Genomic DNA, 72,089 nt, shown 5'->3' with positions numbered 1-72,089 from the left:
ATATTAATATAGAAATAAATTCCAACAATTTATGGTGACCCCGACGTGATGCAAGAGAGGTAAAAAAGAAGTCTGGGACTTCGAGAAAACCACAAGAGTCTGGGACTCGAGGATCTGGGATCCAAGTCCACACCAGGTGACGACCTGATAAAGAAGCCATACCTCCGACCGTCTTTTCTCTTGGGCCCACAGTCAAATAAGGTAAGCAGATTCCTTTTCAAATTCTGCACATTGGCAACGCTAAATTATAAGAGAAAGGAGGAGCGGAACGGCGTAAAAGTGTAACAGTGTGGACATTAGTAGGGTATAAAATCTGGGATTTACCTACTAGAATAGGTCGCAACTATTCGTGGTTAGATACGGTGTAAAATCTGGGATTTACGTATCGATACGGTTTAAAATCTGGGATTTACGTATCAGTGTGGAAGCGGTGTGAATGTAAAAACTAAAATTGAACTGCAAGAGAAGTGATTAGGACACGCGCGAGTGGATTTAAGGATGGCAGAGAAGAGAAAGTGTGATGAGGGTCTCGGGTCCCCTGAAGTCTGGTCGGAGATTAATGGTCATTACGCTAAGTTGGAATCACAGTTGATTAGTGGAATAGAAAGTAAGAGAATTAAGAAGGAAAGAGAACGGTGTCAGAAGTTGTTTCGGAAATTAAAGAAGGATGAATTGTTTCGCGGAGAACCTGGAACATGGGATATGTCGAAGTTAGCGCGGCAGCTACAGGAAAAGGAGAGCAGAATGTTGGCAAATATTCAAGATATGGAGGAGGAACAGAGCCGAGTCGGATGGCGAAAGCGTCATAAACTTGGAAAAGAAGTTAAAGATGTAGAGAATGATAGACGGGGCATGCACCAATTGGCGACTATTGCAACTGCGCTGGCAGCGATAAGAGAGGAAAAGAAAGAGGAAAAGAAAGAGGAAAAGAGAGAGGATGAAGTGATTGATAAGGGAGAAAAGGCGGAATGTTTTAGAGGCGTTTATCCACAGTTGCTGAGCTCAGGACAGTATGTATTTGCGCCCCCTCCGTATCCGACGGCGTCAGTGATGGCCCTCGTAGTCACTTTGGGGGGCAGAATGGTTTTAGATGTGGAAGATGACGGGTCACGGATGACGCCAGCAACAATACAGTTGATCGAACAGGCTGTGAATAATGAGAGGAAAAGGCTGCGGGGGAGTGAGTCGCCCGTGCGCACGTCAGGGGCGGTGTTAGCAGGAGACGGGGGCACCACTAGTGCAGGAAATAAGAGGACTCCGAAGCTGATAAGGGAGGAGGCACAGGGGAAGTTGTTTGATGGACATAAGGTGCAGACTGAGGAAAGAGGGATGATAGAGAAAATGGTGACAGGAACACAGAGACGGGGGCAGGCAACGCCCAGCAACGCTGATCACAGCGAGGGGGAAGTGGAGAGTGATGAGGAAGGTGAGGTGATGTTACGTGAGCAGCGGCAGATGCTCAGAGCGCTGAGTGAGGAAGAGAGGAGGGGCGATAGTGAGGAGAGCAGGTCAAGGGGGCAGCTGGCACCCGCCAGCTGGGGAGAGAAACGCCCCTGGCGGAGATCGCGGAGGTGTTGGTTCGGGAACTGAGGGCGGCCTTTCCCTCCCCAGTGGATGTGATGCCAACAATTTTTAATTATGGGAAAGGTGTTGTGTGATGTTCTAGCGAGATTTTAGAAATCAAAATGGCCATTTGGTCTGTTTCTCCTCACTGCCTTTGTGGAGATGAGAAAAGTGCAGAAGTTAAGTGAATGGAAGTGTAAGTTGGTTTGAGAAAGTGATTTGTAAGTGTAGGAAAGAAAGAAAAGACGGGTGGAAAGTAATTTTTTCCCTCCAAAATTCTTTGTCCTCAAAAAAAGGGTGAAAAAGAATGGTAAGCAGGAAATCTGCATATTTTGAAAGGATGGGGGCCGTGAGCTGCTGTTTTAAGAAGGTGGTGATTTGTACTGTTGTGGTTAAAATTAAATTAAACTAAATAAAAAGGACAGGGGGTGTGATAAGTTTAGTCCTCTCTCCCATTGTCTCCATTTGGGAGACTTGTAGTCTGTTGTGTGTGTGAATAGCAGGGGTCTTCTAGTCATAAAATCAAATTGTTCCTGTTATGCGGAAGGATATAGAGGTCTAGGTGTTAACTACAGGCCACTATCATATTATTTTTAAAATCAGATCCGTGTTTTTTATAGTTGAATAAGTAATAAAACCAAATTTTAATTGAAATAGACTTTTCATTTTTGATTGTTATATTTCCCCTGCATCTCTGATAACTTATTCGTAGGTGTGAAAATGATTTAACCTTTGTCTTTATCTGAGTCCCATTCTAGAAGTCTGGAAAGGACTTCCATCCAAGTGGCCAGGGTGACTGACAGCTGTCACATTTTCTTAAATTTGAGGTAACACGTAATGAAGATGTCTATGGTAGACATATGCGTAAATATAGTACTACTACTTGCTATAGTGTAGTGATCAAATTCAAATAAAACCACAAAATGAATAAATTAGGGGTTTGAAAAACAAAATATTTTGGGGGAATTTTTTATTTTATTTTTTCTTGGAAATTGAATGACAACAAGCAGTGTTCTCTTGCTATGATCTCATCTCCCTCTGTCTGTTCCGAGTGTATAAATGTTTCAGGCAGGTTCAATCTTTGACTGAAAGGTGTTTCACTTGGGTGACTCAACCAAAAAGTGCTGGAAATGGAATGAACAGCATTCTCCTGCTATGCTTGATGTTCAGAGTGGAAGGCGAACTGAACAATGGTCACTTTGGGGGGGGGGAAGTGACCACACGGACTGCGAAAAGGATGGTACACTGTAAATCCGCTCGTCCTCTGACTGTTCAATGACTCTTATGCATTGTTTGAGCATAATGTCCAGCAACTTTTTGAGCAGACAGGATTATCATCGATTCTGCCATGATGAACTTTTCCTGAGAACTCCAGTACACAAAGCCCAGTGCCCGCTTTGAACTTTGCCCTGATCGACAAGGACAGGAAGGAATATGAACTCCGGTTGTGGACTCAAAGTTCTGGAATCATCTGAGTTTGGTGCCTGAGGTCGTATGTTGTATGCTGTTTGTAGACATTTGCACTCTGTACTATGTCAGAAAGGAGATGTGATCTAGAGCAACGCAGTTTCGGAAATTGAGAACACCTTATGTGAATTAGGGAAGTATAAAATTTATTCTAATCTTTAAATACTATATTTTCCGTTGTTTGATGCTTGTTGAATTTGGCCTTCTAGTTTTTTTCCCATTTCTCTTTTATAACTTTGGCTTCTCAGAGTGGACTCAGATATGGAACACTTACGACGAATTTGCTGGTTAAATTTTTAATTTTTGATTTAGGTCGCAACACTTATTCTTAATTGGGTCATGATCTGCAAAGTTGCCTGCATTGTTTTTACAAGCCCCCACTACTCTGTAGAAGAGGTGAGGTTAGTTTGCATTTTAAGAATACTTTTTGGTTGGTTTAAAGTAGGGATTTTGTTTTGTTTTTCTGATTATAACTCGTTCCTTTTACTAGTTGAGATGGCAGATATTTGGAAGATTTGTGACCTGCAATAGATTAATGGGGTTGTTAAAAAAAAAAAAAAAAAAAGATTTTCTTCTCTTCCTGACCCTAAAAGTCCTCCGCTGCAGTATCTTAATTTACATCTGCTTGAGTTGTTTTTCTCACTTTAAGTTACCTGAACAGGATTCAAATTTACATTACAAACTCTTGCCTCAAAGGCTTTTGTTTTTATGGCTCCTGGCTAGCTCAGCTGAAGATCTTTTTATAGTTCTGGTGTTGGCCAAATTGTCACAATTTGGTTATTTTTCTAATCTACAGGACACAAGGTGTCTGTTTTTTTTTGAAGCAGCAATTTGGAAGCGGCTGCAGTTTTCACATTCAGGTCTGAAATGATCAAAATTGATCTTTATCAGATGGGGGAATGACTGGTCTGTCTGTGTATGGTTGAAAAGGAAGTCTGATGTGAGAATGACTGGTCTGTCTGTGTATGGTTGAAAAGGAAGTCTGATGTGAGAATGAAGTTTGGTGTGAGGAATTTACAGGCAGCGAATGGGGAGGATTTGACTTGGAGGAAAAATAAGTTCTACAAAGATGACAAAAGACGACCCTTATAGCAGAAATACGGTAAGTATGTTCCATTTAAGAAACAATTGAAAAGTATAATTTCTAGAGCCCATGGAATATGCCATTTAGGTGTGGAAGGAACATTGACACACCTGGGTGACATTTTTTCATGAGACAAGTTGTTAAAAATGAACTGCAGTGTTTATTTAAGGTATAAGTATAAATCTCTTCTCAGACTGTTCATGGCCCGGCCGGACATGAATAGTTCTGAGTTAAGATGATGTTGTTTTTAAATGATTTACACTGCTATAATAAGAGACCAGCGTTAAAAATACAGAAATTTGATGTACGACAAAGAGCAACATTATGCTCAGGCATTGGAGCTGTGGATTGAGACCACAGGTAAACACCCAGGCAGCTACCCTGAAGCTGAGATGATGTTCAGGACGGCGATGCTGAACGGCCTCCCAAATGAGGTGCAAGCGATTATGAGAATTGAAACTAAAGGACAAAAGTGGTACCATTACTCACAATTGCGCCCGGCCCCAGACTTTGTGCCTGCCAATGGTGAGCTTAAAGATTGACTGCCCGGACGGGCAGGTCAAGAGAGGGAATGTGACGATGGCAAGAATTGGATCAAAATCGGACTCGGAAGTGTCTGAACAAAATCGACGACGATGCAAATGTTTAACTTTATTGACTATTTTGTTTGCAGGCTTGTGCTTTGTGTGGACTATGTTAGCGTTTGAACATATGGTGCGGGATGATAGAAGTGATGGAACGAAAGGAGAACGAGTGATGGTGTATCATTCCTGTAATGGAACGGTATGGTATGAAGCAGAGCAAGATGGTGGTAAGACGCTGACACAGACACAACAACTACTGTTAAATCTGAAGTGTAAACAACCGACACAGGTGAACACTTGGGTGAAAGTTACATGGGAGTGGCCCTGGGATTGGAAACATCCAGGAGTCATGGTGTAATGAAAATGTGTCTTTGCCAGCAGGAATACCTCTCGCTCGGGCTGATGTTTGGCTGTGGTGTGGAGAGAGAGTGTTGTACGATAGGCTTCCCCCAATGCCTCAGGTAAGTGCGCCCTAGTAACGCTGATCATGCCAATTAGTGTGACAGCATTAGACATGGCTAGGATAAATTGGGAAGGAGTTAGACAGTGGGGAAGAATCCCCTTCCTTGGGAGGAAGAAAAGGGACATGCAAGAATGGTTGAATGCAGGAGACCCCACATACATAGATGCAATTGGAGTTCCGAGAGGGGTCCCTGATGAATACAAATTGGTGGATCAAGTGGCGGCAGGATGGGAGAGTATTTTTCTGTTTATTTTTTTATATTTTCTGTTTAAACAAAAATGTGGACCGGATTAATTATGTCCACTATAATGTCCAACGATTGGCGAACTTTACCACCTCGGCACTCCAGGCAGTGCACGAGCAATTAGCAGCCACGTCTCTTATGGCATTCCAAAATAGAATGAGTTTAGATATGGTGTTAGCTGAAAGAGGGGGAGTGTGTGGTATTTTTGGGGAGCAGTGTTGTACTCTGATCCCCAACAATACATCTCCTGATGGTCGCCTTACTAAGGCATTGGAGGGTCTGCGCACGCTAAGTAATAAAATGAAAGAGCATTCAGGCTATTATGGTGTTATGCGGATGTTGTTGTATTCCATGTATCAGATCATTGACTGTTAAGACAATTGAACGCACGTTGGGGCCACTACCGCCGGGTGGTCAGTATATGATGATCCCTCAGAAGGACCCCCAGGAAGCGGAGACAGCTGTGGCCCTCCGGGAGTCCGGGATGTGAGTATGTGAAGGTAGCCTCAGGGATCTGAGGCCATGAGAGAGAATGAAATTTTATACTGATTTTCTACTAGAATGAAAGTGTATACTGATTTTCTACTAGAATGAAATTTTTTTACAAATTTTTAGTTGTTTATTGATTTATAGCTCATGTTTAACAATAAAAAACAAGGTATTCGAGTGATGACCTCAGTCGTCTGAGGTCATGAGAGGGAATAAAGGAATATAAGAGTTTGTGTGATGCACGTGGGGGTTTTAGGAATGGAATGTTGCCAAACAAAGGATGCTAATTGCAAGGGGAGATGCAGAACCGTGATAAGGTCAAAGTATGTTGTAAACCACATTTGTTTTACACCGGGGCGGAAAAGTACAAAACAGGAGAAGCCACCCAGTGACGCTGCGGATGAAGATCGGCCAATGAAAAGCAAGCTAAAGTTAAACTGCAGAAAACACATAGCCAATAGACTAATGCCAGGATGCCTTTGTTTCTGTGTCATTTAAATATTGTGTAGTATAACTATTCACTGGGGCAACTCGGATGAGACTACGTTGGCTGCTTGAGACAGAGACGTATAGAATTGTATGGGTAGGGACCCGGGACCCCAGCTGTTATGTATTAGATTTGAGTGTTAGGAATAAATCCACTCGTGTGTGAAAATGCCGGCTTCCTGATACCTTTCTATTGCAGAACGAGCATGCTATTGTTGGATGGGTGATAGTTTGGTAAGGTCACAAATTGGAGTCAGATTATTAACTTAAGTTTATATTAATATAGAAATAAATTCCAACAGGGTTTCAAACTACGGTTTCAAATTAGGTTTGGGGTTTCAAACTAGGGTTTTACATTAGGGTTAGGGTTTCAAACAAGGGTTTTACATTAGGGTTAGTGTTTCAAACTAGGGTTTTACATTAGGGTTAGGGTTTCAAACTAGGGTTTTACTTTAGGTTTAGGGTTTTAAACTAGGGTTTTACATTAGGGTTATGATTTCAAACTAGGGTTTTACATTAGGGTAAGGGTTTCAAACTAGGGTTTTACATTAGGGTTGGGGTTCCAAATAGGATTAGGATTTTAAACTAGGGTTTTACATTAGGGTTAGGGTTTCAAACTAATTTTTCACATTAGGGTTAGGGTTTCAAACTAGGGTTTTACATTAGGGTTAGGGTTTCAAACAAGGGTTTTACATTAGGGTTAGTGTTTCAAACTAGGGTTTTACATTAGGGTTAGGGTTTCAAACTAGGGTTTTACTTTAGGTTTAGGGTTTTAAACTAGGGTTTTACATTAGGGTTATGATTTCAAACTAGGGTTTTACATTAGGGTAAGGGTTTCAAACTAGGGTTTTACATTAGGGTTGGGGTTCCAAATAGGATTAGGATTTTAAACTAGGGTTTTACATTAGGGTTAGGGTTTCAAACTAATTTTTCACATTAGGGTTAGTGTTTCTAACTACGGTTTCAAATTAGGTTTGGGGTTTCAAACTAGAGTTTTACATTAGGGTTAGGGTTTCAAACAAGGGTTTTACATTAGGGTTAGGGTTTCAAACTAGGGTTTTACTTTAGGTTTAGGGTTTTAAACTAGGGTTTTACATTAGGGTTATGATTTCAAACTAGGGTTTTACATTAGGGTAAGGGTTTCAAACTAGGGTTTTACATAAGGGTTAGGGTTTCAAACTATTTTTTCACATTAGGGTTAGGGTTTCAAACTAGGGTTTTACATTAGGGTTAGGGTTTCAAACTAGTTTTTCAAATTAGCGTTGGGGTTTTAAACTAGGGTTTCAAATAAGGTTTGGGGTTTCAAACTAGGATTTTACATGAGGGTTAGGGTTACAAACTAGGGTCTTACATTAAGGTTAGGGTTTCAAACTAGGGTTTTACATTAGGGTTAGGGTTTCAAACTAGTTTTTAAAATTAGGGTTGGGATTTCAAACTAGGCTTCTAAATTAGGGTTAGGGTTTCAAACTATGGTTTCAAATTAGGTTTGGGGTTTCAAACTAGGGTTTTACATGAGGGTTAGTTTTTCAAACTAGGGTTTTACATTAGGGTTAGGGTTTCAAACTAGTTTTTAAAATTAGGGATGGGGTTTCAAACTAGGCTTCTACATTAAGGTTAGGGTTTCAAACTACGGTTTCAAATTAGGTTTGGGGTTTCAAACTAGGGTTTTACATTAGGGTTAGGGTTTCAAATTAGAGTTAGGGTTTCAAACTAGTGTTTTACTTTAGGGTTAGGGTTTCAAACTAGGGTTTTACATTAGGGTAAGGGTTTCAAACTAGTTTTTCAAATTAGGGTTGGGGTTTTAAACTAGCGTTTTAAATAAGGTTTGGGGCTTCAAACTAGGATTTTACATGAGGGTTAGGGTTACAAACTAGGGTTTTACATTAGGGTTAGGGTTTCAAACTAGGGTTTTACATTAGGGTTAGTGTTTCAAACTAGGGTTTTACATTAGGGTTAGGGTTTCAAACTAGTTTTTCAAATTAGTGTTGGGGTTTCAAACTTGGCTTTTACATTAGGGTCAGGGTTTCAAACTAGGGTTTCAAATTGTGGTTAGGGTTTCAAACTTGGGTTTTACATTAGGGTAAGGGTTTCATACTAGGGTTTTAGATTAGGATTATGATTTCAAACTAGGGTTTTACATTATGGTTAGGGTTTCAAACTAGGGTTTCAAATAAGGGTTAGGATTTCAAACTAGGGTTTAACATTAGGGTTAGGGTTTCAAACTAGGGTTTTATATTAGGGTTTCCAAATAGGATTAGGTTTTTAAACTAGGGTTTTACATTAGGGTTAGTGTTTAAAACTAGTTTTTCACATTAGGGTTAGGGTTTCAAACTAGTTTTTCAAATTAGGGTTAGTGTTTCAAACTTGGGTTTTACATTAGGGTTAGTGTTTCTAACTACGGTTTCAAATTAGGTTTGGGGTTTCAAACTAGAGTTTTACATTAGGGTTAGGGTTTCAAACAAGGGTTTTACATTAGGGTTAGTGTTTCACACTAGTTTTTCAAATTTGGATTGGGTTTTCAAACTAGGGTTTTACATTAGGCTCAGGGTTTCAAACTAGGCTTTTACATTAGGGTTAGGGTTTCAAACTAGTTTTTCAAATTAGGTGTGGGGTTTCAAACTTGGGTTTTACATTAGGGTTAGGGTTTCAAACTAATTTTTCACATTAGGGTTAGGGTTTCAAACTAGGGTTTTACATTAGGGTTAGGGTTTCAAACTAGTTTTTAAAATTAGGGTTGGAGTTTCAAACTAGGCTTCTACATTAGGATTGGGTTTTCAAACTAGGGTTTTACATTAGGCTTAGGGTTTCAAACTAGGCTTTTACATTAGGGTTAGGGTTTCAAACTAGTTTTTCAATTTAGGTGTGGGGTTTCAAACTTGGGTTTTACATTAGGGTTAGGGTTTCAAACTAGTTTTTCAAATTAGGGTTTGTGTTCCAAACTAGGGTTTTACATTAGGGTTAGGGTTTCAAACAAGGGTTTTACATTAGGGTTAGTGTTTCACACTAGTTTTTCAAATTAGGATTGGGTTTTCAAACTAGGGTTTTACATTAGGCTCAGGGTTTCAAACTAGGCTTTTACATTAGGGTTAGGGTTTCAAACTAGTTTTTCACATTAGGGTTAGTGTTTTAAACTAGTTTTTCAAATAAGGGTTAGGATTTCAAACTAGGGTTTAACATTAGGGTTAGGGTTTCAAACTAGGGTTTTATATTAGGGTTTCCAAATAGGATTAGGTTTTTAAACTAGGGTTTTACATTAGGGTTAGTGTTTTAAACTAGTTTTTCAAATTAGGGTTAGTGTTTCAAGCTAGGGTTTTACATTAGGGTTAGAGTTTCAAACTACGGTTTCAAATTAGATTTGGGGTTTCAAACTAGGGTTTTACATTAGGGTTAGTGTTTCGGCCAAGGGTTTTACATTAGTGTTATTGTATCAAACTAGGGTTTTACATAAGGGTTAGAGTTTCAAACTAGGGTTTTACATAAGGGTTAGAGTTTCAAACTAGGGTTTTACATAAGGGTTAGAGTTTCAAACTAGGGTTTTAATTTAGGGTTAGTGTTTCAAACTAGGGTTTGACATTAGGGTTAGGGTTTCAAACTAGGCTTTAACATTAGGGTTAGGATTTCAAACTAGGGTTTTAAATTGGGTTTAGGGTTTCAAACTAGGGTTTTTATTAGGGAAAGGGTTTCAAACTAGGGTTTTAAATTAGGTTTGGGGTTTCAAACTTGGGTTTTACATTAGGGTAAGGGTTTCAAACTCCGGTTTCAAATTAGGTTTGGGGTTTCAAACTAGGGTTTTACAATAGGTTTAGGGTTTCAAACAAGGGTTTTACATTAGCTTTAATGTTTCAAACTAGGGATTTTATTAGGGAAAGTGTTTAGAACTAGTTTTTTACATTAGGGTTAGAGTTTCAAACTAGTTTTTCAAATTAGGGTTAGTGTTTCAAACTAGGGTTTTACATTAGGGTTAGTGTTTCAAACTACGGTTTCAAATTAGGTTTGGGGTTTCAAACTAGGGTTTTACATTAGGGTTAGGGTTTCAAACAAGGGTTTTACATTAGGGTTAGTTTTTCAAACTAGGGTTTTACATTAGGGTTAGGGTTCCACGACAACATAGAACTTTCCATTTTGAAGCTAACATTAGTGGTTAACATCAGTGCTTGCCCCTCCATTTCTGATTTTTAAAAATAGTATGCGCTTTAGTTAGCTTCTTGATCTGCTGTCATTCTGTTCCATGCATGTCACAATCACCATCTACTAACAAAGACATTCGATGGTAGGGCTTTTGCTGTCTTTGGACAGAAGGGATTTGTCAGAGTCACAATAAATCTTCTTATTGCGTCTACTAGTCTTTACAAAATCAGATTTGAATAAAGGCAGCTAATTTCAATGGTTACAACAAGATGACCATAAAATCCAATGATTACTGTAAGACCTGCTGTCTCGTCCAGTGTCCAGAACCGAATAAAAAAATCACATGTTGAAAATATCTCATCAGAATTGGGATTTGAACCCACATCTCCATTTGAAGACCAGAAAGCCCAAACCACTGAGGAACGATGCATATCTTGAGTCTGGTGCATTAGACCACTCGGCCATCCTGACATGCAAAAGCATTTAAATAATGGGAAACTAAACCTGCAACAGTCTGGTCCCAGCCAAAATGCATCCAGAAGTACTTTTCAGCTATGCGTTTTGAACCCATGCCTTCATTTGGAGGCAGAAATCCCAATTTGCTGTGGAAGGAGTCATCTTTTGTCAGATGGCCAAGAGTACTCGTCTATGCTGAGTTGTAACAATCTGTATTTCTTGGGAAGCTAAAATGCAATAATCTGGTCAGTTAAGTACTGCTGAGTCCATACTGTCATGTTCAAATGAATTGACAAGACTTTAACTCGAACCTATACCTTTCTTGGGAGACCAAAAATCCCAATACACAGTGGAAGGAAGTACACCTTGTCTAGCACCTTAGAACACTTGACCAGGCTGACACTTAAGAACTCAGCATTAACACCAGTGCCAGCCCACATGTCGCAAATAGCAACCGGAAACAGCGCCAAAAGTCCATACTCATGTTCAAAAGGAATTGACAAGACTTTTGCTTGAACCTATACCTTTCTTGGGAGACCAAAATTCCCAATACACAGTGGAAGGAAGTACACATTGTCTAGCAATTTAGAACACTTGACCAGGCTGACACTTGAGAACGTGTGTACTTTTGTAAACCGTTATCTAAACAAGAGCCCACAGCTGGTCAAAATTTCAACAAACAATGATCCCTTATAAAAATATCACCTTAGCCAAGTCAACCCTGATGCCTTCAACAGTAGTTGTCAAGAGTGTGCCTTGTACCCATGGCTGCACTTGGTCCAAATTTGCTGAGGTACAGTATCAGTCACGCACCCTCGCCGTTTCCTGCCACTGCTGCGACACACAGGCAGCGTCCCAACACTTATACCCCCCCATCCTTGCGCTTCTACTGATGGGTGAGAGCACGCAGCTCTCTGAAATGCTTTGGAAGACTGAGACAGACACACGACACACTCGCACCCATTGACGGGAAGCGCAACCGAGGGGAACAAGGGCATAAGCACAAGGACCGGGACGCGGCCAACATGTCGGAAACAGCAACTGGAAACAGCGCGTCTGAGACACAAAGAGGTCCCGCCTCCTCCGTGGCATATACCCCTTAGCAATGCTCACATACTTAAAGAAAATAGACAAGACAGAGAGCTAAATTAAAGATACGCACTCATTGTCAGCAGGATTCGAACATACGAGGGGAGACCCCAATGGATTTCTAGTCCATCGCCTTAACCACTCGGCCAAACATTTAAATGGGGCATGATGGACTGCTTGGCGGTTGAAGGAAAAGGAAAAAGAGTCTGTCTGGTTGTTCTTCTTCAGTAACATAGACACCAGATTTTCTTCTTTAATGACAACCTTAAATATGCCCTTTTCATTTTAACACTAGTGTTTGCTCAATAGCCCAGTTGGGGCAAAGTGTAGAAAGAAACAGTATCTAATACGGTCCACAGATGGTCTCAAAGCTTTAACCGCCTAGTTTCTTGGTAAATTCTGAAAAACCAAGTTAGCAGACACACCTTCAACACTTCACTTCAAACACAGACTTTAATTTGATCATAAGTCTCAATTTGCTGAGGAACCAGTCACACCTTGATATCACCATTCATAAACATATTTGAACCCAACAGAAGACAGAGAGCTAAATTCCAAAAAGCAACTCCATTGTCAAAGATTTGAACCTACACGGCGAGAACCCAATGGATTCCAAGTCCATCGCCTTAACCACTCGACCACAACAAATTCAAACTTTCTCTTTCGATGTTAACTTTTATAAATGACCATATTTTGTGTACTTCAGGAAACGTCCTGTACGCAAGCTAAATTTAAGCTAACCAGCTAGTTTACGAAGCCATCAGCATGGAGGGATTGAACGATGCCACCCTAACCGTTTTAAGGGGTAATGTATTACTTTTAAACATAAGCAGACATGAGGGACTTGAATTGCATGACTCAAGTCCAGAGTTGGGCATTTGACATGAGTTTATATATATATATATATATATATATATACAGTATACAGTATATACACATCCATTTTCTTGGAGCCTATCCCAGCTGGCTTCGGGCAGTAGGCCGGGTACACCCTGAACTGGTTGCCAGCCAATCGCAGGGCACACAGAGACTGATGGCGTATCATATAATTTGTAATCTTTTGCGTGTCCAAAAAATTGAAGATGAGACTTCTTTGTGAAAAGGCTCCTTGCAAGGATGATTTATTACAGAGATCTCCGGTCACACAGTTGAATATCACGTAAAGAGTGCCATCCAAGAGTGCGTGCCTCCCCCCTGAGAGACAGCCCTTTATTACAATCAGAGTTTGAAAGAAAAACGCCTCTTCTCCTCCCATCGAATAAGAAAAACAGATTGGTTCTCACAATATGCTATGTTGATCTTTCATGTTGGAACAAAACAGAATCTCAATATGCCAGCTTGCACTTTCTTCATATTTTAGCCAAAGCATGTTCTCAGTGTGCACTTTCTCAAAACAGAATCTCAGTAAACAGATTGAACTTTCTCAAGCAGGACACTGGAAAGGGAATTGAGACAAAAACAAGATAACAGATAGGTTAAGGTCGCGTTGTATTGAGTTTAACATTATTTCACCTGCTCTACACATCTATAACTAAATTCAACATGGTTAAAATATAAAATAAAGAAGTAAAAATGTTAATAATGTTAACATTCCCTCTGTTGGGCTTGAAAAAGCCCAAAAACTAAACATTTAAACATTTTTACCAAAAGATTCCAGCGGGATCTTCATCGTCGCAAATGGCTGGTGCAACATTAAAATAAGAGCAAATGAAAACATTATTTTAGCAGGAGAGGAGGTCAGTCATATGTCAAGAACAATGTGATTCATTAAAAGATTTTTTCAGTGAAATAAGCATATCATATATGAAGACGATGTGTTGTGGTTATGTTCAAAGTTGTGGCGAGGGGATCCCAGAAATACCAGATTGGCATGACAGTCAATATGAGAAAGAGTGTCATGATGTAACCGCAATTGAAGATGCAATTGAAGACGCAATTGAAGACGCAATTGAAGACGTGTTGTCGCTTTGAGTGATGAAGTTCCTTGTTGAATGAGAAGGACGTTTGTCAGTTCCGTTTTTGTTCTTGCGTTTGTTTTTTTTTGTTTTTTGTTTGGTCCATCAGCTCTGCGATTGGCTAGCAACCAGTTCAGGGTGTACCCCGCCTACTGCCCGAAGCCAGCTGGGATAGGCTCCAGTACCCCCGCGACCCCGAGAAAATGGATGGATGGATGGGTCCTTCAGCTTCCTTTTAGAACCCACGTCAACTGCCAGAGATGCAAGGATTGATCACCGGGATTTATCTTCCCAAGGTGTGACTCAATCTTTGTGGAATGATGCCCGGAAAAGGACACGAGACTCAATCTCCATCGAATGATGTCCTCAGATCGTCAGGTGGCCACTGGAAGCAGGCCTGGTTTTCCAATTGACTCGTCAGGTCGTTCCCGTTGGTGGGGGTTGAGCAGGAGGCGGATCCGGCGGGTCTGATAGGCAAGATGTGGAACGATGTGCCCCCAGTGAACTGGACCAGATTGACCTCTCCATCACCTCATCTGGGTGCAGAACATTTTCATTTAGTCACTAATAAACATACATATTCACATCCCTTCTTTTTGAAAGAGCATCTGGTAGTTTTTTGTTAGTTTGGAGTTAGTAAATGTTAGTGAAGTTCTGTAGGTCCGTCCTGGGGAACAATTCTGTTTGTTGTGACATTCAATCAGAATCCAGCCTTTGGCTGAGTTTAATGACCTAAGCACATTCATTAATGCAACAATGAAAATCTTATAGCCAATTCAAATCTGATGAGGCCAATTTTGTCTACAGCTTATAAATGGGTTCTATTGTCTGATCAAATTTTCCTAGGAAACCCATATGATGGTATATAATGATTAATCAAATGTTTTACCATGATATTTACTGTTATAGATATGGTATGAATGTGCTTCCAGACATAAAATAAATGCAACTATCACCAGCAAGTAAAACCCATAAAAATAACATCTGACCCCCAGAGCTGCTCACGTCCAGCCGGAACCGTGAGCACCCCCGGGAGAGATCCTTCAATTGTTTCGGAAATAGAACATATTCACCTTATTTTCGTCGTCTTTGCCAAAACTTACTCTCCTCCATGGTCAAAGTCCAATCACCAATCATCAATTGTCCTCCTGTGAATTCAATCATTCTCACGGACTATATAATTATCACATTGAGACTAACTTATAATTCTATATTTATTTAATTCAACATGGATTGTTTGTGTGCATATCTCCCTTCGCGACGATCCACACAGACAGACCAGTAATTCCCCCATCTGAAAAAAGATCGACTCAGATCATTTTTCAGACCAGTATATAAAAAAAATAGAACTGCAGCAGTAAATAAATTGTTGCTTTAAAAAGAGGGGATTTTTTTTTTAAATTTAACCAGCAAATTCGCCAATGAGTCCCAACTCAGTTGTTTAAATTTCAAAAGAGAAATGGGCAAAATATTAGAAGACCAAATTCAACAAGCCTCAAATAATGGAAAATATAATAATTAACATTAAAATAAATTTTACCCTTCCTTATTCACATAAGCTGTTTTCAATTTCCGAAACCACACAAAATTTACCAGTATTTTCTTTTCTACTATAAAAATAGAAATATTGTAACTTAAGCCCATAAATTTACAAAGAACCCCCGTTTTCAGCCAACCATCAATTATTATTAAGATATGAAGTCGCCCTTCCTTTATCATTAATATTGCGGCACCCAAACGGAGTGGGGTATTAATTTTAAAAAGTTATTAGAGCCACTTTAGACAGGCCCACTTCAGTTGGGTCAATAGACCACAGTGCCGCAGTTTAGTTTAGTTTGGTAGTTTTAACATGTCACCATCAAGCTTGCTAGTCCCCCTTGTTGATGTCGGTCCAAAAGCTGATTGTTCTAAAACAGACATGGAGACAAACAAATCAGATTAAATCAAATAGGCATCAAAAGTTTTAGAATATAATAAATCTGTGTGTATAAAGTGTTGCCAATCAGTTGCTTCTGTGTACGAAATACTCAGCATCCCTCCAGCCGGAGGAATCAGTGTCAATCTTTGCCCAGTAGACGTCTGCAGTGGCGCATGTAGGTACCACTGGAAACTGGGTGAAGGCGGAGTTACTCGTGCAGTGATAAGTATGTCCATCTGGGAATTGAAGCGGGAGTCCGTAATGTCAATGATTGGTTCTTCGAGACCTTTACATGTGAGTTCAGGGTCCAGTCATTGTGGAAACTGTCCACCAGGTGGCGCCAGGAACCGCTGCTATTCATCTGGCGGCGGCAGGAACTGCTGCTGTCCAGCAGGTGGCACCAGATAGTGCTGATTAGGGGGAAAGGGCAGATATTGTTGTGATGATGCCCGCGTACGTAAGCCACGCCCCCTCTACTGGTGGTAGTAGCTGCGACCATGTTGTTGATAGAAGCCGCGTCCATTTTGTTGTCTGCGGCCTCTGCTCCAGAAGCCACGTATGTCCTGTCGGCGTTAATTTTTCCAATGGCCGGCTCGACCACATTTGAAGCATTGATTTCAATCAACAAAAGGAAGTGACCGAAACATAACACAATCTCTCACAACATTAGGCAATGAAATATCAGTGGAGGGCGGAACAACAAGGTGCTCCTCTTTGTTGTCATGTGCCTCTGCCCCAACATTATTAGGTGATGACATATCAGTAGAAAGTCGGAAGAACAAAATCCTCCTTTATTTTTTAATAAAAAAAAATAAAAAATAAAAAATAAAAAAATTATAAAAAATAAAAAATTCTGAAAGTTTGCAATTAAATAATTGCTAATTATAATTCAGTATTGTTATGTTTTACATTATTTAATTTGATATGTTTTGCATACTTTCATAAATAATATTTAAGATGAGATAGGACAGCTTTGCACTAAAAATTTACAAATATAATACAGAGTCAGTTGGCAAGTGTCCAGTTTTCAATGAATATTCCACAAGAGCACGGTCAATGAAGGCCGCAGCCCCCTTGTCAGCTTTTGGTCAAACATCAAATCAGAGATTATTTTTAATTACATATCACCTCAAATTATGTTAAAAATGTGACAACTCCCAGATGGCTCCCTCATGGAAAGTTCTGTCCAGTCTCAGGGACTTGCACGCAAAATGGCCGACTTCAAATTCTAAAATGGGACTCAGATAGAAAACAAAGGTTAAATCATTTTTACACCTACGAATAAGTCATCATAGATACAGGAAAAAAATTAAAAATTATTTTTCTATTTACAAGCATAGGAAAAGGCTTCTTTTTTTTTAAATTGTCACCGACAAAGGGAGGAAGTCTCCTCCATTTTCAAAATATGCACCCTTTTTCCATTAAAACCTACTCTTTCCCCTTCTGCAAACGCCATTCATATACATCCTATCTTATCTGTTCTCCTCCATTTTAACTCCTGCTATCTACAAACTTCACCCTTTTTTCATTAAAACCTACTCTTTCCTTCTACTTCAACATTACGCAATCCACCTTTTCCATTGTCAGGGTCATACAACCAGAACGGGGAATGGGGAAGTTCCTTCCAAGGACTGTACTTAAGTCTCGGGAATGCCCCTCAAAATGGCTGACACCAGATTCTAGAAAGAAACTCAAGGTTAAATAATGTTCTCGCGTACGAGGAAACTTATGAGGGAAAAACAATTAGCTATAACAAAAAAATATTTCATGTAAAAAACAACCCAAAAAAACCAACCATATATTTCTAATAGCAGACCTAATTATAAAAATAAAATACGGATGTCACCTGACTCTAGCATCTGTAAAAGCAGACCTAATTAAAGCACATACAAGCGCAACAATCACACAATTAACCCTATCTCTTTTATAGAAAAAAATTATATTACCTCCAAAGATTTTGAGGCTTTCGGCTATTTAATTTGGAAAAAGAGTGACATCTGGCGGTCAGCTAGAGTCATAGCAACTATAATCTTCAAAGTGATTCGCCTAATTAATTTATATTCCAATCTCACAGCAATACATTCAGTCTTACAGTTGTGTATGTCTAATGAAAGTGAGGTACACATGGAAGTGTCTTCAAAGTGATTCACTGTACTAGTCAATGTGATGTGCTGTTATTCGTTCGATAGTTAGTTTTAGTTATGACGCAAGTGCGCTGTGAAGCCAGATAATCAAGTATTTCAACATCAGTCTTTAGGAGATGTGATTGAGGGCCTTAAAGAATCAGTTACGGCAACAATTTATGTAATGTCGTCTAATTATTTAACGTAGGCACTGACGCCCGTGGCCTGTAAAACAGAGTCGCGTTGGAAATTTTTATTAGTAATATTACCGTCCCAATCAATTTATCCCGTTCAGCCTTTACTTAACGGTTTTATTTATTTTATTACGTAAATTTGTCGTCTACAGCTGCTTTTATTTACAAAGCGAAAAAAAATAGAACGGTATTTACTTAGATATCATCACAGCCATCCAAGCGATCTATACAGAACCACCCAAAGTCAACATTTCAGCATTAATCATCATTTAATACACTTTTCTTACAGTTACGTCCGGGTTTTTCCTCTATATATAAAAAAAAAAAAATTCATATCTCTAACACTTTTGTAACCAGCGATCGGCGTTTACGTACACATACAGCTTAAACTGCCGTCATCAAAGACATCAAGCAAACCACAGATCTTATCGGAGAGAACTAACCTTTTCCACAATAAATCTAAGTCCAGTCGTTCAATTTTAAATACATTTCACGTCATTGTTTAACGATCAACGGCCGATTACAAACCCCGGAAGCTTCTCAAGTCATCTAGCGGAAGTACTATCAGGTCAAACCATTCGGTGTCGCGGTCCAAAGCGCCCCCGTAACTTATATACGATACGATACGATACGATACGATACGATATACTTTTATTTTCCCCGTGGGGAACTTTTTCCTGGACTCCGTCCAGCTGCAGTTTACAGTGAGGAAAAAACAACAGAATAGAAAGAGATAAAATCAAAATTAAATAAGAAGTGCAGCAGTAGTTTACAGTGAGAAAAACAACAGAATAGAGAGAGATCATTAAAATAAATAATACACACATACTCCTATATATATATATATTGCACCACTTAGTTAATGTCGGTTATTAAGTAATTGATGGATGTCGGCAGGAATGAGTTCTTGTAGCGGTTCAGCCTGGTTCTGGGGGCCCTGAATCTCCTGCCGGAAGGCAGTAGCTGGATCTCATGATGCAGAATGTGAGTCGGGTCAGTAACAATTTTCTGTGCCAGTCTGGTGACGGACTGCTCATAAAGCATCTGTAGGGAAGGATGATTCCCGACCCCCATGATCTTCATGGCAGTCCGCACCAGACCGGCAATCTGTGACCTTGACTGCACAGTCAGGTTGCCGTACCAGGCCGCAATGCCGTATCTGATGATACTTTCCAATGCAGCCCGGTAGAACAACAGCATGATCCTGTGCTCCACTCCATAGACCCGAAGTCTGCGTAGGAAATAGAGACGCTGTTGGAGTTTGGAGCAGAGACTTCCAACGTGTACCCTCCAGCTGAGTGTGTTGTCAATGTGGACCCCCAGATACCTGTATGAGCCCACCTGGCTGATGTGATTGCCTTTAATGACGACTGGCCCGTGGTCACCCACAGTTTTTGGATCAAATATCACCTCCTCTGTCTTCCCCACATTGAGCACAAGATGATTCCGGTCACACCACTGGACAAATTTCTCTATTTCTGAGAAATAGTCCAGTGGGCTACTGCCGGCCTGCAGCAAGCTGACGATAGCGGTGTCATCAGAGAACTTAATGATAAAGTTCTCAGGGTGTGATGTCACACAATCATTTGTGTACAATGTGAAGAGGACCGGGGAGCTGACGCAACCCTGTGGGGCGCCTGTGCTTATCAATCTGGGTTCCGAGAGGGAGCTGTTGACCCTGACTTGCTGTGTGCGCTGTGTCAGGAAGGAGTGATACCACCTCGAGATGTACGGGTTCACATTCATCTCCTTCAGTTTACCCAAAAGCAGATGCGGCTACATTGTTATTGTTATTGTTATATTAAACATTAACCTGTCTAGTTATTATTATATTAAAGTTATATAAATAGTTATAAATGTAGTGACGTCTCACTTATAATACAATACAATTAGTCGACAAAATAGCTCATCGCGCCCCCGTAAAAATAGTAATAAATGACGTTAGACAATTGTACTTCAGACAAACATAAAATATCGTTTTCGCGATATAAAAAAAATATCATGATCTCTATCCTCTTAAAATAATAAATACTGCTTTAAGTCGATCACGAAGCAGTCTCTCGGCTCCTTCGCAGCGAAATGTTGTTTCCAACTCTACAGCTAGTTAACAATTGCCTCAGAAATGCAAGGACTTACACTCTCTAAGATTCCTTCAAAACGAGACTGCCATGTGTTTTCCGTAATTTAATGAAACGCTTACTTCAGCCTGTTTGCCACAATTATTTGATTCAATTGTGCAAAATCCATCGTAACGTTACGTACCAAACTCTGGTAATATATCCTCATCTGCGCATGCGTAAATCTGTGGTCTTTCAGCTGAACAAATTTGTCTAAGAATCTTTAATACCAAATTATCCAAGGACCTCTCGATTGCTCTAACAGCGGCGTACTAAATCCGCTTGTGTCAATCTGTTTTACAAAGCTGAATGAATGTTCAAGGATCTTTGCGATGTCTCAACAGCGGCAGTACTATCCGCTGTGTCAATCTGTAGTCCTTCTCAAATTTATCCAAGAACCTCTCGTTTGTCTAAACAAACTGTTTTTATTGGCAGCTGCGCACTTACATTGGCAGCTGCGCACAAATCTGCAAGGATTTTAACAACAAATTATCCAAGTACCTCTCGTTTGTCTAAAACAAACTGTTTGACAATTCAGCGTATAAACCAACGTGACGGTATTTCCGTAAACAATGCTCCCGTCACCACGTACGTGTACAGTTCAAACATCGTAGCAAAATCCGAAATCAGGGACTTCGCGTCCAACAAAACGACTTCAAATTTTACCACTACCTGTTCACACAGATCTCATCTCCAATGTAATTTTACAAGACGAATACCAGCTGCAGCGCTTCCAAACAGACAGAATTCCTTAAACGTGGATAAAATGTCCACTTACCGTAATTAATGTGGCCTGGAATTCTATCCGTCCGTGAACGCCACAGTCCGTAAAACGTCGTTCGTCGGGTGGTCACCATTTGATGGCGTATCATATAATTTGTAATCTTTTGCGTGTCCAAAAAATTGAAGATGAGACTTCTTTGTGAAAAGGCTCCTTGCAAGGATGATTTATTACAGAGATCTCCGGTCACACAGTTGAATATCACGTAAAGAGTGCCATCCAAGAGTGCGTGCCTCCCCCCTTGAGAGACAGCCCTTTATTACAATCAGAGTTTGAAAGAAAAACGCCTCTTCTCCTCCCATCGAATAAGAAAAACAGATTGGTTCTCACAATATGCTATGTTGATCTTTCATGTGGGAACAAAACAGAATCTCAATATGCCAGCTTGCACTTTCTTCATATTTTAGCCAAAACATGTACTCAGTGTGCACTTTCTCAAAACAAAATCTCAGTAAACAGATTGAACTTTCTCAAGCAGGACACTGGAAAGGGAATTGAGACAAAAACAAGATAACAGATAGGTTAAGGTCGAGTTGTATTGAGTTTAACATTATTTCACCTGCTCTACACATCTATAACTAAATTCAACATGGTTAAAATATAAAATAAAGAAGTAAAAATGTTAACAATGTTAACAAGACCAACAACCATTCACACTCACAATCACAATCACACCTATGGACAATTTGGAGTGTTCAATTAACCTGCCATGCATGTCTTTGGAATGTGGGAGGAAACCGGAGCACCCGGAGAAAACCCACGCAAGCACGGGGAGAACATGCAAATTCCTTCCAGGAAGGCTGAAGCCCGGACTCGATCCCACGTCCTCTGCACTGGGAGGCGGAGTGTACATGCAAGTGTGCGGCAGCGGCCGATAAATTTAGAGTTGTCCTATATTGTGAGGCTAAATAGGTGGCAATATGTTGTGTCGTCCGATGTCATGAATGAAAATTAGGACGCACAAAATGATTATTGCTGGTCATTACTCACCGTCATTTAGGTGCCGCTGGCGCTGCCGCAGCCTCTTTTAATGTACAGGTACTGTAGTGTTGGTGAACTAATTGTCACACCGCGGTGAGGGTGTCTTGTCATTTCCTGTTTTATTTTGAAAAGTCTGACTCCTCTCGTTTCAGGTCACTTGCCCTTCCTCGTGTGGTGTCTGTGTCAACCCTGATCCCTGATTGTGTCCACCTGTGCCCCATTACCCTCATGTGTTAAATAGTCTGCGTTCCCCCTGTCTTGTGCCGAAGTGTTTTCGTTTGAGCCACTGAAGCCTGCCATAGACCACAGCCTTGTTACCTTGTTACCTTGTTACCTTGTTACCTTGTTACCTTGTTGCCTTGTTGCCTTGTTACCTTGTTGCCTTGTTGCCTTGTTGCCTTGTTGCCTTGTTGCCTTGTTGCCTTGTTGCCTTTTTGCCTTTTTGCCTTGTTGCCTTTATTGCCTTGTCTCGTGAGAGAACCTTTGTTTGTAATTTTTGTATAGCTTAGTTTTGTTTAGTTATAGAGTGATTTTTGTTTTTGAATGTAGTTTGAACTTCCTCCCTTTTTGGAGCGCTTTCAGTTAATATTTGAATAGCCTTTATTTTCTCCCTTTCAACGAAGAGCTTTTGTTTTGTTAATTAAAAGCTGCTTAACCCTCCACCGCTTCCTCTGCGTCTGAGTCCAAAAACAGCCCCGTTGTGTCAGAACACTTCGGCCAGCATGGACCCAGCAGAGAGAGAGCAATTGATCGCAGCTTTGCGGGCCCAGGAGGCCCGTCTACGCCGGCAAGAGGAGTTTCAGGCCGCCATGGCAACGCAAATGACCGAGCTTTCAGCTCAGATTCCGGGCTCTCGAAGTCGCACCCATAGCCCTCCGTCCGAGCCAGAGACTCAAGCTACTTTGCCGATCCCATCCGTGCCATATACCGGATCGGGGATCAAGCTAGCCTCTCCTGAGCGATTCTCTGGAGAGCCAGGACAATGCAAGGCCTTTTTAACAGACTGTGACATTCATTTTGAGTACTCCCCCCAGGCTTTTCCCACAGATCGTTCACGGGTGGCTTTCATGATTTCTCACCTGACTGGGAGAGCCAGAGCCAGAGCCTGGGCCACGGCAGAGTGGGCCCGCAGTTCCCCACTCTGCAGCTCCGCCCCAAAATTCCGAGCCGCTCTTCAGGGAGTCTTTGACCTAGCCTGTTCCGACCGGGAAAAGGCCCGGCAGCTGAGCAGCCTGATCCAAGGGAGGGACTCAGTGAGTAACTATGCCATACGCTTCCGCACTCTTGCAGCAGAGAGTGGCTGGAACACCACGGCGCTCTACGACGTTTTCCTCAAGGGACTGGCAACGTCCATCCAAGAGCTTCTCATCGCGGTCGATCTTCCACCGGATTTGGACTCCCTCATCGCCCTGGCCATACGGACGGATCATCAGCTGCAGGAGGTGACGCAGAGCCGCGATCGCCGGGCCAGGACAATGGAGGGATCCCCGCGCTTCCCAACATCAGGTGTGTCAGCTCCTCTCGGATCCCTGTCAGTGCAGCGCCAACCAGCTCCCGCGCAACCAGAGGAGGAGCCCATGCAACTGGGCAGAGCGCGGATCTCGCTGGAGGAGAGACGGTGTCGACAGCAGGAAGGGCTGTGTTTCTACTGCGGGAACAGAGATCACCTCGTGGTCGCCTGCGCAGCCAAAAGGACCCAAATGGTGAGTCAAGTCACGACTCCAGCGGCGGTTCCACGAAAACTCACATCAGTGAGGATCAATCATCACACCACTCCCACAGACCTCTATGCCCTGATAGATTCTGGGGCCGACGAGAGCCTAATTGACTGGGGGCTGGTGAGACATTTAGGAGCCAAGACTGAGCCGTTAATCAAGCCCATTAAGGCTAGGGCATTGAATGGAAGTGAACTATTCATTATTACGCACATCACAGAACCCATCCAGCTCCAAGTCGGCAAACATAAGGAGCACCTAGTTTTTCACGTTTTTCAGTCTCCTTCGCGGACCCTGGTCCTAGGACACCCCTGGTTGTGTGAACACAATCCCCATGTAGACTGGGTAACTGGCGAAGTTCTGGAATGGGGAAAGAATTGTGTGAGCCATGGGATTGGTTCACCAAACCGAGAAGTAGACATCACCACGGTTGATCACATTTCTGTCAAATCCTTCACAGACACAGAATACCCGAATTTGAGCACCGTGCCTCCATGCTACCATCACCTCCAGGAGATCTTCAGCAAGACCAAGGCCATGTCGCTCCCACCCCATCGTGCCTATGACTGTGCCATAGAACTGATTCCTGGTTCCACCATTCCCAAGGGACGCCTATATTCTGTTTCAGGACCAGAGAAGGCGGCCCTTAGGGATTACATCGAAACTTCCCTGAAGGTTGGACTGATTCGTCCTTCCTCATCACCAGCGGGAGCAGGTTTCTTTTTTGTGGGGAAGAAAGATGGTTCCTTACGGCCATGTATAGACTATAGCCCCCTTAATGACATTACGATAAAGAACCACTACCCTCTTCCTCTCATGTCCTCCGTCTTTGAAAATCTCCAACAAGCCACGATCTTTACTAAATTGGACTTGCGCAACGCCTACCCCCTCATTAGGATCCGAGAGGGGGATGAGTGGAAGACAGGGTTCAATACACCTAGTGGCCATTATGAATACCTGGTCATGCCCTTCGGACTCACTAACGCTCCTGCAGTTTTCCAGGCCATGATCAATGACGTGTTGAGAGACTTTCTGGACCAGTTTGTATATGTTTATTTAGACGACATACTCATATACTCGACAGATCTAGCCACTCATCAGATCCATGTTTCCAAGGTTCTTCAAAGACTGCTGGAGCACAAACTGTATGTTAAGGCCGAGAAATGCGTCTTTCATGCTGAAACCGTCTCTTTTTTGGGTTTCGTCATAGCTCCGGGGAGGGTTCAGATGGACCCGGCTAAAACTAGGGCCGTGACGGAGTGGCCCACTCCTGTTAGCCGCAAGAAGGTTCAGCAGTTCCTCGGGTTCGCAAACTTCTACAGACGCTTCATCAGAGGGTTCAGCGCAATAGCTGCCCCTCTGCATGCCCTCACCTCCACTCTGGTGAGGTTCAGTTGGTCACCGGCGGCTGAAGCCGCTTTTGAAGCACTCAAGAAACGATTTGTCACAGATCCGATCCTCATAGTACCAGATCCACTGCGGCAATTCATGGTGGAAGTGGATGCGTCCAATGAGGGGATCGGAGCTGTCCTGTCTCAACGCGCAGAGAAGGATGGAAAGATGCACCCCTGCGCATTCTTTTCACGACGATTATCCAAGGCCGAGCGGAACTATGACGTTGGGGACAAAGAGCTTCTGGCCGTCAAGCTTGCTCTGGAAGAGTGGAGGCACTGGCTTGAGGGGGCAAAGCATCCATTCGTGGTCTGGACCGATCACAAGAACCTGGAATATATACGCAAAGCCAAGAGACTCAACTCACGCCAGGCCAGATGGGCACTGTTCTTCAACCGGTTTTCTTTCTCTCTCACTTACAGGCCGGGGTCTCAAAACGTCAAACCCGACGCCCTGTCCCGTCTCTACGATCCTGAGCCTGTAACTAAGGAACCAGAGACCATCCTTTCGCCAGACTGTGTGATTGGAGCCGTGACATGGCCAATCGAGAGGGAAGTGAAACAAGCCAACGGGGAGGCAACCCCACCAAAAGGGTGCCCGGCGAATAGACTATTTGTTCCAGAGCAGCTGCGCCCACAGGTGATCCATTGGGGTCACACCTTGCTTCTATCCTGTCATCCGGGAGTTCGACGGACAATTTACGCCATCTCCCGGCGTTTCTGGTGGCCTTCCATGGAGCCGGAGGTCCGGGAGTACATCGAGGCCTGCTCGGTATGTGCTCGAAACAAGACATCCACCAGATCACGCATGGGTCTGCTACAGCCTCTTCCCATTCCTTCTAGACCATGGGCAGAAATTTCCCTGGATTTTGTCACGGGACTTCCTCTCTCCAAAGGAAAGACCACCGTTCTCACAGTAGTTGACCGATTTTCTAAGATGGTCCGATTCTTAGCCTTGTCAAAGCTTCCCTCAGCCAAGGAAACGGCTGAGGTCATGATTAAACACGTTTTTCGAGTTTACGGGTTCCCTAGAGACATTGTGCCTAATCGGCGCCAAAGCCAGCCTAACCTCAGGGTACCACCCTGAGGCTAACGGTCAGTCGGAACGTCTCAACCAGCAGCTGGAAACCGGTTTACGGTGCCTTGTCTCTCAGAACCCTGCATCGTGGAGCAAACACCTGGTCTGGGTTGAGTTTGCCCATAACTCCCTGCCCACCTCTGCCACTGGACTCACCCCCTTCAAATGCGTTTTTGGATACGATCCTCCTTTTTTTGCGAACCTAGAGTCTGAGGCCTCGGTTCCTTCAGCCCATGCCTTGGTCCGTCGTTGCCATCGCGTCTGGGCAGCCGCTCGGCAGGTTCTGGAGCGCCAGAGGGACAGAGGCAAGCGAGCAGCGGATCGGAAGAGGAGACCTGCTCCAGTATACCAGCCGGGGAACAAAGTGTGGCTGTCAGCCAAACATCTTCACTTAAAGGTGCCATGCCAAAAGTTGGCGCCTCGGTTTGTGGGCCCATACCCCATCTCAAAGGTGATCAACCCGGCCGCGGTCCGTCTTCGCCTGCCTCGGTCCCTGCGTGTTCACCCAACGTTCCACGTAAGCCAAGTCAAGCCAGTCAGGGAGAGTTCTCTGGTTCCGGCTCCTACGCCCCCGCCGCCTCCTGTGATTGTGGATGGGGGGCCCGTCTACAAAGTAAAGCGATTGCTGGCCGTCCGCAAGCGGGGCCGGGGCAGGCAGTTCTTGGTGGACTGGGAGGGGTATGGGCCCGAGGAGAGACAATGGATACCTTCCCTGCTTCATCATGGATGACTCTCTAATTAAAGACTTTTTTAGGGATCATCCTGACCGGTCTGGGCCGTCAGGAGTCGGCCCTAGGAGGAGGTGTACTGTCACACCGCGGTGAGGGTGTCTTGTCATTTCCTGTTTTATTTTGAAAAGTCTGACTCCTCTCGTTTCAGGTCACTTGCCCTTCCTCGTGTGGTGTCTGTGTCAACCCTGATCCCTGATTGTGTCCACCTGTTCCCCATTACCCTCATGTATTAAATAGTCTGCGTTCCCCCTGTCTTGTGCCGAAGTGTTTTCGTTTGAGCCACTGAAGCCTGCCATAGACCACTGCCTTGTTGCCTTTATTGCCTTGTCTCGTGAGAGAACCTTTGTTTGTAATTTTTGTATAGCTTAGTTTTGTTTAGTCATAGAGTGATTTTTGTTTTTGAATGTAGTTTGAACTTCCTCCCTTTTGGAGCGCTTTCAGTTAATATTTGAATAGCCTTTATTTTCTCCTTTTCAACGAAGAGCTTTTGTTTTGTTAATTAAAAGCTGCTTAACCCTCCACCGCTTCCTCTGCGTCTGAGTCCAAAAACAGCCCCGTTGTGTCACTAATCAGGCCAAGCGGCGAACAAACAACAACTCTTTAATGACAATTTACAAGTAACTGTCAGCCGTAAACCACGCCAGAACACAACAGCTTTACACAATTAAAACATTTAGCATTCCCAATTAACACTCATGTGGCATCATTCCCACTTCCAGATTCTACTATATGTTTGTCTCATCTAGGTCACTTTGGGTACAATTTTCAAAATTCCCCCAAATTCTTGTATTCTAGCATTTTTCACCAATAAAAAAACAATTGCCATTCATCCAAATCGCATATTCAACAAAATAAATGTAAACTCTTCAGCGTATCCTTCCTGCATTAAAATTAAAAAATAAAAGCTAAAAATTCTGGGGCTTTTTTTGGTTGTTTCTCTCCACTAATTTGTGCATTTTTTTAAAATTGATTCACACCAACCTAACTTTAAACAGATCAGCTTATCCCTGCTTAATATTTGTTTCAATATTTCTAAATAAAAGCCAAAAATTACTATTTTTTGCTTTGCTGCTCTAATTTCTACATTTTTGGTCTCACAGTGGCCAATAAAGTAGTCACCAATGTCCCCCTCCCTCACCCCGCATCCTCATTTACACATCCCCAAGATTACCCAAACAGGTGGCCAAAATATGCCAGAAGATACTGTTTTCCTATGTATAGACAGCAATGAGCAAGGTTGCATCTGATTGGTCAAAGTTAATGCTAGTGCTATTGCACACCTTTGTGATGTGCATATTGCGCCGGCTATTGTCGCGGTCACAATATTTTTTCAATATATTGTGCAACCCTACAACAAATATACAGTAACCACCTTTGAGTTTTATTTTAAAATATTTTTTAAGAAACAACTACAGAAATTTGAACCCATTGTTTGTTTGTCTTCACACTGTGGCTGCCGTGGCTCACAGTGTAGATACGGTCGTTCAGTAACCAGAAGGTCGACGGTTTGATCACCGCTCTCCCCCGAGTCATGTGTTGTTTTGTCCTTGGGGAAGACACTTCACACACATTGCCTCCAGTGCTACTCACACTGGTGTATGTAAGGTGCGAATGTTTGGTGGTGGTCGGAGGGGCTGTAGGCGCACACTGGCAGTCGCGCTTCCGTCAGCCTGCCCCAGGGCAGCTGTGGCTACTTAAGTAACTTACCGCCACCACAGTGTGAATGTGTGAGTGCATGAATTATGTATCCATTCCATTGTAAAGTGTCTTTAAGTGTCTAGAAAAGCGCTGTATAAATCCGATTGAAAGACCAAACAAACAACAACAAAAACTATATATGTATTATACTCTATACCCCATCCCACCGACCACCACCCCTAAAAGTGTATATATATATATATATATTATTTACAAAACGGCCACACAGTATGTACACTGACAATATGGTGAAATGGTGACAATAAATAGTGATTGTCTGTACAATAAAGGTGGTGGTGTGCTGAACAACAGTTATAAAGAATCAGATGGGCAAGAATACAGTGCATGTTACAGTCCTTTAAAAAGACTAATGACCTTCTTCTGATCCGACATGCGAATGAACTCATATTCTTGCATGCCAGCATGAGGTCCAGTTCTCAGTCTTTTGTTCCTCAGTATTTCGAAATAATGGCTCCAATTTCCTTCTCTGTCGGCACCAAACCCAAAAACATTGACCTGGCAGGAAAAACACAATTGTAAATATGATTTAGATATCGAACAATGCCAGATTATCCAAAAATATTTTATAAAAGCTAAAAATATTGTTATTGAATTTTTTGGGGATATACAGTAGCTAATGATTTTAATGAGTATTTTGTTAATGTCGGCAGTAATTTGGCAAAGTAATTCCCTGAACCAAGAAACAAATATGAAATAGATAAGCACATTAAAATAACTCATCCACTATGTTGCTTAATGCTGTGAATAATACAGAAATATTAAATGTTGTTAAAACATAAAAAAAAAAGTCCATTGACAGTTTTAACATTGATATGACATTAGTAAAAAGTATATAGAATATGTTGTGCAACCTTTCACATATATATGTAATTTGTCATTTAAAGCCATTATATTTCCATCAAAAATGAAAATAGCTAAAGTTATTCCTATTAATAAAAATGGAGAAAGTCACATATTCACTACTTATAGACCAATATCACTGCTTCCACAGTTCTAAAAAATTCTAGAAAAATTATTGTCATATAGATTGGACAATTTTATTGAGAAACATGAGCTTTTAAGTGAAAATCAATATGGGTCTAGAGAAAAATGGACCACCCCAATGGCAATCATGGAACTTGTAGAAGCAATATCTACCAACATAAATAATAAAACATTTGCTGTTGGGATTTTTATAGATCTAAAAAAAAGCTTTTGATACTATAGATCATTCAATATTAATGGATAAATTAGAAAGATATGTCATACAAGGTTTGGCATATAAATGGATGAAAAGTTATTTGGATAATATATAGCAGCACTTACAGTTTAACAATATACAATCAAAACACTTGAAGATTACTCATGGAGTCCCCCAAGGGTCTGTGCTAGGCCCGAAACTATTTCTTTGTATACAAATGATACCTGTTGTGTCTAAAAAAATATTCAAAAGTGTCTTATTTGCTGATGACATAACTCTCTACTGTTCAGGAGATAACCTGAAGCAGGTTCTGACTACTGTGGAGAATGAATTAAACACATAAAAAATGGTTTGACATGAACAAATAATCACTAAACTTAAATAAAACAAAGTTTATAGTTGTTGGTACTCGGCAAACCACACCACTGGTCAAAATTATGGTAAATTCAATTGAAATCAAAAGAGTGTATGAAAATAAATTTCTTGAAGTAGTTATTGATGAAAAAAATTATGTTGGAAGTCACACATAGATAATGTTAAAAGGAAAATGTAAACAATTATAGGGATTTGCTCTAAAACTACGAATGTTCTGAATAAGAAATCATTATACAAATCATTATTATTACCATATCTGACCTATTGTGTGGAAATCTGGGGATATACGCAAATAAAACAAATACCGGCCCTATTTTCAAACTGCATAAAATAGCCATAAGAATTATTAATCAATCAAAAATATACAGAACCAACACATTCACTATTTATTAAATCAAATACAATGAAATTCTACGACTTAATTGAATTTAAAATAGCACAAATATAGTACAAAGTACACAACAATCTACTCTGCCACAGTACTCAGAAGCTGTTTGAAATTAGAGAGAGTCCTTATAACATAAGGGGTACAAGTGTCTACAAAAAAAAGAACAAATATTAAGCAAAGGTGTGTTTCTGAAAAAGGTGTTAATTTGTGGAATAATTTTGAAACTGACCTGAAAAGATGTGAGTCACTTGCTGATTTAAAAAAAAATGTTTAAAAGCAAGTTTAAAAAATTACTTAAATCAGACATGAGCTGTTAAAATTGTATAAATGTTGTAATTTTAAAATCATTCGATTTGACATCATCATTGCTCTTTTTTTTTTTTTAAATAATAATAATAATAAAAAAATAAAGATTTTATATATATATATATTTATATCCATCCATCCATCCATCCATCCATTTTCTTGGCCGCTTTTCCTCACTAGGGTCGCGGGGGTGCTGGAGCCTATCCCAGCTGGCTTCGGGCAGTAGCCGGGGTACACCCTGAACTGGTTGCCAGCCAATCGCAGGGCACACAGAGACGAACAACCACACTCACATTCACACCTAGGGACAATTTGGAGTGTTCAATTAACCTGCCATGCATGTTTTTGGAATGTGGGAGGAAACCGGAGTACCCGGTGAAAACCCACGCAAGCACGGGGAGAACATGCAAACTCCACCCAGGAAGGCCGAAGCCCGGACTCGATCTCACGTCCTCTGCACTGGGAGGCGGACGTGCTAACCAGTCAGCCACCGTGCTGCCCATATATTTATATATATATGTATATATATATATATATATATATATATATATATATATATATATATATATATATATATATATATATATATATATATATATATATATATATATTTTTTTTTTTTTGTATGTGGGTGAGTATGTGTACGTGCGTGTGTGTGTGCGTGCGTGCGTGTGTGTATTCATCAGTTCACCTAAAGCCCATTAAAAAAAATCCCATACTAATAATGTAATATAATAAGAAATTACCAAATGCAGAAACATCAATGTAAGTTATCACGATATAGTGGCTCTCGCTAACATACAGAATTAAGTAACCAGAATTAGGTTAAAAAATTCTATATACGTAGACCATGTTTCTATAAATTTTGATATTTGTTTTTTATTTGAGGCAGATATTTTTTCCATTAAAATGTGATTTATGAGGAGGTTAGACCATTGGTCGATATTCAGAGTTTGTTTATTTTTCCAGTTAACAAGAATTGTTTTTTTAGCGATAGTAAGGGCTACAAGTGTAGATTGAAATTGTTTATGTGGTAAGTCAGTTGTTGTTAGGTCACCTAGCAAACAAGTTTGGAGATAAAGGTATCCTACAGTCCAAAATAGCGGAAAGTTTTTCTAAGACTTTAGTCCAGAAATACATAACCGGAGTACATAACCATAAAGCATGAACATAAGTGTCTGTAGTGTTTTGTAAACATTGGAGACAAATGTCGGAGTCTGAGAGTCCCATTTTCTTCATCATATATTGAGTAATGTATATACTATGAATAATTGTATATTGGATAAGTTGTAAATTTGTGTGTTTTGTCATTTTAAATGCGTTTTCACAAACTTGAATCCAAAAGTCAGATTCCGGTGCTCTAGACAAGTCTGTCTCCCATTTCGAGATGGGTAAAGACATTTTATCAGTATATGAAAGTAACTTATATATTTTTGCAAGTTTTTTTGTTGTTGTCGGAGAAAGCTTGTTAATATCTTTAGCTAAAACAGGCGGTTGGAGCGTACCCCGAAGTGTTGGAATTTTTTTCTTTATCATATTTTTAACTTGTAGATAATGTAAAAAATTTCCGTTTTTTTTTTTTGTATTTTTGGAGCAAGCATGTATATGATATAAACATATTATCTGAGAAGAGATGGTGGAGATGTGTAATTCCTTTCTGCTCCCACACACCTAAATAAAGCGGTTGGTTGTTAAGTTGAAAGTCGGGGTTATGCCATAGGGGAGAAAGCCCACAGGGCTCCACTTGGGCTTTTGTCAATTCTAGTGCCTTCCACCAGGCAGTCACGGTGACGGAAATCATTGGGTTTTTAAAGCAATTATGTCGCTTAATCGATGTTGTAATAAAGAGTAAATCTCGAAGTCTGAGGTTATTACAATCCTTCTGTTCTAGTTCCAGCCAACAGTTAGTGTCTCTGTTGGGTTGTGCCCATAGAACGATATATTGTAGCTGGTTAGCTATATAGTAGTACATAAAATTTGGTGCCTCTAGATCACCTTTGGATTTACTTTTCTGAAGAGTAGATAGACTAATCTTTGCTTTTTTTTATTCCAGAAAAAATTTGTAACGGCTGAGTCCAACAACTGGAACCATTTAGCCGTAGGTTTAAATGGAATCATTGAGAAAAAATAGTTTATTTTGGGTAAAACTTTCATTTTAATGGTGGCTATTCGTCCTATTAGAGAAATAGGAAGATTATTCCAGCACTCCAAGTCACTATAAATGTTATCCAGAAGTGGAGAAAAGTTTAAATGAATTAAATCAGTTAATTTAGGTGAGATTTTTATGCCTAAGTATTTTAAATTACCTATAGGAAATGAGTAGTGTGAGTCCTGGCTTGCAGGGTTCCATGAATTTTCTGTAATTGGTAGAAGTGTTGATTTTGTCCAGTTAATAGAATAATCTGATAACTGTGAGAATTTAGTTATTAAGTTAAATACTTCCCCTAACGAAGTAGCCGGCTTTTCTAAATAAAGTAAGATGTCATCGGCATATAGATTAATTTTATGTTCTGTTACCCCAGAGTGAATTCCTTGAATCCTTCTTTCCTGGCAAATGGCTAATGCAAGTGGCTCAATAAATATTGCAAATAATAAAGGGGATAGTGGGCATCCCTGTCTTGTGCCTCTCTGTAAAGTAAAGCTCTGAGATATAATCCCATTAGTAGTAACTGTAGCTTTAGGAGAATCATATAATACTGATACCCAGTGGATAAATGATTTCCCAAAGCCAAATTTATTTAAAACAGCAAAGAGGAAGGACCAGTTAACTTTGTCGAAAGCTTTTTCTGCATCCAATGATATAATAACTGCCTTTTTATCATGCCGCTGTGACATGCTAATAAGGTTAAAGAGTCTCCTAATATTATTAGTAGAGTGACGAGCTTTAATAAAGCCTGTTTGGTCGCTATGAATGATTGTCGAGATTACTGTTTCTAGTCTAGATGTGAAAGCCTTAGTGATAATTTTAATATCAGTGTTAATTAGTGAAATCGGACGGTAACTTGATGGAAGGGTGGGGTCTTTTTCTGGCTTTAATAAAAGTTTAATTGCTGCTGTATTCATGTGTGGGCGTATGTAACCCTTAGTTTTAATATCTGTTACTACTCTTAAGAATAGTGGAGCAAGCATTAACCAGAAGTGCTTAAAAAATATAGCCAGATAACCATCCGGGCCGGTACCTATAGAGTTTAACTCATTTATTGACCATGCTTATCACTCTAATCACTTGATTTTCAAAACTTTCCTCAATCAAAAGAATGGAAATTAAAAAAAATAATAAAAATGTAGCGGCATATCCAGCCATCATCTGAGCCACTTATCCTCACAAGGGTCGTGGGCGTGCTGAAGCCTATCCCAGATGTCTTCGGGCAGTAGGTGGGGTACACCCAACCCTGTCAATTAACCTACTGTAACATACATGTTTTTCAGAATGTGGGAGGAAACCCGAGTACCCGGACAAAACCCACGCAGGCACGGGGGAGAATATGCAAACTCTACCGAGGATTCGATTTCACGACCTGTGTGCTGAGAGGCAGGCGCTCTAACCAGTCAACCACCGCGACGCCCTGGAACTGTATAGTAATACATACAGTAATAATAAATAAAAAACATAAAGAACATTTTTAATTTCTATTATTTTTACTTCACATTCACTTAACTTGATCTTGTTTTTTGTTTTTTTCCTTTTTTGTCATGCTTTCCTCACTTTCAACACCTTCCCAATCTTAACACACTCGGCTGGCATTACAGCCTGTATCCTCTTCAGTATAGTTCGTTATAGAAGTTGTATTACGCTCATACTACTTCGCCAAGTCGACTTGACAAACAAACATTTCGCTCAAGTTTTTGGACCGATGATTAGAAAAAAAGATTTGTCAAAAAACAGAATCCCCCTAAAAAAAAGCCAAAGCACTTGTAAGTTAAGGTACCACTATAAGGTGGTGGATTTACCTTATTACGATGTCATGGTAATCAATTAGCTGGCCGTAGTGTGATCCTTTGAGATTGGCCGAATTGCCCACCACCGCACAAGTCCTGCAACGGTCGGACGATTGTTGCTCAACTTGTGGGGTGGGTGGAAAGATCGTAAAGAGTTTGTCGACAGTTTCATTGAAAAAACTAAATGGGCGCTTTTCCCGCTGCACTTTCTGAAAAAAAAGAAGATTTGACAATAGTGACATGAAGATACAAAACTAAAACTCGTTTGATAAAAAATAAATAAATAAACCTCTCTCTAATCTGGAAACACACACATTCATTGGCTAGATGTATTTTAAGTACACTAAATGTGACTGAAACTAACTTTTGCATTTTGTACCCAATTTTGTAAACCCTGCCCTTGCTAATATTAATTCCAGCACAATGAAGTGAAAGTGTAATTGCAGTTCATTATATATATATATATATATATATATATATATATATATATATATATATATATATATATATGGGGTCGTGTGCCTAGTGGGATGGGCGGCAGTCAAAGGCGGGGACCTTGGCGGACCGATCCCCGGCTACAGAAGCTGGCTCTTAGGACATGGAATGTCACCTCTCTGGCGGGGAAGGAGCCCAAGCTGGTGTGTGAGGCAGAGAAGTTCCACTCTGGAGTTGCCCGCGGTGAGAGGAGCAGAACAGGTGTGGGCATACTTATTGCCCCCCGGCTTGGCGCCTGTATGTTGGGGTTCACCCCGGTAGACGAAAGGGTAGCCTCCCTCCGCCTTCGGGTGGGGGGGGCAGGTCCCGACTAATGTTTGTGCATATGCACCAAACAGCAGTTCAGACTACCCACCTTTTTTGGAGTCCTTCGAAGGGTGTGCCGGAAAGTGCTCCATCTGGGGACTCCCTCATTCTGCTAGGGGTCTTCACGTGGGCAATGACAGTGAGGCCTAGAGGGCGTGATTAGGAGGAGCAGCCTCCCCGATCAGAACCAGAGTGGTGTTTTGTGAGAGGTGGTTGGAAAGCTCCTCGGTGGGAGGGTCCCGGGGGTGGATGAGTTCCGCCCGGAGTTCCAAAAGGCTCTGGATGTTGTGGGGCTGTCGTGGTTGATAGACCTATACAACATCGCGTGGACATCGGGGATAGTGCCTCTGGACTGGCAGATAGAGGTGGTGGTCCCCCTTTTTAAGAAGTGAGACCGGAGGGTGTGTTCCATTAATAGAGGGATCACATTTCTCAGCCTCCCTGGTAAGGTCAATTCAGGGGTTGTCAGGTTCAGATGTAGACATTTATCAAATAAAGAGAGAGGAAGCATCTGGTTCCAAATTTATTGCTCATGGGGAAGAGAAAACTGCAGCCTTAGTTTGATCGGTACAGAGTCTCTTGGTTCATCATTCAAATAGCCCCCCTATATATATTAATCGGGGCATCTGATTACATGACAGAAAGAGAAAAACAACTCCTATCTCACTTCACACTCTCTAAGTGCGGCATGCAAGTCCAGGGGCCCTGGCGTTGACGTGCGTCTCGTCTTCTTATCAGTTGTCCTCACTCAGCAGCTGAGTCGTCCACTTGCAACTTCACCCAATACAATAACACTCCTTTGCAATACATAACAATCCTAAACAAAAACTACCACATGATTACGTTGACTTACACTTCAATGTATTTATGTTCTCACTGCAATGTGTTTTCCCAAGAGGCAATTCACTTCAACACGGCAAATGTATAATAATCCTCCAAAATAATTCTTACATTTCCCTCCTGTTTATTCTACATTTGCCTCCAAAAATTTTGTCATCAAAAGAACTTCCATAAAGGCTTTATTCAGTTGAATCATTTACTGGATGACAAACTTAAACATTCCATCATGTCCCCTTATATATATATATATATTAAGTTTTAAGGTGTGTAAAATAGGACGGCAGGAGAAATTATCTCATCATTTGTTTGGTCATTAGTGTCCCCTCCATCACCATTATTTACAGAAATAAGCAAAGGGTACATCTCTTGTAATTTAGAATTTGTGGGAGCGATGACGGTTGAGATAAGTCGGACGAGTAATGCGCGAATGCAGGGAATACAACAACATCCACACAGCACAAGAATTGAGGTGAACAGAGTCATAGAAATCATGACAGAAAATACCAAACTTTTATATTTACCAAACGTTTTTTCCCACCACTCATCCCATGCTGAGGTGGACACACCTGAGTGTTCTTTCATCTTTCGATTCAGGGTGCGCAGGCCTTCAATGGCTCTCGTGAGGGACCCATCCGGAGATGTGTTGTTTGGTATAAATGTACAACACTGGTCCCCAAACATAGCGCAAACGCCACCTTTCTCTGCCAGTAGCATGTCGACCGCAATGCGGTTCTGGAACGCCATGAGTGATGTTGCAGCCAATTGTTCTCTGACAGCTATAAATCCTTCTTCAGTATAATTCCCCAATTTTTGTACATTGTAATGGATGTAATTGATTCGGTCTACATTTTTATTAGGTGTTATCCATATGAAAATAGATTCCCACCCCGCTGCAATTTGATTTGCCAACTTATACTCATCCGGAACGCCGCGAGGAACTCCAATTGCATCCAAATAGGTTGGTCCACCGTCCCACCAGGAAGCACGTCGCTTTCTTGAGAGATGGTGGAGGGGATCATGAGCTGAAACTGCTCTCTGAATATCCCCCAGTGTGGATGGAAAAATAAGCACCGGTAAAAGCAGAGACACCAATGCACACACACCAGTTGCATCATTCAAAGAATCAAACAATTTGGTGCCTCCGCACCACCACCACACGTCACTTCGTGGCAGCAATGGTCCTGTTTGGAGCACAGTCGTTTTACACCATGTTGGAGCGAGGCTTCCCACTTTATTTTTTGTTCCTGTAAGATTTGTGCATGAAAAGTTAGCCATTGCAACTTCAACAGAAAAAATTGGTTTATCTTTTGTTGCCTTGGTTACAGGATATACATCATTCCAACTAGCACAGGCTGCATTAGGCGACACTTTTGTCATTACTTCCATCAAACATGCTGGTGGAATACTTGTTGGGATTACTCTTAACAATGGTCTTGGTCCCATACATGAAACGCAGCTGTAATTTGCTGCCTTTGCAGCCGTTTCCATTAACAGTAGCCAATTATTTCCTAGTTGAGTGACGCCTGTTATGGCTAAAAATTTATCATCGACAGAAAGCTTTTCTTTTAACTTTATCAATATTCGGGATGGCTCGGTCTCTAGGGTTTTGCTTTTTTGTGAAGGCGTGTGGACAGCTTCCACGGGGTCTGTTAAAGTAGAGGATACGCAAACGACTATGGTGTGATAAGGGTCTACCCCCTGAGCATGTGGACTCAGATCTAGTTCCTCACATGGATTATTATCGCATCCCCAATTTGTGGCTTTGACGGTTAGCTGGAGACCCACTGCCACATGCTTTAAAGATATTTGTGGTCGTAGTATTTTTGCACACCTATTCGTAGTCCAATCAGACCAGTCATCCCCTGTTTCTGCCACCAATCCGTCCCATCCCCTGGTTCTCGCGGTTAAATACCATGTGTATTGTCGTCCATAACTCTGCGCGCTGTACACATGGCGTCCCACTTTTAAAACGGTTGCCTCACTTAACGTAATTTGGGACCATGGTATAATGGCAGTCGTGACATTGTTTGCTGGTAGGCAAAGCATTGTTACCGGATTTGCAGAGCTATCACTTCTTGTACATGACGTGAAGTTCTTATTATCAGGTAATCTTATTTCCTTCGTTGACCCTCCTCTATTATTGTTTGTCGGTGCGTAATTTGGTGAATGGATAGCCTTCACGGTCACAAAGACCACACAACATAGTACCGCAAATCTTATCCACGCAATAGCCATGTCGACCGAGAACCCCTAATTAGGTTAGGCGTCTTGGAAAACTTCACTGACCGCAGGTATTTTCAGATTCTATATATCTGCTCCCACCTTTGAATCAGACTTTCGCTCACCCTCCCTGTTGGGTTTGTCGGTTGAGATGGCCTTTTTACAATGCGTAAGATGTATCCAAGTGCTCCTTGCTTCAATCTTTATGGCCGTCGGCGTGGTCAGCAGCACTTGATGAGGGCCTTCCCACTTTGGAGAATTCCAGTGCTTCTTTTTGAGGCTTCGGATCAGTACCCAGTCTCCTGGAGCTACCAGTTCTTCCTGTTGGAGAGAAGCACAATCGCCTTCTGGTAATTTCAATTCATCTCTTTTCTCTAATGTTTTTCGCATATAATCGGCCAAACTGGCTTCGTTGTCCACTTCCCAGTATGTGGAAAAAACTGGTAACTTATATGGTCTGCCAAAAAGGACCTCATAAGGTGTTAGACCTGAGGTACTTGTAATGTTTATGTATAATTTTACAAGATCCACGCACTGGGTCCAGGGTCTTTTAGTTTCTTCCATACATTTTTTTAGTCTGTTTTTTACAGTTCCATTCATCCTTTCTACTAAGCCTGCACTTTGGGGATGGTATGAACAATGGCGTTTTAGGGCTATGTGAAACATCTGCCCTATTTTATTTATGATTTGATTTACAAAATGTGTTCCATTGTCACTGTAAATGGTTTCTGGTATGCCATATCTTGGTATTTTGTCTTTACCTCTTTACTTTACTCTTTACTTTGTCAGTGCCTTTGCCACTGTTAATGCGTCTGGTTTTTTGGATTGGAAGATTTCTACCCATTTTGAATATGCATCTATGATAACAAGGCAATATTGTTTTCCTTCACTTTTGCTCAATTCAATGAAATCCATATGGATCCGTTGAAAAGGGTATGTTGCCTGCGGAAACTGTCCCCGTTTTGGGCGCACATTTCCCTGGGGATTATGTCGAGCACAGATCATACAAGCTCTACAAAAATTTTTTGAGTATAAATTAAAGCCATATGTCGTATATATTTTGTGTATCTGTCCCACCATCCCCCCTGTTGACACATGGGTCACACCATGTGTCAATATAGCGGCCCACTTATAAAGATTTTTTGGAAGAATGGGTTTCTTTTCTGAGCTGACATAAACACCATCAATTAAAGTCGCCCCCTGCTTTTCCCATTGTTCCTGTTCTCGCACCGGACTCTGTTGTTGCATGTCAATAAGAATCTTTTTACACAGAACATCGTCTGGTGGCGTGCATTCAGCCACTCCCAAGAGGGGTTTTACAGCCGCCTCTTTTGCTGTTTTATCCGCAAATGCATTTCCCAAAGTAATTTCGTCCGTGCCTGTAGTGTGTGCTGCACATTTGCATATCGCAATCCCAGTTGGCAACTGCACAGCGTTTAATAGATTTAACAGAAGATCCGCATGTGTCACTGGTTTCCCCGTTGATGTTATCATTCCTCTATTTCTCCAATATTGCGCAAACACATGACACGTCGAGAATGCGTACTGACTATCGGTGTAAATTGTGACTATTTTTCCAGTCATTAGTTTACATGCTTCTGTCAGGGCCACCAGCTCAGCAGCCTGGGCTGAATAGTGCGAAGGAAGTGGCTCCGATTTTAGCACCGTGTCCAGCGAAACTACTGCATATCCCGATTGCGTTTTACCCAACTCATTTTTCTTGGATGAGCTGTCCACAAAGAGAACGGCTCCGTTGGGTAAGGGTTGGTCTTTTAAATCTGGTCTGCATTTAGTCGTTTGTTCAGCCAGTTCCTGACAATCATGACGGTCACCATCCTCAGGAAGTGGCATTAATGTGGCCGGGTTCAGAACTGTACACCTTTCCAATGTAAGATGTGGCTGCGATAGTAGAATGGCCGGGGACAAAAATATCATGTTGGTTTGCAACAGCAACGCAGAAACTGCATGTGGAACTTTTAGAGTCAATGGGTGGAAAAGCACTACTAATGAGCTGCTTTCCACTGCCATTGAAGCTGCCACAACGGCTCTCACACAATGAGGAAGTGCACATGCCACACTATCCAGCTTTGAAGAGTAATATGCCACAGGTCTTAGCTTTTCGCCATATTTCTGTGCCAGCAAAGACGTCATATATTCATTTTTACAGTCTACCATTTGAACAAAAGGTTTAGAATAATCTGGTAAAGCCAAGGCCGCACTTGACACCAAGGCTTGCTTTATCTCACAAAAAGCCTGTTCAGCTTCTTGTGACCAGTGCAAAGGTGAAGACATTTTTAAGTCCTCTTCATACATCACTTTTGAAAGAGGAGCAACAATTTCTGCATAATTTGGAATCCATGTCCTACAATAATTCGTGAGCCCCAAAAATGACATCATCTGCTTTTTCGTTAATGGTTTCGGAGCCTGCAAGACGGCATTTTTCTATCTTGTAAGATTGTTCGACCACCTTTACTCAGATTATGTCCTAAGTATTTCACTTGGTTTTTACACAACTGTAGCTTGTTCTTGCTTACTTTATGACCTTCCTTGGCCAAATGACATAACAGAGCAATAGTATCTGTTTTGCAAGCTCCCAAATCGGGTGATGCCAATAAGATATCGTCTACATAGAGTAGAATTTGGCTCCCACATGGTGGTTCAAATGTAGACATGCTCGCCATCATTACTTGTGAGTAAATAGTGGGACTCTCGCAAAAGCCCTGTGGCAATCTCGTAAACGTCAGTTTTTTGCCTTTGAACGTAAATGCGAACCAATATTGGCTATCCTGGTCGACAGGAACAGAGAAAAATGCATTGCTCACATCTACTACTGTAAAAACTGTTGCATCCGGTCTTAATGAATTTAGCAGTGTATGTGGGTCAGGAACGCAGGGTGCTCGTTGTATTACAGCGGCATTTACTGCTTGAAGATCCTGGACCATTCTCCAACCGACAGAAGGTGGAGACTTTTTTACTGGAAAAATTGGTGTGTTGCAGGGAGAATCCGGGCATTGAACTATTACCCCTGCTTTTATTAACGACTCAATAACTGGTTGTATCCCTTCTAATGCGTCTGGTTTTAACGGATACTGCCTTATGCATGGACGATATTCTGTTTTTGGTCTAATTTGCACAGGTTGTGCTCCTTTAATGAGTCCTACATCGGAAGGCCCTTCTGACCATAAACAATTTGGAACCCTTTTTAAAAATTCTTCCTCTTCCTCTGTTAAGAGGAAGGAATCAATATCGTGTCATTTTTGTTGGAGGTGACGTCCAGCATTGACCTGTACTTTCCAGAACAATGCCTTTCTCGTCATTTTTGCCCTCTCACTATATTCGGTGCCTGACTTTTCCCCGTCAGCTTCCCAATCATTCACTATTTGGCCCAATTTTACGAATCCTCCCAATTGATTCCATTTTAAGTCAAAAGGTTTGAATAATGACACGTGTGGAGGCGTCATTTCCTTATGTAGATCTTCCAGTTTAAGTGGAAGTCTGACGCCTGCCACTGCGGTTCCCAAATTATCAGTATACAAATAGTCAATCACGATTGTCTCGGGAGTATATTTTTCCAATTTAAATTCATATTCGGGATCCGGACCTGGGGTCTTTTTGTACCACATAGTTACATGAAGGTAGTTCTCATTCATTTTATTTTGTTCTTCTGTTACAAAATAGTTGGCTTGTTCGAGCAATGCTTTTCCTGTACACAGTGGCGGTTTATTTGTCATATCCAATGAGTAGTAAAAAAAGCGGTTCCCCAAATCCCTGCATCACATACAAATCTGATTCAATTATTTCACTTCGTCTTTTTACCACCATGTGTCCCTCAGGTGTTGATATTAACGCTAATCCCAATCTACACAGCCCATCTCTCCCCAGCAAATTAACGGGACAATCTGGTACCACCAATATTGGCAATTTGCACGATTCCCCCAGGGGGTCTCTTATCCACACAGGGTTAGTTTCAGAAACTGCAGAGAGATCCCCCGTAGCTGTCCTAATCCATATCTTATTTGTTGACATGACGGCGCCTGGAATAGACTCATTACAAGCAGTTTTACATGCCCCTGTGTCGCAAAGAAAGGTTATTGGCTTTCCATTTACAATGAGTTGCACTTCTGGTTTTGAAATATCGAATACCAAGATCTCTTGTAAATTTAATGTCACATTTTCTTCGATGGCTTTTTGTTTGTCATCCTGTCGGGAAGCTGATTTTTCTAGTCATGCATCATTCCTATTGTGGGGACTGAAGACATTTAACATTTTCTATGCATATTTTTACTGTTTATGAATTTACTTATAGTATATAGATGCCATTTAACTGATAATGTTTGTGTGAAATATATTGGACATATAACTGTAGTGTAAGGAATAACACTTTTCACTCCCTTCCAGCTGGTGAGACAGGAATGCACATGGGAGGCATGCATGTTCTCAAGTTGATAACACTGTGGGTCTTAGGGAGTCTAGGTCGCAGGGTCGTACCTGGCTAGTCATATATTTCCGGCTCTGGACGAAACTGGAGTAAACATGTCAATGAATCACTTGTCTGTTTATTGTAATTGCTAACCCTTTGTCCAGCCTCAGAGGAGGAGTATGCTTTTTTCCTCTATAAAGCGACTGTGTGTTTTTCATATGGACACACTCGAGGCTTAACATCACCTTTGAATGTAAGCATGTCTTGTGTCTTTTAGGAGCTCCTAAAATAAATCTTTTGCAAAAGAAGCTTCTTCATCAGATCTCATTTTTCAATTATTTTGAACACGCAAAGATTACACTTAATATAATAATTAAGTGATACCTTCAATTGGTGACCCTCGACGGCGACAAATTGGGACGTTTTTGCAACAGCTGTGATGATCTTGGACAACTGAATTTCTAAATGCGCAAATATTAACAAGGTGAGTGGACAAATTATCCACGTAGAGAAATTCTGTTTGTTTGGGATTACTCAGAGCTGCTTTACGTCCGTACCAAATTGTATTTGAGATCTGTGAACAAGTTAGGGGGGTTTTAGAGTCGTATTTGTTACGGAGGGACGCGAAAGTCCTCGATTTTGACAATTACTACGACATTGAACCATGCATGGGTTGGCCCGTTGAATACGGAAGTGACGTCAAGTGGGAGCGCTCCGCCGTTCGGAAACGGCATATGAGATTGGTTCCGCGGTGGAATAGGCTGTCTTGTTTTTATTTTTATTTTGGTATGAATAAGCCCTCCGAATAATTTTTCGGAGTGAGCGGAGAGGATAAGCCGCCCGTGTGGTATTATTACACGGTGTGTGTGCTGTGGGTTATTAAAAACCGTGGGACATAATTCCGCGGGGTGTGTGTGTTGTGTCAAATTAAGCCGCTCGTGTGATATTCACATTGGAAGCGAGAGCTATGAATTAAGCCGCTCGTGTGATGTCATTCACATTGGAAGCGAGAGCTGTGAAGAAGCCGCCCGCGAAGATCCGGATAAGTATTTATTAAGTCGCGCAAAAAGATATTTGATTTCTGTTTCGTTTTTCCTTTTTCTTTTATTTTTCTAAAAAAAAAAAATATATATATATATATAATAATTTTTTGGGGGGATTAATGAGAATAGTTTTGATCTGTTGTATTGTAGTATCATAAGTGAGACGTCACTGACTTTATAAATATTATAACGACTGACTTACTACATATAATGGACGACATTTTTGACCGAGACTCAGGGTGGTTTGATTTGCATAAACTTCCGGTCCATACTCAAAGCTTGTCGCTAAGCGAACAAGTCACGGCCGCAACACTCGTCATGGCTGAAGCGCTGCCACCACGGCGACGGCGAAAGATGAAAAATCTTTTAAATGAATGGATGCGGACTAATTGTGATAAAGGTTGGTTCCCACCGTTAAAATCTGAGACATGTCTGATTGCATTAATGAAGTCTGTAGAAGTTGCTTGTGTAAAACAGCGCCAAATGCTGATTGACTCCGTGAAAGACACATCTATATTTTCTTTAAATGGAAAAAAGTGAGACGACAATGTCAGGTCGTGGACCAAATGTTGGTTAACGCTAGAATGCTTGCGTTGGGTAGCTCTGTGAAAGTTGCTCGTAAAGCTGTGTTGAGCGAGTCCGCTAGCCACGGCTCGGCTAACGACAACGTGTTAGATGAACGCATGGCGAATGCTTGGCTAAAATCTCCGCCAGCTTAAAATTGTTGGAAATGAGACATGACCCGGAAAATAGATTAAATAAGGCAAACATTTTTGGATTGGAATTGGCTCGGCATGCGGAGATTGCACAGTCTATTGGTTCTAGATGGCGTACTAATCTGGAGCATGTGTGACTTGTGTGAGTAGGAGAGAATGTTTTTTTTTTGTTATAAAATGACTAGGATCAATTGTGTGATTATAATGGGAATTTTTCTAGTTGGTATGTGTGTGCGTATGTGCCCCAAAAGTTTGAAATAGTTGAGAGAATTGTTGAGTAATCGAATGAGACCTAGATAAGGAAAGTGGGGGCTATCCGGGTGGTTTGGAAGTTAACTGAATCTGTAATTGGGAATAAGAAATGTGTGGATGGATATTTCATTTGTTTTTCTTTAAAATCTTTAACTGTATGTTTGGTGTTGTTTTTGAGTAGAAAAGACTGGTGTGATAATGGCGTTTGTTTTTCGTATAGGAATGTAGAAAAAAAATAGGTTTTGAATGTGATTTTCCCTTCCCCTTTTTTCTGCTCCTTCCCTGTGACTTGGAAGAGAGGAGGGGGATTTGTGTGGAAAATAGGAGTCAGAGGGCAATGTGTCCTGTAATGGGAGCTTTTCTTTTTTCTAGGTAAGAGAAGAAAGCGGAAAGATAAAGAGGTCTACAGGCCACTATCCATATTATTATTATTATTATTATTATTTTTTAAATCTGGTCTGTTTTTATAGTTGAATGAGTAATAAAACCAACTTTTAATATAGTTGAATAAGTAATAAAACCAAATTTTAATTGAAATAGACTTTTCATTTTTGATTTTTTGATTTCCCCTGCATCTCTGATAACTCATTCGTAGGTGTGAAAATGATTTAACCTTTGTCCTTATCTGAGTCCCATTCTAGAAGTCTGAGAAATCCTGGAATTTGAGACTTCCCTCCATGTGGAGGCATAATTTAAGGTAACATGTAATGAAGAAGGAGTCTATGGTAGACATATGCGTAAATATAGTAATACTACTTGCTATAATGTAGAACATATTTAGATGAAACTACAAAATACATATTTTTTGAGAAAATTATTATTTTTTAATTATAACAAGCATATAAATCTCTTGCTGTGATCTCATCTCCCTCTGTCTGTTCCGAGTGTATAAGTGTTTCAGGCAGGTTCAATCTTTGACGAGAGGTGTTGTTCTTGGGTGTCTCCAACGTGCTGGAATAACCTGGCTGTTGGGCACAGAGTGGACGGCGAACTGAACAATGGTCACTTTCGGGGGGGGAAGTGATCACACGGACTGCAAAAAGGATGGTATACTGCAAATCCGCTCGCCATGAGACTGTTCAATGACTCTTATGAATTATCTGAGCAAAATGTCCATCAACTCTTTGAGCAGACATCTCAAACTCTCATCACAGCCGTCCTGATGAAACTGTCAGCGGTCTCCAGTGACAGCTAAGGCCTGCTTTGAACTTTGCCCTGCATAAACTGCTATCAACAAGGACAGGAAGGAATATGAACTCCAGTGTGGACTCAAAGTTCGAGTCATCTGAGATCGGCCTTTGAGTCATATTTTGGTCTGTTTTGAGTACAGTTTGCACTCTGTACTGTGTCGGAAAAGGAGATGTGATCTATAGCAACGCAGTTTCGGAAATTGAGAACGGCTTATGTGAATTAGGGTAGTATAAAATGTATTCTAATCTTTAATACTATATTTTCCGTTGTTTGATGCTTGTTGAATTTGGTCTTCTAATTTTTGCCCATTTTCCTTTTAAATTTTAGCTTCTGGATTGGACTCAGATATGGAACACTTACGGCGAATTTGCTGGTTAAATTTTTAATTTTGATTAAGCTCAACAGCACTGATCTTTGGATTCCACGGGGAATGCACAAAGGCAAAGTTCCCTGCTGTGTTTTTACAAGCCCCCACTACTCTGTAAAAGAGGTGAGGTTAGGTAGCATTTTAAGAATACTTTTTGGTTGGTTTAAAGTAGGGATTTTGTTTTGTTTTTCTGATTATAACTCGTTCCTTTTACTAGTTGAGATGGCAGATATTTGGAAGATTCGTGACCTGCAATAGATTAATGGGGTTATTTTAAATCTTTTTCTTATCTCTTCCTGACCCTAAAAGTCCTCCGCTGCAGTATCTTAATTTACATCTGCTTGAGTTGTTTTTTTTTCACTTTAAGTTCCCTGAACAGGATTCAAATTTACATTACAAACTCTTGCCTCAAAGGCTTTTGTTTTTATGGCTCCTGGCTAGCTCAGCTGGAGATCTTTTTATAGTTCTGGTGTTGGCCAAATTGTCACAATTTGGTTGTTTTTTAATCTACAGGACACAAGGTGTCTGTTTTTCCTCTTTGAAGCAGCAATTTGGAAGCGGCTGCAGTTTTCACATTCAGGTCTGAAATGATCAAAATTGATCTTTATCAGATGGGGGAATGATTGGTCTGTCTGAGTTTGTTGAAAAGGAAGTCTGATGTGAGAATGACTGGTCTGTCTGTGTATCAAAAGGAAGTCTGATGTGAGAATGAAGTTTGGTGTGAGGAATTTACAGGCAAAGAATGGAGCGGAGAATTGGAGGATTTGACTTGGAGGAAACGTAAGTTCTACAAAGATGACAAAAGACGACCCTTATAGCAGAAAATAAGGTAAGTATATTCAATTTCAGAAACAATTGAAAAGTATAATTTCTAGAGCCCATGGAATTTGCCATATTAGGTGTGGAAGGAACATTGGGACACCTGGTGGACATTATTTTATGAGACAAGTTGTAAAAATGAACTGTAGGACTGCAGTGTTTATTAAAAGGTATAAATATATATAAATCTCTTCTCAGACTGTTTATGGCCCGGCCGGACATGAGCAGTTTTGGGTTAAGATGATGTTGTTTTTAAATGATTTACACTGCTATAATAAGAAACCAGCATTAAAAATACAGAAATTTGATGTATGATAAAAGTACATTTATGCTAAATCTACAACAGTAAATATCATGGTAAAATATTTGATTAATCATTATCTACTATTATAAGGGCTTCTTAGGAATATTGGATTAGACGAACCCATTTGAAAAAACAAAAACTTCATAAGATATAAAAAGGTTGGACTCCTTTTGAGGGTCATAAAAACAGGCTGTTTCCCGCCCCTAATGTTCCGCTGGGGAGTCACACGTTGAGAGGCCCCCGGTAATTAAAGAGATAGTGTCTACATTCTCTAAGCTAACAGATAACTAACCAGAAGTTCCTTCAAAAATAAATGATTGTGAATATGTGTGGTTGAAAGTAACTCAACCGAAATGGTCTTGTCCTCATTGGCTAGGTCCATTTAAGGTCAAGGAGCGTACATCCTGTGCGGTGCGCTTGTATCGAAAAGGGGATACTTGGTATCACCTCTCATCTACAAGGCCGGCTGGTTCTGGTTCAACGCTGCCACCAAGGGCAACCGTCTGATGATCTACGCCCACACCAGTTGGAGCCATCTCACCGAGCCCCACCACGCCGTTTCCAGTGTCTACCTGACAAGCTGTCCAAGGAGGGAAGCTGCAGCGGGGGAGGTCCTGGAAGGAGGTTCATTGTAGTGCCTTTTCCATGGGCAAAGCTGACCAAGTGTCAATCTGCTGTTTGAAGGAGAAATCACTCAATGGTGATTTGAGTCACATGCCCCTTTTCATCAATTCACAAGGATAGAGTCACACTGGGAATGAAGTCCCGTGACCTTTCCTGCGATCTCTGGCAGTGAGCCAGGGTTCAGAAAAAGGCTGACAACGCCTCTAAAAAAAAAAATAAATAAATAAAAATCATCAACCAACGACTGACAAACATCCTTCTCCTTCGACGAAAGAACTTCTTCTCAAGATGGCTTCGATGAAGAACTCTGCTACTAATTGCTGCATTGTGACGGTTTTTCTCTTGTTAATTGTTGTGCCATTTTGGTTTTTCATGAAACCCCTTGACGTGAGTTTGAATACAACACACCGTGATAAAAGAAATGTTATTTCCACCCAAATTCCGTGGATAATGAACTGGGCGTATAATAACTCAATTGTCCTGACCGTTGCTCCTAACACAAACACATCTGTCAAACTCCCCATTAAATCTTTGAAGGGATTTAGAAGTGGGGGGCCGACGAAGGGGGGCCTTTGGCTCAAGTACTGGTGGTATTTGACAGGTAGTGTTTTACGACTGGACTGGAGTACATTCCTTACCACCCAAAATGGCCAATACTGGCCGCCAGGTTCCAGTAGGGAGGCAGTTTATTTTGCCAAGAGAGTAACATTGAGGAGAATGGGACATCATTTTGAATTAACTTTTGTTCTTCCTGAAGGTAATATCCGGCCACCTAATGTAACCATAAATAACACTTTTTGTTATGGCCTAATGCTGTGGGCATGGTTCTCTGGAACTGATCCCTATTTTCCAATTTTAATTTGCATTGATAAAACTATGAGTAAGACAGAACAACCTAAAATGACTAAATATACAATGGAGTCTGGGGTAGAAGCTTTTAGTGTCCAAATTGATGAAGTAAGTGAATGGTTTCGGGTAACAACGGGCCTGTCTGGTGGCAGTAATAATTGGCTGCTGTTAGCAAATGCAGCAGCACAGGCTTCTGGAGAAGATTGCGTCGTATGTGTGGGCCCAAGACCTTTATTGAGGGTGATTCCTGCTAAAATAGAGGATAAATGTGTAATGGAACTAATGAATAAAACTGTCCCCAATGATAAATGCTCTAAATGGGATAAAGTTTATCCACTGGTTGATTGGCAAGATACTAAACCTATTTTTTCAAATAAAGTGGCGGATGGTGGTTTTTCATGTATTAAAATGTCAGGTACTGGGAAACAATTGGGAAGACTGAACCACACCACTCACTGCATTTCAGCAACAGATGTGGGTCGTAAATTCCAGCCTCAGTCCAGAGCTGACATTTGGTGGTGGTGTGGGGACAGCCGAATATTTGATAAGTTACCTCTGAATATGAAGGGATATTGTGCTCTCATCACCCTCCTTCTGCCAGTAGATATTTTCCCTACATCGGTTGATAACCTTCTGCAAATTGTTAATACTTGGCAACCAAATTTTTCTCATTCTTTTCAGAGGGCCAAAAGATCCACTTGGCAGGATCAAAATGTTCCCACATACATAGATGCGATTGGAGTGCCACGCGGGGTCCCAGATGAGTATAAGATTGCGGACCAGGTGGCTTCAGGTTTTGAATCTTTGATTTGCTGGTGGTGTACCATTAACAAAAATGTAGATAGGATTAATTATGTACATTACAATGTTCAAAGACTAGGAAATTGGACTCAATCAGGTTTCGAAGCAGTACACGGCCAGTTGTCAGCTACATCTTTAATGGCTTTTCAGAATCGTATAGCCCTTGATATGTTACTTGCAGAAAGGGGTGGTGTTTGTTCAATGTTCGGAGAACAATGTTGTACTTTTATTCCTAATAACACTGCACCGGATGGAAGTTTAACCAATGCCATTGAGGGACTCCGAACACTTAAAAAAAAAAAAATGAAAGAGCAGTCCGGTATCGATATGTCAATTTGGGATAACTGGATGGATGGTTTTGGAAGATATAAAAGTTTGGTTTCATCAATTTTAATTTCGATATCCGTATTTGCGGCTTTCTTGACAACTTGCGGTTGTTGCTGTATTCCTTGTTTAAGATCGTTGTGCACGCGGCTTATTGCCACAGCCATTGAAAAGCAAGATGTACAAAACAAGTCGTCTTATATGAGGGTTGAATCTGTAACTTCTAAAGCTATGACCGCGGTGGCGACATCAGATGAAGATCCGGCTGGAATTTTTCTCTAGACTATTTCTAAGGGATTTAATGTCTTATTTTGAACAAATATAGTTTGTTCATTGAGGGACTGAAGACATTTAACATTTTCTATGCATATTTTTACTGTTTATGAATTTACTTATAGTATATAGATGCCATTTAACTGATAATGTTTGTGTGAAATATATTGGACATATAACTGTAGTGTAAGGAATAACACTTTTCACTCCCTTCCAGCTGGTGAGACAGGAATGCACATGGGAGGCATGCATGTTCTCAAGTTGATAACACTGTGGGTCTTAGGGAGTCTAGGTCGCAGGGTCGTACCTGGCTAGTCATATATTTCCGGCTCTGGACGAAACTGGAGTAAACATGTCAATGAATCACTTGTCTGTTTATTGTAATTGCTAACCCTTTGTCCAGCCTCAGAGGAGGAGTATGCTTTTTTCCTCTATAAAGCGACTGTGTGTTTTTCATATGGACACACTCGAGGCTTAACATCACCTTTGAATGTAAGCATGTCTTGTGTCTTTTAGGAGCTCCTAAAATAAATCTTTTGCAAAAGAAGCTTCTTCATCAGATCTCATTTTTCAATTATTTTGAACACGCAAAGATTACACTTAATATAATAATTAAGTGATACCTTCAGGACAGTGCCTCGAAAAATGCCCTGTCTCCCCACAACACCAACAGGTGACTTCTTTTGGGCCTGTGGCGTAGCCGCGCCCCTTGCCGGCGGGTCCTATTTTAAATTGAGGTCTACCCCTTCCTCGGCCCCTGTTTTGGTAAAAACCTTTTCCTCGGTTTTGAAAGTAGAATTCATTCTCCTCGTTCTCAATAATAAATGTGTCTGTCTTTTTCTTTTTGGCCTGCAGTACTCTTTCAGCATGCAGTGCTTGACTAATGTATTGTTCTAACGTTCCCGTTGCTTTATCCACCCAATGTTTTTCAACCCACTGATGAATAGTGTGATGCGTGTTGGCATGGAGAGCATTTTTTAACTGCTCCTCAAAAAGACTTCCTTCATCGTGATTTTCAGGAATGCCGCTATTAGCTTTAAAGCACGCAGTCATTCGCACTCTATAATCATCGAATGGTTCCCCCTCTTTTTGGGTTACTCTCCCGATGGCTGTATAATTTGCTCTTACTTTAAATTTTTCTCTTGTTCGGTCCATTAATCTGCGGACCTGGTGTGCAAGTTCTCGGCTATCATGAGCCAAAACAACGTGGCAATCTTTTGGTTCCCAATCTCCTCTGACGCTATGCCAATCATTTTTTAGGGCTGCCATCCACACCTGCTGGACCTCTACCCCGTTCAGGTGGTAAGACCTTCTGAGGTCTTCCATTTGTTGCACAAATTCATTAACATCGATTTTGTGGGATGTAATGCCATCTACTGCTTTTTTAACATCCTCTTGAGTCCATGTTCGATGTACCAAAATTGTAGGCGAATCGTCATCTACATTAGGATTTGCCACTTCTATCATCGGAAAAGAATCTTGTAATTCCTCCTCTGATGAGGGAAGCTTCACTTCCTCAGGGGAGAAAAGCTTCCCCATTGTTTTAGAAAAAGTAACTCTCAAGTTCCCCTTCTTTCTTGTCTGCATGGTATTACCCACGGCCCCCGTGGGCGGGGGTGAGGGTGGCAAGGGAGAACTTGGGAGCGGCGGATACAAGGTCGATTGTAGAGATTTTTCGGGGGTTTGTTCCCTATCTTCCCATTTTTCCTCTTTTTTAAATCCCACTGGCCCTGTCTCATCATCTTCTTTTCTTTGAAACATGACTGTGTTTTCCCCCATCTCTTTCTCTTTTTCCCATCTTTTATTTTTGGACTCTTTCTCGATTTTATCATTACTTTTATCTTCCCTCCTTTTTTGTGCCATTACCATCCAAAATTCTGTATCCTCGTATCCGTCTTTGCTCATTTTCTTCTTATTATCTTTTCGTGTGGTTTTTATTTTATCTTGCAAGTTAAATATTTTTTGTGTATTAAGCTGGCCAGCAAATTCATATTTCGTTATCCACAAATTTAAATGTTTTGTTTTAGAAGGACATTGGTTTTCTACAAACTTCCAGTCCTTACATGTTAACTGTTGTTTCGGGTCTTTCTTGTTGGCTATTTTGCTATTTGTTTTCCCCATGTTGAAGTCAGTGATTTTCTTAAAGAGATTAAACTGACTTTAAGTCCCCGAACAAACAATAATGAGGTAGCGAACCTCCACTCACACCGAGGTAGCGAACGTCCACTCACACCCTCTCTACGGAGTGTAAACGCGCGTAGGACACCGTCGCCCTCTTCCAGTGTTATAGACTCTCTCTGTCTCTTCACGCAACATTGACTAGTATTCTTACGGTTTTTTATTCTATCCCCTTTTCCTCAATTTTATAGACTCCCTCTGTCTATTTCTCAGTCCCCTTTTCCTCAGTTTTATAGACTCCCTCTGTCTATTTCTCAGTCCCCTTTTCCTCAGTTTTATAGACTCCCTCTGTCTATTTCTCAGTCCCCTTTTCCTCAGTTTTATAGACTCCCTCTGTCTATTTCTTTTATCCACGGAGTTTAAATACGTACAGGACACCGTCGCCCTCTTCTCCACGGAGTTTAAACGCGCGTAGGACACCGTCGCCCTTAACTTTAAACGGACACTTATTTACCAAACATCCGCCAATGAAAATATAAGTGTCCTACCAGTGTTGCCTTCTCTCTTCCTGGCTTGCTTCAACCTTTAGTCCCCAGAAACAGGGCCGAGGTCCAGTCCCCTAAAAAGGGACAGCTGCCGTGGCCACGGTCTTTTCTTGGTCGTCGGCTCTGCCTCCGGGCACCTCCGGTATGTTGCAATCCGGCTACGAAGGACCAATTTAAATGTCAGGTTCAGATGTAGACATTTATCAAATAAAGAGAGAGGAAGCATCTGGTTCCAAATTTATTGCTCATGAGGAAGAGAAAACTGCAGCCTTAGTTTGATCGGTACAGAGTCTCTTGGTTCATCATTCAAATAGCCCCCCTATATATATTAATCGGGGCATCTGATTACATGACAGAAAGAGAAAAACAACTCCTATCTCACTTCACACTCTCTAAGTGCGGCATGCAAGTCCAGGGGCCCTGGCGTTGACGTGCGTCTCGTCTTCTTATCAGTTGTCCTCACTCAGCAGCTGAGTCGTCCACTTGCAACTTCACCCAATACAATAACACTCCTTTGCAATACATAACAATCCTAAACAAAAACTACCACATGATTACGTTGACTTACACTTCAATGTATTTATGTTCTCACTGCAATGTGTTTTCCCAAGAGGCAATTCACTTCAACACGGCAAATGTATAATAATCCTCCAAAATAATTCTTACAGGGGTGCTGGAGAGGAGGAAGTCGATTCTCGGATTCAGGAGGAGCAGTGTGGTTTTCGTCCCGGCCGAGGAACTGTGGACCAGCTCTTCACTTTCTGCAGGGTTCTCGAGGGTGCGTGGGAGTTCGCCCAATCGGTCTACATGTGTTTTGTGGATTTGGAGAAGGTGTTCGACCGGGTCCCTCGGGGAGTCCTGTGGGTGGTGCTTCGAGAGCACGGGGTACCGAGCCCCTTGATACGGGCTGTGCGGTCCCTGTACGATCGGTGCCAAAGCTTGGTCTGCATTGCCGGCAGTAAGTCGGATTTGTTTCCAGTGAGGGTTGGACTCCTCCAAGGCTGCCCTTTGTCACGATTCTGTTCATAACTTTTATGGACAAATTTTTTAGGCGCACCCAAGGCGTTGAGGAGGTCCGGTTTGGTGGCCTCAGCATTGGATCACTGCATTTTGCAGATGACGTGGTGCTGCTGGCTTCATCAGGCCGTGATCTCCAACTCTTACTGGAGCGGTTTCGCAGCAGAGTGTGAAGCGGTTGGGGTGAAGATCAGCACCTCCAAATCCAAGACCATGGTCCTCAGTCGGAAAAGGGTGGCGTGCTCTCTCCGGGTCGGGGATGAGATCTTTCCCCAAGTAGAGGAGTTCAAGTATCTTGGGGTCTTGTTCACGAGTGAGGGCAGGATGGAGCGGAAGATCAACAGGCGGACCGGTGCTGCGTCTGCAGTGATGTGGACTCTGTATCGGTAGGTTCTGGTGAATAAGGAGCTGATCCGAAAGGCGAAGCTCTCGATTTACCAATCGATCTACGTTCCTACCCTCACCCATGGTCACGAGCTGTGGGTCGTGACCAAAAGAACAAGAAGAAGATACAAGCAGCCGAAATTAGTTTCCTCTGCAGGGTGTCCGGTAGGGGTGTTAGAAAAAATCGATTCGGCAATATATTCTCGAATCGATTCAATATGCGGCCAAATTGATTTTTAAACATACATTTTTTAATGGATATATTCAACAAAACGTCTTACTTAGGGTTAGGATTTACATATTAAGCATGGAAGAATGTTATATTAATGGAACATTAAGCCTTAATATTTTATTTCAGTGCTGTTCAAACATGACACAGACTGCAACCTGTTTGTTAAATGCAGTGGCTCAGTTATAAGCCTGAATTTTCAGATATATAAATACATTTTCATACAAATCTTACAGTGTACACGTACAAGTTTACTGATTAGTATTTTCTAAATTTGAGTTAAAAAAAATCACAATAATCAATTTATAGATTCGTATTGGGATTAATCGGTATCGAATCGAATCGTCACCTATGAATCATGATACAAATCGAATCGCCAAGTACTAGGCAATTCACACCCCTAGTGTCCGGGCTCTCCCTTAGAGATAGGGTGAGAAGCTCGTTCATCCAGGGTCGAGCCGCTACTCCTCCGCGTTGAGAGGATCTAGCTGAGGTGGCTCGGGCATCTGGTTCGGATGCCTCCTGGACGCCTTCCTGGAGAGGTGTTCTGGGAATGTCCCACCGGTGGTACAACCCAGGACACGCTGGAGAGACTATGTCTCTCGCCTGGCCCGGGAACGTATTCCGGGATCCCGCCGGAGGAGCTGGTTGAAAAGGCTGGGGAGAGGGAAGTCTGGGCATCCCTCCTAAAGCTGCTTCTCCCACGTCCCGAATTCGGATAAGTGGTATAAGATGGATGGAGATATATATATATATATATATATAAATCAGATGGATTAACCTCCTTAAAACGTTTCCACAAACTCAATATTAATCAGATTATCTGGTTTATTTTAATTGATACAAATATTATTCAAAGGATATTTTTGCCTTTTTAATTTTCCTTGAAACGCAAAGAAACCCAACATGGTACTCAGTATCTAATAGTACATGTCTTCCTACAGTTGGGTATCATGCTTGTGCTCCTTCATGCTGGTAAAATCATTTTTAAGAAATTACACCTTGATCTGAACAATGCTTCTGCTCAGATGATACAAAAAACCTGAATGTCTTAACATTTTTTTTTCCTTCTAGGAAATGCCGTGCTTGCCAGCAGTGATCGTAAGCAGGCTACTCATTTTCTTCTGTATGAGTTCTCAAACTTAAAAATAATCATTATCATCGCATGTTATGTACACTTAATTATTGGGCTCTTTTTGTTAATTAACATCTGTTCTTATGATTCTTTAAAAAAATGGTGATCTTGTAATCTTATTCAGTTGTGGTTTATGTTCAGATAAAAAAAAAAAAAAAACATTGGACGCAATGGTAAGATTTTTAGATTGATAAATCATTAGAGCCTGGCAACGTGATTCATGTGTAAGTACGAGATGAACTCATGTTTTTGACATGATGCTTGTTTTGGTGTTTTTCATTGAGTAATTAATGTCTCTGCAGATCTGACGCACGTAGGGGATTTGTTTGTATAAATCGGGACCAGCTCCACAATGGCCATTGCGCAGATTATCAAATTAGTTTCTTGTGCCTTCTTGATTTCTGTCAACTCGAAGGTAATCTTGCGCATAATGTACAATGTAGTTCAGTCCATCATAGCCAGTTTAAGTTTTGTGGTTAAATTAATGCCCATTGTAGGAATTATTTTGGAGGATTATTATACATTTGCCGTGTTGAAGTAAATTGCCTCTTGGGAAACACAAGTCAACGTAATAGTGTAGTAATTTCTGTTTATGATTGCTATGTATTGCAAAGGAGTGTTATTGTATTTGGTGAAGTTGCAAGTGGACGACTCAGCTGCCGAGTGGGGACAACTGATAAGAAGACGTGACGCACGTCAACGCCAGGGTCCCTGGACTTGCATGCCGCATTAGAGAGTGTGAAGTGAGATAGGAGTTGTTTTTCTCTTTCTGTCATGTAATCAGATGCCCCGATTACTACATATAAGGGGACTATTTGAATGATGAACCAAGAGAGACTCTGTACCGATCAAACTAAGGCTGCAGTTTTCTCTTCCTCATGACCAATCATGAGTAAAAAATTTGGAACCAGATGCTTCTTCTCTCTTTATTTGATAAATGTCTACATCTGAACCTGACATTTAAATTGGTCCTTCTTAGCCGGATTGCAACATACCGGAGGTGCCCAGAGGCAGAGCCGACGACCAAGAAAGACCGTGGCCACGGCAGCTGTCCCTTTTTAGGGGACTGGACCTCGGCCCTGTTTCTGGGGACTGAAAGTTGAAGCAAGCCAGGAAGAGAGAAGGCAACACTGGTAGGACACTTATATATTTTCATTGGCGGATTTTTGGTAAATAAGTGTCCGTTTAAAGTTAAGGGCGACGGTGTCCTACGCGCGTTTAAACTCCGTGGAGAAGAGGGCGACGGTGTCCTGTACGTATTTAAACTCCGTGGATAAAAGAAATAGACAGAGGGAGTCTATAAAACTGAGGAAAAGGGGACTGAAAAATAGACAGAGGGAGTCTATAAAACTGAGGAAAAGGGGACTGAGAAATAGACAGAGGGAGTCTATAAAACTGAGGAAAAGGGGACTGAGAAATAGACAGAGGGAGTCTATAAAATTGAGGAAAAGTGGGATAGAATAAAAAACCGTAAGAATACTAGTCAATGTTGCGTAAAGAGACAGAGAGTCTATAAAAGAGAGACAGAGAGAGTCTATAAAAGAGGGCAACGGTGTCCTACGCGCGTAAATAAAGAGGGGGTGTGAGTGGAGGTTCGCTACCTCGGTGTGAGTGGAGGTTCGCTACCTCATTATTGTTTGTTCGGGGATTTAAAGTCAGTTTAATCTCCTTAAGAGAATCGCTGACTCCAACATGGAGAAAACAAATAGCAAAAAAGCCAACAAGAAAGACCCGAAACAACAGTTAACATGTAAGGACTGCAAGTTTGTAGAAAACCAATGTCCTTCTAAAACAAAACATTTAAATTTGTGGATAACGAAATATGAATTTGCTGGCCAGCTTAATATACAAAAAATATTTAACTTGCAAGATAAAATAAAGACAGACACATTTATTATTGAGAACGAGGGGAACGAATTCTACTTTCAAAGACGAGGAAAAGGTTTTTACCAAAACAGGGGCCGAGGAAGGGGTAGACCTCAATTTAAAATAGGACTCACCGGCAAGGGGCGCGGCTACGCCACAGGCCCAAAAGAAGTCACCTGTTGGTGTTGTGGGGAGACAGGGCATTTTTTGAGGCACTGTCCCCACAATAGAAAAAATACACGACTAGAAAAATCAGCTTCCCAACAGGATGACAAACAAAAAGCCATCGAAGAAAATGTGACATTAAATTAAATAAAAATCTTTATAAGTGGGCCGCTATATTGACACATGGTGTGACCCATGTGTCAACAGGGGGAATGGTAGGACGGATACACAGAATGTATACGACATATGGCTTTAATTTATTCTCAAAAAAATTTATTATTATTATTATTTATTATCATTAACAGTGGCAACGAAGCCAGTTTGGCCGATTACATGCGAAAAACATTAGAGAAAAGAGATGAATTGAAATTACCAGAAGGCGATTGTGCTTCTCTCCAACAGGAAGAACTAGTAGCTCCAGGAGACTGGGTACTGATCCGAAGCCTCAAAAAGAAGCACTGGAATTCTCCAAAGTGGGAAGGCCATCATCAAGTGCTGCTGACCACGCCGACGGCCATAGAGATTGAAGCAAGGAGCACTTGGATACATCTTACGCATTGTAAAAAGGTCATCTCAACCGACAAACCCAACAGGGAGGGTGAGCGAAAGTCTGATTCAAAGGTGGGAGCAGATATATAGAATCTGAAAATACCTGCGGTCAGTGAAGTTTTCCAAGACGCCTAACCTAATTAGGGGTTCTCGGTCGACATGGCTATTGAGTGGATAAGATTTGCGGTACTATGTTGTGTGGTCTTTGTGACCGTGAAGGCTATTCATTCACCAAATCACGCACTGATAAACAAGAATAGAGGATTTTCATATGGGTCACACCCAATAAAAATGTAGACCGAATCAACTACATCCATTACAATGTACAAAAATTGGGGAATTATACTGAAGAAAGATTTATAGCTGTCAGAGAACAATTGGCTGCAACATCACTCATGGCGTTCCAGAACCGCATTGCGGTCGACATGCTACTGGCACAGAGAGGTGGCGTTTGCGCTATGTTTGGGGACCAGTGTTGTACGTTTATACCAAACAACACATCTCCGGATGGGTCCCTCACGAGAGCCGTTGAAGGCCTGCGCACCCTGAATCGAAAGATGAAAGAACACTCAGGTGTGTCCACCTCAGCATGGGACGAGTGGTGGGAAAAAACGTTTGGAAAATATAAAAGTTTGGTATTTTCTGTCATGATTTCTATGACTCTGTTCACCTCAATTCTTGTGCTGTGTGGATGTTGTTGTATTCCCTGCATTCGCGCATTACTCGTCCGACTTATCTCAACCGTCGTCGCTCCCACAAATTCTAAATTACAAGAGATGTACCCTTTGCTTATTTCTGCAAATTGTGGTGATGGAGGGGACACTAATGACCAAACCAATGATGAGATAATTTCTCCTGCCGTCCTATTTTACACATAGAAAGGGGGACATGATGGAATGTTTAAGTTTGTCATCCAGTAAATGATTCAACTAAATAAAACCTTTAAATCAAAGTTCTTTTGATGACAAAATTTTTGGAGGCAAATGTAGAATAAACAGGAGGGAAATGTAGGAATTATTTTGGAGGATTATTATACATTTGCCGTGTTGAAGTAAATTGCCTCTTGGGAAACACAAGTCAACGTAATAGTGTAGTAATTTCTGTTTATGATTGCTATGTATTGCAAAGGAGTGTTATTGTATTTGGTGAAGTTGCAAGTGGACGACTCAGCTGCCGAGTGGGGACAACTGATAAGAAGACGTGACGCACGTCAACGCCAGGGTCCCTGGACTTGCATGCCGCATTAGAGAGTGTGAAGTGAGATAGGAGTTGTTTTTCTCTTTCTGTCATGTAATCAGATGCCCCGATTAATACATATAAGGGGACTATTTGAATGATGAACCAAGAGAGACTCTGTACCGATCAAACTAAGGCTGCAGTTTTCTCTTCCTCATGACCAATCATGAGTAATAAATTTGGAACCAGATGCTTCTTCTCTCTTTATTTGATAAATGTCTACATCTGAACCTGACACCCATGGAAAAAATGCTAAACAGTATATCATGTTGGGTTTTCATCAACTTTGATTATCTTTGCAGTTTAATTTTTCCCTTCCTATTCACATTTCTCCTACAAACTGCATTTTTTTTTCTTGTTCCATAATTTGGTTTTGATTCCATTAAAGGAGCTAGCACTTGCAGTAAGATTTACTTATTACATGTGAACATTTTTGGAATTGTACTCATACATCCAATGTTTTTGCATTGAAACATGGCCACAACACCCAGAAAAGCTATAAAACACAGAAGCAGGGTTTATGAAACATAACTTGTTTCTTTGGATTCACGTTTGTCCTTGGGTGTGTTCATTTCAGTGTGCAGGACTCCATGGTATGATCGAGACAACCCGAGTGGCAACGGAGACTTTGAGACACTTGAGACACTTGGCATCAAGGTCCAAACTGTTGCTGGAAATACTGTGGCGTCAACAGGGGATGTCATTGCTGTGTAAGTACTACATCCAGTGCAAACTCCTGTTGAGTGCATGTCAATCTGCTATCTTTTTCTTTTCTTTTTTTTCTTTTTTTTTAATTACACTGAAATGATTTGAAGGCTAGTTGAGACACAAGTGACTCCTTTTTATTACTGATGTTCACTGTGCTTGTCATGGTAACAAATTTAATCTTTGCAGCATGGACGCAACTGCTGGGTTCATCTGTAAAAATGCTGACCAGGAGGGAAGACGCTGCTCTGATTATCAAGTTCGTTTCATACGTCCCATTGATTTCTTCAGGAGACGGGGATAATCATGTGAAATAAACTGAGTTTATAGTAATTATTCAAGCTTATTTATTTATCCTGTTAAATCAAGTGAGAATCTAAATGCTGGCAAAATAAACTTGAAAAAACGTTTTTTATTTTAAGGTTATTGAAATGAGTAATGTGGGGTAGGACTGAGTTTTTGTACTTCCTGATCCCTGTGTATATATTCTTTAATGTGTATGTTCAATGAATCCCTCAACATGGCTATCTTATTCAGAACACAAACTATCCAGGGGAACTTATTTGGCCACTTATTTTATTATTATCATTTTTTTTTTTAATGCAGCTTCAAGAACAAACCATAAGTAAATGCAAAATAGAGGAACTGCTTTGTGTTCTGTGCAGACAGCATTTTGAGATTCTCTAACTCACAACAGGCTGAACCCAAACAAAGTCCCATCTTAAAAAAAATAAAAAATAAAAATAAAAAAAACACTCAACTATCGCAATGAGTGACACTCAGTCATCCATTTTCTGAACCGCAGACACTCACGAGGGTCGCCAATGATGGTTAAATACTGCGAGAAGCACAACACTGATCTGTCCGCTCACCCGTGCTGAGACAGTTCACATAAGCTGTTTTTCCACCAACAGGCCCAGGATTTTTTAGTTCTAGGTAAAGGAGTTCTTGTTGTCGAGCAACTCAAGTCACAAGTTGTGGTGACAGTGTACAAGATAGTGGAACATTGCTGGAGCTCCCCAATGCAAGCCAGCGAGACTTCCTTTTTCGCCGAGCCGCTCACTTGACTAATGAAAGGCAATTTGTCCAACCCAAGACGCGCTCGGGACCGCCCCGTCATTTGAATAACATTTCGTCCTGGCAGAGCATCTGCAGCATGAAATTAATGTTAGAGCAGATCGTTATTGATTGATATTTAATTCAATTTATATCTTTTGGTTTATTTTTATTTTTTGAATCTCATTTTTTTTATTTTTTTTTATCTGTTTTTATTTTCACTTTTAGGCATTTGTGTATTGAGCCCATTCCATAAGTGCAGCCCGACCCCTCAAATATCGAGCTTGGCTCAGCAAGGCCCTCCTACTGAGAGTACTCGGATGTCCGCTAGGGAATTTAATTACCGTGGAAATTGTTGGTGGTGGAAAAGTGCACAAACTGAATTTTACCAAGGTAAATTGAAAAAAAAAAGTTCTCCAAAAGTTCTGGCGTTAGAATACCCCTATAATGGTACATCATGTACTAGGCGGTGGGCCAAGGCGACGTATATGCTTTAGTTTTTGAGATCAATGATCCCTGGTGAGGGAAGACCTGGATCGTTTCTTTTGAAGTTTATTTTTTCTGAATCAGATTTTGTTTGTTGGCACTTGTAATTATTGCAGATTTTCCCAAAATCAAGTTGTAAATTTCATTAAATGTGCAGGCAACACTGCAGACTGTCAGTTGAACCAATAGCAAGCAACGCTTCAAATCACGTGATGATTTTCAGCCGATCTCAGACGTTGATATGCAGCAGCTGTTGGTCACAGGTGAAGTTTCTACATTTGTAGGTGAGTATACATATTTTTGAAAAACACTAGTGATCCTACATATATGTTGTATAAAGTTTGGCAATATAAACGCGTCAACTGTTAACATGTACAGTATGTTAGCATATGTGTTGTTTACAAGTCTTGCTCAAGCACTTGTGAAGTTCGAGACCTTAAGCTATATTTCTTTGTCACTGAATATTCATCTCGAATTACTATTACGTTATTCATCACACATGGTGTGGGGCGTGAAGTGTCTTCTGCCCAGATTTAGTCATAACTGTTTTAATTTCCTCAGTAGAGCTTTGTTCTGCGGATATATCCTTGTGAGTGTTATCGCTATCTCTGCCAGGTGTAGTCATGACTGAATAACTTCCTCTATTCCTCCAATGGGCTTTGTTCTGTGTCTGAATAGTGTCCTTGAGTATTATCGCATGTCCGGTTAACTTTGTGAACTGTTTACTGAAAATTTTGTGGTACCGCCCTTCAAGATAGTATAAGAATGTTGTAAGTCCTCTGTAACTTTGCACTTGTGAGATACTACAGCCACTGTCTGTAACTCACTTGTGCCCGGAATATTCTGTAGAAATAAAAGCTTTGAAGGAACTGTTCATCGATCTCCAGCCTGTATTCAGATAACCAACATTCTCACCACCTGAAGGAAAATGAACACGCAGAGGAAAAAGTTTATCCTCTAAGAGAGGTTAAACAAAAAACAAAAGTTGGTGGAAGTTGTGGGTTTAAGTGGCAGATGGCCGTCCATGCAGCTTCAGACAGTAAAGGGCCTGATAAGCCACTCACGGTGACAAGTTTACGTTACGTTTATTAAGGGTATTTTATTGATCTTACAGAAATGTAAATGGCCATAGAGGGAGAGATCGGGGGAGGAACGTATATGATCTAAAAATATGATCCTTTGTGGTCGCTCAGAAAAAATAAACTACCAGGAAACTTTTTGGACATAAATAATTGTCCAATGTAATTAAACAACCAAGGGTTTGTATTTTATCCATCTTAGTAGCATATCAATGAACTAACTATTAATTATATTAAATGAACAACAACAACTTAAGTTAGTTATCTTCAAATGACCTATTGCCACAGATGGTGCATTGGCACAAGTTTGTACATGGCATGGCAAGGTGCATCTCCCCTTAACATAGTTTGTTTTCTTACAAGAGCAATGTACCAGCTCGAGCATTGGCTCTGGAGCTTTCTGTGGACTGCAGCCTGATAGTTGGTAAAGTAAATGTGCGTATGTAAGGTGTTTATCAGAAATTAGTGTTTTTTTCCCCCCTTCTTCTCTTAGCTCATTTTATGTTTGGATGTTGGCAAAAGTGCACGTAGCAGTCTCTGTGATAGCTGCTGTTGGCTGGAAATGCAGCAGATTCCTGAAATGTAACTTCTGCATATAACTTATAATGGGACAATGCTTGATCATGCATATTAGTGAAAGTTAATTTTAATTTTCAATCTCTAGGCAAACATAAGCTATCCATATAACATGTAACAAACTTTGTTTTTAATGTTATGCAAAGCCTCTTCTGCTACTTGTACCAATTGGTCTGTCCACAGAAACACCGAATTCATACAGCAGTCCATTTCTGTGTTGTTAGCTAGAAAACAGTTTCAATAAATGTAGGCGTGTAATTGTGTAGCTCATTTTTGTGACATAATGCAGACTATTAAGAATTCATTTTTTCCTTGTTTATTCTAGCAGAAAAACAACACTTTGGAGATCAAATGTGGGAAGTCTGTCATATTTATTATGTGCAAAGTTCGAAATGACATTTAGACATTATTGTTAGAGAAGCCTGGGGGGAGCGGGGGCTGTGGGCTGGTGGGGTGCCTGGCGGGCCTGCCGTGCCCCGTCCTGCTGCGTTGGGTTGGGGGCGTGGTCTGTGTTGGGGTTGGCGGCGCTCCTGGGTTTGCTAAACTATAAAATATATACCCACAAAATAAGATTTAAAGTTCAGATAGATTAACCTTATTGTTTTTTTGTTTTTTTGTCTTTAAGCAAATATTCTTTCATCTTAAATTTGATGCCTGCAGCATGTTCCAAAATAGCTAGGACAGGGGAAACAAAAGACCGGGAAAGTTGAGGAATGTTCAAAACTCATATTGATTATTTTTGGGGGGGAAAAAAGAGAATAAACAGGTAGATTAGGATCCACTTTACTTTAAAAGTAACATGACCTTACAAACCCAACAGTGAGGTCTAAAGAGGTCCAAATTCTAGGACTCCTGGGTAGGGTGCCATGGGGTCCACAGGAAAAAAAAAAGTTTTTGAAAAACAATTGTTTGGATAATAAACATTCAATAACAAATGTATTTTTTTTGAAGAAATTTACAGACTACGACCTAGATTATTTTGTGGCAATTACACAATAATGTCTAGTTACATTTCAACATTCATATCTGAACTGAGCTCTCAAAAACTCCTCCAAGCAAGCGTTAGATTGGAGTGTGACTCCCGTGAGCTGAGCTCAGTGTTGCTTTTTTGCCAAGGTGCACATTTTGCAAGCTTGAATCAACTCTGATGAAAAAACAACACTTGTGGCATTATCACGGCACTCTGTGTGATTTGTAGTCCGTACAGATGCCGTCTGGACACTGCTCCGATCCGTACCTGGTCCGTGTGAATCTGCTGTTACCCTCGCAAGGAATGTGGAAAAATGTGCGTGTGGTCTGACGACTCCACAGGCCTATTTCAAATTGTTTTTAGAACTCATGGCCATGTCTTCCAGAACAAAGAAGACAAAAATGACTTATCAGATTGTTGTCCAGACCTGTCTGCCATTAAAAATGTTTGGCACATTATGAAGTGCAAAATACGACTAAAATTTAACTTCAAGCCAGAATGGGAACGTATTCCACCTACAGGGCTTCAACAATTAGTATCCTGAGTTTTGAAATGTTCATTGAGTGAAGTTAAAATGAGAGGACATGTAAAAGAGTGGTAAAAATGCCCCTGTCCTTGCTTAGAATCTTATGTTGTGATTTTTAAGAGCAACATTTCACTTGTTTATTTAGTGGTTCTGTAACTCAGGTGTGGATTCTAATAAATTATAAGTTTAAAACAAAGATTGTATTATCTACACTCACAAAATTTTTTTGCGTCAACTACAATTGCTACAACTACTATTTATTTTCTACAGTATGCTACAACTTTGTCATTTATACCGGCTGAAAATCACCTTTTCCCACCAATAATAATAATAAATTGCATTGTAATCGTGTTGTCAAAGTTAAAGCGTTAACTCTTTTTATTTTTTTATTTTTTATTTTTCCTGAGAGAGAGCTCAGTATTGTTCATTCGGTAATCTTACCGATATGACATGTCATCATCATTGCTCTTTTTTTTTGTATGTGCGGGTGTGTGTGCTCATTAATTCACCTAAAACCTATTAAAAATCTCATACCGTTCACCTAAATTGAATACTTCAGAATCCAGCTAGAGTCTGTGGGCCGGTGGGGTGCGTGGCGGACCTGCCGTGGCCCGTTCTGCTGCGTTGGGCTAGGGGCGCAGGCCGTGTTGGGGAGTGGGGGGGGGGAGCTCCTCGCTACTGGGTTTGCTCTCCAGTCGGTGGCCCCTGCAGGGCCCGGGGGTTGTGCCTTGGCGCTGCTGTGGCCCGGGGGGCCCTGGGGGGTTGTGCTTGCTCTGTCCTGGCCGGGCTCGATGGCTCCCCTCTTTGGTGGAGGTTTTCATGCATGCCAGATTCACCACACCAGCATATATCAAAATTCAAACACAATCTGCTTCTTCCTCTGGTCGTTGAATCGGTGGAAGCTGATGTCTGTGAATCTCACTCTGCTTCATCTATCCTTCCTTCCTTTCCTCAGTCTTTCCTTTGGTCTCTTGAGGTCTCCCTAATTTGTTGGAATTTAGATGTTTCTGGGGTTGGTGAAAGACTGGTTGGTAACCCGGTGGGTAGTAGGTGATGTCTGGTCGGTGCTGGATTTCACTTTCCTTTCTCTTCTTTGATCCTTCCTCGGGTCTCCTGACAACCTCATGACTCTAGCTGGATTCTGAAGTATTCGGTTTAGGTGAACGGTATGGGATTTTTAATAAGTTTTAGGTGAATTAATGAGTACACACTCACACGCACCCACACATACACCTGCACATGCACATTCAAAATAAAAAGAGAGAGAGAGAGAGCAATGATGATGGCATGTCGAATCGGTAAAATTACCTAATGAACAATACAGAGCTCTCGCCCCCCGCAAAAAAAGAATCCAACTAGAGTCATGAGGTTATCAGGAGACCAGAGGAACGATCAAAGAAAAGTTAAATCCAGCACCGACCAGACATCATCTACTACCCACGGGTTACCAACCAGAATCTTTCACCAACCCCAGAAACATCTAAAGTTCAACAAATTAGGGAGACCTCAAGAGACCAAAGGAAAGGCTGAAACAAGGAAGGAAGGATAGATGAAGCAGAGTGAGATCCACAGACATCAGCCTCCACCGATTCAGCGACTAGAGGAAGAAGCAGAATGTGTTGAATTCCGGTAGAAGCTGGTGTGGTGGATCTGGCATGCATGAAAACCTCCACCAAAGAGGGGAGCCATCGAGCCCGGCCAGGACAGCGCAAGAACAACCCCCCAGGGTTCCCAAGGCCATGGCAGCGCCAAGGCACAACCTCCAAGCCCCCGCAGGGGCCACCGCCCGGCCAGCAAACCCAGGAGCGCCCCCCACTCCAACACGGCCCGTGCCCCAAGCCCAACGCAACAGAACAGGCACAGCATGCCCGCCAGGCATAACAGTGAAAGTTTGTTATATTTACGTATAATATCACCAAGCGGAAGCGTATAAATGTTAAACGAGAGGGCCAAGTACTGACCCTTGTGGGACTCCACACTTAACATTACATAACTCAGAGGTCGCATTGCCATGGATTACACGGTGCGTTTTCTCGCAGAGGTAAGAACGAAACCCAGAGGAGTGCTAAACCTGAAATATTAATACATGTTTGGAGACGTTCTAGTAGTATGTTATGATCGACGGTATCAAAAGCAGTGGTAAAATCGAGTAATAATATCGACAAGGTATTGTAATCCATTGCAAGAAGATTATTTGTCACTTTAGTAGGGTGAACTGCCCTGAATCCTGACTGAAAAGGTTTATATTGTAGTACAGTTACACTGTTAATAAACATGTGACCGGTTGCTAATCTTTAGTTTTATTTTTTCCTTGTCTATGTCAGTAAATGCATTGCGCCTGTCTTATGTAACGTTTGTTATCGCGAGACTTGTGTTAAGTTGTTCTGGTTGTATGGTACTTGCGGCTCACTGCATGAACATTGCTAGAACGCTGTCTGTGCCCGAGCTAGAGGCCAAACCAGCAGTCTGTCAACAAAACGACCATCTGTCATTGGGACTAACATCTGTGGAGACCACCAGTCAAGTGAAGTCAGAAGATCCCTCGTTTTGTCGTGTGATTTGTCCACCCACGCGCCGCCATCACACTGGAGGTAACAACACGACAATATCAATTGTTAGCAGCCATGTAATCATTCAGCTCTTGCGCGACATCTTTTTTAAGTTTTTATGCAATAAACGGTAAATTTGGCAGACTTTCTGGGTTGCTTAAGTAGAGGTTGAATAACAGTAGTTTTAAAAGCTACTGGAACAGTGCCAGGAGAGTGTGATACATTTATTTTTACGGAAGGTCCTAAGATAGTAAACAATTATTTAACCAGTTTGCCTTGGAATGGGTCAAGCAAGCTGTTTGTTTCGCCGCACTAACCAGTTGTGTTGTCACGTGATTTTCTACATACAGCGTATTTTGGTAAAAAACAGAAAACAGCATGTTGGGTTATCATAAAACATGCATTGCAGGCTTGCTGGCTCTCTACAGCAAACGTGTGGGCTGGTCTGTCTGTCAGTCAATAACTCCTGGGATTGACAGTTTAGCTGTCACTGCAGCCTTTGACCGAGCTGGCACAATTCCTTGTGTGACGTGTCTTAAAAACAGCTGATTAGGAAAACCTCAAGGATTTTCCCCACCATAATTAGCTGTTTGTAAGACACGTCACACAAGGAAGTGTGACAGCTCTGACGAAGGCTGCAGTGACCGCCCACATTGTCAGCAAGGTAAGAGGATTTTCTCTTTATTGGAAAAAGGAATACAGTGGAACCTGTTGAGAGTCTTCTGCCTAGATTTAGTCATAACTGTTTTAATTTACTTATTTCCTCAGTAGAACTTTTATCTGTGGATGTGTCTTTGTAAGTGCTGTCACAATGTCTGCTCATGTCATCATGTCTAAAGGACCTCGTCTGTTTCCACATCAATGGGCCAGTGTCTGGGGTTGAACTCAACGTGTATTGGATGATATGCTGTAAAAGTGTAAAAAGTCTTATCTGCTTCCGACTGTCATCATGTGTATTGAACTCAGGGCTGGGGGCTGTTTCCTGGGTTTTTTTCAAGATAGTATAAGAATGCTGTGAGTCCGCTGAAATAACACACTTGCGAGAGGACTGCAGCCATTTGTCTGTAAACATGCTTGTGTCCAGAATATTCTGTAAAATAAATCCTTCGAAGGACCTGTTCACCGATCTCCAGTCTGTATTCAGAAAATCAACAATCTCTCTACCCGAACAACAACGAACACGCAGATGACAAAGATAGTCTTCTAACAAACCTCAGAGTTTGAATGTCTCGGAACTCGTACAAATCTGAATAAAAATTCCTCAGCGTTTGAACTCATTTTCGGATGTCGAACACCCAAGCAAACCCAAACGTACCTTGAAAACGGGAAGCCGAGCAATGCCAAATGCTCATGTTGCGGTAGTTGAGACGATGCACTGCTCATTTCCAGTCAGATTGTGAATAATCCCAGAGGTGCTCCATACTCAAGAGTGCATTCGGATTTTTCCACGATAATTTTCTTCACCTTGGGCCCAAAGAAAGACAACAGTGTCAGTGGCAGCAAAAAAAAACATACAGTGCTACGAACCACAGTGGAATTAGGAAGGAGATTATCGCGCAGTTGTAACTGACGTGACTACTTCTGTACTGGCATGAGGACCCCCCTTAGCTGTTCAACAACGTGCCTGACGTTAAACAACGCACGCAAGGACCGCTTAGTAGTCTAACAATATGCCCAATGTAAAATACACAAACTCAGCACCGAACTAAAGCTAGCATTAACGTAGCATTTATCATCCACTGATGCCATCACACCACAACAAAAAAGGTAAAGTATTTTTTTATTGTTTAAATACTGCACAGGGTGTAAATGTAAAACACATAAATATAAATTAAAATAGGAATTTTCTGTTTTTGGAGCTTGAGGATGGATAAATTACATTTACATTATTTCCTATGGGAAAAAAATGTTTCGGAGATTGAACAATTTGGACTTTGAACACTTCTCAGTAATGAATTATGTTCAAACTCCAGGGTACCACTGTATTTTTCTGGAAAAAGAAACTCCAGTCAGTTAAAGTAGCCAAGATGAACGCTATAACACTTAAGTCATCATTCCAATGACACATTGGGCGTCAGAAAGGTTCCCCCCTCCCCTCATCAACTAGTAAACTTATTGAATCATTAACATGAAGAAAACCAAATCCCACTAGGCTGCTAACATTGCCAAACGTTGCGAATGTTCAATTTGCTAACTATGAGGTTGTCGTCACTGTCATTTTGTGATGTTTTTGCAACATTTGAGTCAAATTGACACAGAACAGATGAAAATGATTAGTTTTCTTTTCATTAGAAGATGAAATTATTGGATATTTTTGTCCAGTCCACGTCATCACTGTGATGTGTTGCGTTTTTGGACTCATTTCCTGGTCTATTGTGCTATAAATATGCGTATGGCGTCAAGTACTGCCATACTTTAGACAGCACTGCTACCTATCTCAGGTTTCACATTCTTCATTCGAGAGCGAGAAAAAGAGAAGAAAAAAAGACATTTGTGGAAGTAGCTGGAGAACACAACCAACCTACGCAAACGGTCCATTGTGGTGGCAAATGAAAGAAAACTGTGACTTATTGTCTCCAAAATTTATGACCACCTGTGCACTGCAGACATGTGCTAATGATAGAAAAAAATATTACAACAAAGCTCACAGTATTTTTTTTTGTTAGCTCACGTCGTAACACATTACATCTCTATGTCCAAAAACACAACTGATTGTCACCAGAATTTATGAATAAATGTGCACACATATGCTAATCATAGTCTGAACATATTAGAACGAAACTCGTAATATTTTGGATAATATTTACGCCGGAAGCGATGCTGCACATGGCCTATGCATTAACACTTTCATATAGGGGAGATCAGGGATGATAGTAACACTTTTTGAGTATGTGTAACTCATTGGCTCTTTGTGCTAGAGATATCAAATTTTGATGTCGTCCCCATATTTGTCTGCTATAAATGACATGCACTTGGATTTCTACTACACCATCACAGATTGTGTAATGTAATGTTAAATACAAAGTGGTATGTTTACAACCTGCCCCAGTACCAGGGTGAGTTGTAACACTACTTGGGGATGGATGTCATAATTACATTATTATGCTTAAAGAAGATCCATGCTAATAAATGTATGGAAGTGCTTTAATGAAAAATAAAGGAGGAACCATAAACTTGTTAGACTACAAGAAACTTTAAATCCTTTAAAGGATCCTAGTTTTAAATAAGCGGATACAGTTCGGTACACATGACGGCGTGTGACCCCGATATAGAGTACTAATTTGAGCGTTGTGAAGTGGATGTTTTAAAATAATTTTGTAAGAAACGGGGGTGCAGTGTTACTGGGAAGAGAAAGAAAGAACTCGTGGCCCTTGCTTGGCCATTGTCATATCAGAAAGCCCCAACTGCATGGTCAACTATCCAGCGCAACTGGACTGAAAAAATCAACTTTTGATTAACAAACACTACTGGACACGGGAAGATGAACTGATGGAAACGTGTGCTGACGCACACATTTTATTGGGACTATACAACAATGTGCCGCAGTGTATTGTATTTTATTACAATGTACAAATCAAAGTCTCGATAATTATGCGTCTTAAATGTATTCTGGTGACGGGTGTTAATAAGCTTCGGTTTCATCCCATCAGCCAGGGCTGGACTGGCCATCTGGCATACAGGGCAGATGCTCGGTGGGCTGGCCTCTTTTGAGGCAGATGCAGAGCTTTTTTTGATTACTACTTTCCTACATTTTACTCCAAGAGACTGGCTCACAATTTAGACAAATCAGTCCGTGAATCCATTTTGAATATAGATAGCAAAATGAAACATCAATAAACAACAGTGGCAAAACTACAGTACATGTTAGGCAAGAGTTGGGCTGAACTGCGCCAGCATGCCTAAAGACCTAGATGCACCAATCCGACGTCAGGCCTACCCCATAGCATCGGCCCAGATGTCGGCATGTCACGCAGAATAATTCCGTAAATGCACACCGCACCGCCCCCAACTATTACGTACCTTCAGCGCATGCACAAGAAGTAATTCCCTTCCATACCGTCGGCGGCGGTAGTCATTATTCCTAACCGGAAACCTCTTTACGGAGGCGGG

General features: G+C 41.2%; 2 protein-coding genes and 1 long non-coding RNA gene across 6 annotated transcripts; 2 read left to right on the top strand and 1 right to left on the bottom strand.

Moving 5' to 3' along the window:
* Nucleotides 1–28,989: 28,989 nt before the first annotated feature.
* Nucleotides 28,990–35,853, bottom strand: LOC144052278 (CMP-N-acetylneuraminate-beta-galactosamide-alpha-2,3-sialyltransferase 1-like). Its single transcript, XM_077566204.1, has 3 exons — nucleotides 35,791–35,853; nucleotides 34,957–35,153; nucleotides 28,990–29,426 (listed from the first exon to the last, which is right to left on the bottom strand). The coding sequence occupies exons 1-3, from the start codon at nucleotides 35,851–35,853 to the stop codon at nucleotides 29,084–29,086; spliced, it is 603 nt and encodes a 200-aa protein (XP_077422330.1). The 3' UTR covers nucleotides 28,990–29,083.
* A 7,203-nt stretch (nucleotides 35,854–43,056) lies between these two features.
* On the top strand, nucleotides 43,057–61,169 carry LOC144052359 (cartilage intermediate layer protein 1-like). Of its 4 annotated transcripts, none has more exons than XM_077566337.1 (3): nucleotides 43,810–44,668; nucleotides 60,610–60,742; nucleotides 60,927–61,169. In XM_077566337.1, the coding sequence occupies exons 1-3, from the start codon at nucleotides 44,479–44,481 to the stop codon at nucleotides 61,039–61,041; spliced, it is 438 nt and encodes a 145-aa protein (XP_077422463.1). In that variant the 5' UTR covers nucleotides 43,810–44,478; the 3' UTR covers nucleotides 61,042–61,169. The 4 variants fall into 4 exon arrangements, 2 of the variants coding, with proteins under 2 accessions (XP_077422463.1, XP_077422462.1); XM_077566336.1 differs by lacking the exon at nucleotides 43,810–44,668 and adding an exon at nucleotides 54,034–54,229; XR_013294204.1 differs by lacking the exons at nucleotides 60,610–60,742; nucleotides 60,927–61,169 and adding an exon at nucleotides 47,487–51,335 and having other exon boundaries at nucleotides 43,057–44,668.
* LOC144052360 (uncharacterized) lies at nucleotides 56,584–60,222 on the top strand. Its single transcript, XR_013294205.1, has 2 exons — nucleotides 56,584–57,349; nucleotides 58,650–60,222. It is a non-coding gene; the product is annotated as an uncharacterized LOC144052360 (long non-coding RNA).
* Nucleotides 61,170–72,089: the final 10,920 nt, after the last annotated feature.

Source organism: Vanacampus margaritifer, chromosome 5 (genome assembly GCF_051991255.1).
Source record: "Vanacampus margaritifer isolate UIUO_Vmar chromosome 5, RoL_Vmar_1.0, whole genome shotgun sequence".
In the NCBI taxonomy this organism is placed as follows: Eukaryota; Metazoa; Chordata; class Actinopteri; order Syngnathiformes; family Syngnathidae; genus Vanacampus; species Vanacampus margaritifer.
The sequence above is the reverse complement of the archived record's forward strand: the minus strand, read 5'-3'. Positions and strand labels throughout refer to the sequence as shown.

What these genes read in the sequence shown, in the direction of transcription:
- LOC144052278 (XM_077566204.1), bottom strand. Translation starts at nt 35,853, where the DNA reads ATGAGGGAGTCCCCAGATGGAGCACTTTCCGGCACACCCTTCGAAGGA. An exon ending in AAGGACTCCAAAAAAGGTGG is followed by an intron (nt 35,154 to 35,790) that starts GTAGTCTGAACT and finishes CTTTTTTTTCAG; the next exon opens with AAAGTGCAGCGGGAAAAGCG. An exon ending in TACCATGACATCGTAATAAG is followed by an intron (nt 29,427 to 34,956) that starts GTAAATCCACCA and finishes TTCTTGGTTCAG; the next exon opens with GGAATTACTTTGCCAAATTA.
- LOC144052359 (XM_077566336.1), top strand. Translation starts at nt 54,034, where the DNA reads ATGTTCTCACTGCAATGTGTTTTCCCAAGAGGCAATTCACTTCAACAC. An exon ending in TTTCTGCAGGGTTCTCGAGG is followed by an intron (nt 54,230 to 60,609) that starts GTGCGTGGGAGT and finishes TGTTCATTTCAG; the next exon opens with TGTGCAGGACTCCATGGTAT. An exon ending in ACAGGGGATGTCATTGCTGT is followed by an intron (nt 60,743 to 60,926) that starts GTAAGTACTACA and finishes TAATCTTTGCAG; the next exon opens with CATGGACGCAACTGCTGGGT.